General features: G+C 40.6%; 2 protein-coding genes across 3 annotated transcripts in view; both read right to left on the reverse strand.

Annotated features, from left to right (window-relative positions):
• Positions 1 to 15,927: 15,927 nt before the first annotated feature.
• On the reverse strand, positions 15,928 to 35,422 carry LOC116832012 (MARVEL domain-containing protein 3-like). Of its 2 annotated transcripts, none has more exons than XM_032792406.2 (4): positions 35,263 to 35,422; positions 32,871 to 33,023; positions 29,952 to 30,121; positions 15,928 to 16,837 (listed from the first exon to the last, which is right to left on the reverse strand). In XM_032792406.2, exons 2-4 carry the CDS (start codon positions 32,984 to 32,986, stop codon positions 16,140 to 16,142), a joined length of 984 nt encoding a protein of 327 aa, XP_032648297.1. In that variant the 5' UTR covers positions 32,987 to 33,023; positions 35,263 to 35,422; the 3' UTR covers positions 15,928 to 16,139. The 2 variants fall into 2 exon arrangements, with proteins under 2 accessions (XP_032648297.1, XP_032648296.1); XM_032792405.2 differs by having other exon boundaries at positions 32,871 to 33,026.
• Positions 35,423 to 69,053: 33,631 nt separating this feature from the next.
• Positions 69,054 to 72,089, reverse strand: part of BCL2 (BCL2 apoptosis regulator) — a 121,737-nt gene continuing 118,701 nt past the window's right edge. Inside the window, exon 2 of the mRNA XM_032792409.2 lies at positions 69,054 to 69,486. Coding sequence (XP_032648300.1) covers positions 69,352 to 69,486 — 135 coding nt within the window. The 3' untranslated portion in view covers positions 69,054 to 69,351. The remainder of the gene's footprint in view (positions 69,487 to 72,089) is intronic.

The following is a 72,089-nucleotide window of genomic DNA, read 5'->3' on the forward strand; positions in this document are numbered from 1 at the left end:
TTCTTCTATTTCTGTTTAGTCTAAAATGCTTCTGTGAAATAACATTACATAGATAACATAATGGTGAGTGAGATTTCCTCTTTTATTAATGTCAGTTGATACTTATGTGCTGGGTGCAGATACGAGGGACAAAATGGAGGATTCTTTCTTATGAGTCTGTCTGACCCTAGCCTCAATAATCCATATACTCCTCTGTGTCCCATCTTCTTTGGGTTTCATACAGAATGTTCTCCTTCCTCACCTTCAGAGAGGATGAAAATAAAGGAGAAGTTCAGTCCAAATGTTAGCTATTTCTTGCAGGGAATACCTTTTTAGCATTTTCTTTTTATGCCTATACATGGTAGCATAAAGACAGGCAAAATTGACAGACCACCAAATCTTGCTGTCCTCTACCTACCACCTACTTTAAGGTGAGTGATGGTCAGTTCACTGGAAGGGCTTCTGTAGTCTTATAATGCCAGGATTTGGCTGAGAAACTGTGTATTTTGGATTTCTTGTTCTTGTGAGACAGGGATTTGTTTGTGCACTTCCAGCTGCTGTCCTGGCAAGCCTGAGATGCCAAAGATTGAATGGAACCATAGAGACTGAAGTCTTCTCTCATCCTTCCAGTTGGCCCTCCAGAGCATGCTGAAAAACATCAGCAGGGTTGTGGATGATGTTAAACCCATCATCTTTCAAAAACACTTTTAAATAAACGAGAGGATGGGCATTCTTCTGGTGGAGGCTCTGGACTAGGACTTGGGAGACCTGGTTTCAGTTCCTAGCTCTGCCACAGACTTCCTGGGTGTCTTTGGGGAAATCACTTAACTTCTAGGCCTAAATTCTCCAAGCTGGCTAGGCATCATGATGCCATAGTGATGATCCCCCCCCAGAAAAGCCATAAATATAGGTGGTGTGCTTTGAACAATAGCCAATTAATAAAAATCAGCAAGAAAGAAGGGAAATTTTCAGTGAATAATGAGCCCAGCTCTAATGGGATCAGAAATTGAGAAAAAGAGGTGCTTGAGAAGCAGACAGTATTAAACTTAATGTGGCCTTTGAAACATGCAGAACGAGAAACCTGAGACAGGCAGAGATGCATGTCTGGAAAGGGGAAAGGCTGGTGCTGGAAAGGTGGATGGTGTCCCCATTGTTTTACAGAAAATACCTTTAATATAAAACAAACTAGTGCGTGTATGAAAAAATAACTTCATTTGTTTACAGTATATATGCAAACCTTTTTTTTGGCATTAAAGAGAAATATTTCATCTTGCCTGCTGTCAAATAGCTCTTAAATAATGCATTTTATTGTGGATGATGGATCATAGGAATTCTGCTAGTTTGTTTCAAGGGTGATTCTTTAAATCACATCATCTTTTTCATTTCTAAGTAATGAAATGAGTTTTCTTATCTCTTTAGATGATTTATTGCTTTCAGCGTGAGCCCAACTGTATCTGTATCGATGCAGTCTCTTGCCCCTCGAACTAATTACCTTGTCGAAGTGGCACAGAAATAGCAGTGCTGAAAGGACAACAGTTTTAGTGATCTTCATCTGATCTTACTCGTTTGTTTACAGATTATACACATCTGGTTTGTAAGCACAATAACTGCATCTCCACACAAACTGAATAGATGTCTAACTACTCAACTTGTATATGAGGGTATAGTAATTGCGTATGCAGTTCTGTGCACATACAATTGAAGGTCACTTTGTGAAAAGTTTCCCAGTAGCGACTACTTGTCCTTAGAATATCATCTAAATGAATAACATATCCAGTGGAGAGACAGAGATGGCCAAGCAAGGCATGTCTACAGAAACACTATGTGCAAGTTAGCTGTAAATTCTACACCACTCCAGAGTGCTGCACGCTAGCTGTCCATGTGGACCTTGCTGCTGTGCACTGAATGTTCCCTAGTGTGCAGTGACCTACTTTTGTTCCAAAGCATAGTAGGTCACTGTGTATTAAGGAACTTCTGGTGCGCAGCAGGCTAGTGATTTAGACGCCAGATTTTTCCACACTAATTTTTCATCTAGACAAGCCCTTTGATTCAGCCACATCCAGAAAGATTTGAAGTCTATTTTAGCTTGGGATTCATTTAATCTCCGATAATTTTTCTTACTAAAAGTAATTTAGTGTTTATTTTTTACCAGTCATGGAAAATAAGATTCTTGTGTGTGGCTGACTTCTCAGATCTTTTAATGCATTCAGAGTGCTGTTTTTGTCATACACATGTACATCCTAAATAGAAGTTTTTAAAGGCACGGTGACGAACACCACCAGATCACTCCATCCCCCTGCCACTGTAGGCTGTAATGTCTTAAATAAAAGACCAAGTTGGATCTGTTTTTGTAGCATTTGGTAATAAGACAGTTGATGAGTGGGGATTTTTTAACTTAGGCCAGAGTTTCCTCTCCCAAAAGATGACTTAGTAGTGCCCTCTCTCCCATATATAATTTCCATGATGGTACTGCAAATAGGTACAGGTTTACAAAAGAAATCTGTAAGTAAGAGGGCTGTTGTTTTGGTGTACTTCAGCAGTACTTTTGGATGGGCTAATGCAAGTGAGGGCTTAATGGTATAAAACTGGACATCTCAACTAATGGGTTGCAACCAGAAAGTAGATACCAGGGGGTTTCCCCTCACCACCTGAGGGTCAGGGGAAAGTACCAAAACCCTGAAATAATGAGGATTTAGGGGATATCAGGGCAAGGAAGGGAAAGCCTCCCCCTCCGTCATATCCCCCTGCTCTGCCATGTCTCCAGTCCTGAGACAGCTCTTCTGCTGTTCCTTTCCTGCCTGTGCCTGAGAGGAAATATATTGGCCCCACTGCCTCTGGAAGGGACTTCCACCACCCAAATCTACAGATCCTTGTGGCCACTGTGGATTATGGGATATACTGAGTTGTGGAAGGAATTTCTGACCAACTTTCTGAATTTCGCACCGAAAAAAATAAATTCAAACGCAGTTAGATTTTTAACAAGTCTTCACAGACCCCTCTGCCAACATTCCTCTTCCCTCAGTCACTGTGTTGTTTCAGTTGTGGACCTTTGCTTTAGTGGGTTGAAGCTGCAGGGCTGGCTGTAGAGAAATTTACATGATCTGCTTGTGGATCTAGATCATAGAGACGCTTGAATTTTAATTCCAAACCTGCAGTGGATTTCCTGTATGGCCGTGCTCAATTCACCTAAACTTTTATTTTAAAGAATTTTATTTAAGTAAATGTTTAGGAAGTCTACCTCTTCTGTGGTGTTGACCCTTTGTGTGTCATCTTATATTCTGATATGGAGACAAAGATGCTTTCTTTTGTACTTAGCGGAGAGGTGTAGTGAGCACTAGCTAGTGAAGTGTTTGAAAATGTATGCAGTACTTCACAAATCATTATTGTCCCTGATGTGCACAGGTACACAGTAATGGGCCAGGTTAAAGTAACCAAAATTCAGTCCAAAGCAATTCTTTTGTATCCCCCAAAGTCAGAATAGAATTCCGTTTTCCAAAGTGAAAGGCTGTTGGATGGGCCTACTCTGCCACTCGTTCTTTCCTTCTCCTATCCTCTGTGCTGTTCCTCTTGAGAACTGAAATGGCTTATTTTGGAGCAGGATTACTGCACTATACTTTGACTAATTATTTCTGTCTATTGATTGCTCAACTCACTTCCCTTGTAGTGAGGCTCTTGGGATGTGCTATGTGGGTGGGTGTGTGCATGCGTGCTTGATTACTTGAGTTTTGGAGAAGGTCATGTTGTGACACAAATCCATTTACAATGCTAATAGTATAATGCTATATTTAATAAATGTTAGAAAAAAGTGTACTGCTATTACATGGAAAAAATTCTTCACACATCTCAATCAAAATGGAGAGGAAAACCTAAATTTTCTTATCAGAGGGTTAGCCATGTTAGTCTGTATCCACAAAAACAACAAGGAATCCGGTGGCACCTTAAAGACAAACAGATTTATTTGGGCATAAGTTTTCGTGCATCTGAAGAAGTGGGGTTTTTTGAAAGCTTATGCCCAAATAAATCTGTTAGTCTTTAAGGTGCCACCGGACTCCTTGTTTTTCTAAATTTTCTTAACTTACGGGAGTAGTGCTTAGGAGTCTCAGTGAAGAACTGGGGCCCATTTAGGTGCTGTAGAAACAATTCAGAAGTTCCTTGCTGCAAGTCTTCTGCTCAGATGACTAATCCATGCCTTCTTTCTCCTAGCTTATTTATACTTTCATTTGTTTGAGTTCAGCCATTGGAACTCCCTCTGTTAGGTGAAGAGTTGAAATTCCCATGCAGTTAGTTCACATACCTCTTCTACCAACTCTGCTTTTAGTTTGTAAAGCAAGTTCAGCAAGTGATAGCCTTTCATCTTGATTATGACTGAGTGAAGAGCTAAATGGAAGAGACACTATATTTCATCGTTCTCCAGTGGGTATCTATTACCTTCATGTGTAAAAGAAACAGACACAACAAGAAGTAGCTGGAAACTTAACGGTAGAGTATGCCGTGTTGAAAGACTTGCATATACTGTAATAGCTGAAATGCAACTGAAGCCTGTTATCTGACAAGGAAGCATTGGTGCATTTCTCAGCAAGTAAATCTCTTCCGAGTAAATGCACTTGTGATGTTTTCTGCTGTAGGAGAAATTTAAAGCACCAGCCACCATTAACTAGATTAACTGATGATTGAGTGGTTGTACTAAGAGCTATGTCTAGCCTGTGCTATAACAATGACCTGTTACTGGCTGTTCGCCCCCACCCCACCCTCATTAGTGTGTTGCTTTCAGACTACTGTGTCTGCAGATCCTACTATTCTCGACTTAGGTTGCAAGTTCTCTTCTGGATTTCTCTCTCTGTGTTGCTTATTGAAACTCTAGTAAAAACTGAACATTTAAAAAACAGTTCTACTCAGAAAAGTGGCTCTGGTTTTAAAAAAAAAGAAAAAAGTGTTTGTTAAAATGAACAACATGCTGGGTCATCATCCGAGACAACTATAACATGAAATATATGGCAGAATGCAGATAAAACACAGAGCAGCTGACATACAATTCTCCCCCAAGTTCAGTCACAAATTTAATTAATGCATTCTTTTTTTTAACAAGTGTCATCAGCATGAAAGCATGTCCTCTGGAATGGTGGCTGAAGCATGAAGGGGGCATAAGAATGTTTAGCATAACTGGGACATAAATATCGTGCGACACCAGCTACAACAATGCCATGAGAACACTTGTTCTCCCTTTCAGGTGACATAAACAAGAAGCAGGCAGCATTATCTCCCGTAAATGTAAACAAAATTGTTTCTCTTAGTGATTGGCTGACCAAAAAGTAGGACTGAATGGACTTGTAGACTCCGAAGTTTTACATTGTTTTGTTTTTGAGTGCAGTTATCTAACAACAAAAACCCCTACATTTTAAAGTTACACTTTCACAACAGAGATTGCACTACAGTTCTTGTATAAATTGAGTTGAAAAATATTTCTTTTGTTTATGATTTTGCAGTGCAAATATTTGTAATCAATATACACTTTGATTTCAAGTACAACACAGTATACAATATATATGAAAATGTAGAAAACATCAAAATATTAAATTTCAATTGGTGTTCTATTGTTTAACAGCGCGATTAAAATTGCGATTAATTTTTTTAATTGCAATTAATTTTTTGATTTAATCACGTGAATTAACTGTGATTAATCGACAGCCCCACTGCCAGTAATTATGGTTCTGCAAGCCTTGTTTTCAGAGGGATTGCACCAGTGTAACTGGAACTTAAGTAACAATTGTGGTGGTAAGATGAAACAGCCAATCTTTCCCTCCCCTACTTGCGTTGGCTCCTGCAGGGCTAACAGGATTGTAAGGAGATAAATATTGTTATGAGCTGGGTGAAACTTTGTTACAGGTTGAGTTGAAACCCAACTGAGGTTGACAGGTGTGAATTCATCCTCAGTTAACATAACTATAACCATAAGCCCCTACCAAGACAATAGGTATATGTCAGGGTAGTCAATAGGCAGATCCCAGGCCACATGTGGACCACTAGATGTTTTTGAACTGACCCCCAAAATCTTGTTACTTCCCATTATTGTTTTATTAAAACATTCTCTGGAGTCTGGATCTTGACTATATCTTGAGCAAGAAATTTGGATCTTGACAGCAAATAATTGGTGAGGGTGGGTGGGTGTGTGTGGAGAGAGCTCAAACTGAGGGCAGACGAGAAGAGAGAGAGGGAGAGGCAGGAACCTAAGCACAATGTGACCTTGGAAAAAGCTTGACAGGGCTTTTGAGTCTGGTGTTGACTAAAGCAGCCTGAGTGCTGTAAGAAACAGCTCCTTTAGTTCTTGGTTCATTCTGTGTTCTGAGACATAGTATTTGTTGGGTTCCTTGGAAATAAACAAAAACAAAACAAAAAGGAGACTGGACTAGATGACCTCTCAAGGTCCCTTCCAGTTCTATGATTCTATTGCACTGTAGAAGTATGAGACAGTGACTCATGAATAAAATGCTTTTTCATTAGAACCACAACCAAGGAAGAAGACACCAGCTCTGGCAAACAAACTTACATTAAGTGCACTTGCTGTAAGCATTTATACATTGTACAATATATGGAATATATGGACTGTGTTCATTTTTATTAAAAATTGGGTGGTGACAGAGCAGACCTGGACACTGGGATGTCTCTTCCTCTAGGAAAATAAATACATCTCTACCCCAATATAATGCGACCTGATATAATACGAATTCGGATATAACACAGTAAAGCAGTGCGCCAGGGGGCAGGGCTGCACACTCCAGCGGATCAAAGCAAGTTTGATGTAACGCAGTTTCACCTATAACACGGTAAGTTTTGCCTCCCGAGGACAGCATTATATCGGGGTAGAGATGTATATTTAAAAAAAAACAAAACCAAAAACCTGATACTCGCATGCCAAATGAAAGTAAAAGCTTTTTATAGGACTCTCATTTTATGAACCTTAGGGACAAATTAGCTGTAGCAGGGATGATTCTGCAGGCTCCATAAAGGGGAGAGACGTCATCGTAGGCAAAGAGATTGTCCCTGCATGGAGTTTGACAGAATTTTAAAAAGGAGCTTCTGTGTCCCCTATACCCCAGGACATCATTGTTCCTCGGGCAATGAAGTCTTTCCACAGCAATCTCATAAATCATTTCCAGCCCCACCTCAGTCTCTTGAACTATTGAGAACCTTCTTCAGGATGAGGGAGACTTGACTGTAAAACAAATGTATTCCGGGCTCATTGTCCTGTTCAGAAGCTGAGCCCCCTAGGAAGCTCCTTGTGCAAAACTAGTTTACCTGGCTATGGCGCACGTGGACTGAAAACGGAGAGAAATGCCTCTTGTGGAAATAGTTGCCATGTCTTGGCTTTTCAGTGACTTATGTGAAATTAGTTTGTTTTACAGACTAACTGTTCTATTGCACCTGTGAAATTCCCTAAGCACATGTGAATGTTTTGAGTTACTGGTCTCTGTCCAGTTCATGATGGACTCTATTCTGAAACTCCCTCCTCCATCTGGTGATACTGTCAGAAGTCACCAAGTGGAGCACCCATAGGGGGACACATCTCGAAGAACCACAGTTACTTCACAAAGTGAGTAACCTTTTCCGTATGATCTCTAAGTTAGCGTATTTTTAAAAAATTAAAGGAAATGGGCGTAGCTGTCTCAAGACATTCTAATTTGAACCTAATCCCCATTAGCTTGTTCAAGGACATGACATAACTACCGGCCATCTCAGAGTCAAGGTGTGTTTCCACATTTTCTGAAGGAAGGAAAGAAATGCTCTGCATCAATTGAATGTGTCTGTTTTTTCCCTCCATGGTGGCCAAGAAGCATTGCTAACATCCAGTTTTATTTTCAAAAGATATTTTTCTGTGCATTAATATGAGGTTTCATGGGCCAGATCCTTAGCTAGCGTCAAGTGGCTTCTGTGGTGCTGCTGATATGGTACTATATTTGTTAAAACTTATCATTTGAATCTAAACATAATGTGTGTGTATATATAATACATATATACACTGTATTTATATTCTCATATCAGCAGTTCTCAACCCGCGGCTCATGGGTCACATATGGCCCAATTAGCACACAGCTGTGGGCCAGCTCAGCTGCGCGCTAAAGGCGGACGGGCTCCTGGGCTGCTGCTGCGCAGCAGGAGTGGCAGGCTCTGGGCTCCCAACTGTCATGCTGTGGGGCAGGCGGGGGCGGGGTCCTGGCCGCCCCCTGGCTCCCTACACAGTTCCAGGCAGCCAGTTGCCACCTAATCCTGCATGGCAGGGTCGGGTCCTGGCAGCCTCTCTGGCCCTGCACAGTGGGGGTTAGGAGCCCCCGTGCAGCAGGATCCGGGATCGGTGTCTCTTCCCCCTGCCCAGCTCTTCATGCCTGACCCCACTCTGTGGAGGGGGTTCTGGGTGGAGAGTGCTGAGCATAGAGGTTTGTGGGGGGCACTGTGGTTCTCAACCACATGCGGCCCACAATGATAAATAAGTTGAGAACCACTGGTTATATATAATACATATAGGAATTCATGTTTAATTAAGGATACTTCATATATTGAATTTGCTTAAGAGTCGAGGTTCCAACTTGCATTAAGAGCAGATGGACAAGTCTGAACTTTTACTGTTTTTGCTCATATTCATCCAACCTCAACTTGAAAGCCTGTATGGAATACAGGAAGAGCAAGTTTTTGGGAATCTACTGTTGTCTAAACAATTTTACTCATCACTAAAAGGAAGGTCTTGTATATGAATAACAACGTATCTGAATCTTAATTGAGTTACACAAAGCACATTTAAAACATCTGTGTCCCTTACCTATGTATCTCTCATGAGCATCTCAGAATCTTTTTGAAAAACTAATTAATTATCTACAGAGGTTGTGTACACATTCTCCTCATTTAAGCTGCTCAACATGCCATGAGAGCTTCTGAAAGTCCAGTAGCAGCTGCATTTCTAAGTATAAATGGAATCAGTATAAATCAATCTAGACCATTTGTATTATTGAAGGGCATCCTCTGACTTGCTTGTCTTGCATTGTCACATGCCAAAACCAATCACATCAAATGTGTTGACAATCTACAGACCTTGCAAGGAGGCTGTTTTATTTATGCTGGGTGATGGAGAGCATCTGTGACAGTTTTCATGCTGTGCTGGCAAAAAGCTTCTTAATACATTGAATGCCACCCTTTCTTAGAGTGATGCTATGGAAGAGATGCGTAACAATGAATGTCGTGTCTGTCATGAGTAACATGGTTTCTATTTCTGTTTTAATAACTTATCTGAGATTTTAAAGAAAATTCATGAAAGTGCAGTAAATACAATCAAGCAATACCAAAAGACCAAATCATCAACATGTGTTTATGTATATATGTAAAACTAAATTATACAAAGAATAGAGAAGAAAAGCAAGACGAACAAAGAGTAACTTAAATACAAGGGAAAGATTACAAGTGTGAGCAAAATACATTTTGTTCATTAACATTTGTCCACATGTACAATCAAACTGTTCTTTGATGCATTGATCTATACAAACATTTTCATTTAAAGATGCATCAGTGATTCAGACTGTAATCCAGAGTCTTATGCTAGACTTTGTGTGATTTCTAGTGTTGTAGAATTATTTGCTTGCATTCAGTACTTCTTCCACATTAAACGCAGACTATTCCAAAACACATTGAAACGAATGTATAGTACTCCAATCCTGACAACTATTAAAATGCATACCTTGATGAAAGAGAATGGGAAAACTTTTCTGTATTTATGGATCTTATTACTCAGAGAGGCAATTTTCAGGAAGATTGTTACAAGGATATGTCTGCCTACTTGCAGCTTGAGGGAAGAGCTAGACCTGCAAGTCCCTGGTAGAAGGGAAGTACCCTGCTTCCTGAAGTTCTCTTGAACTAACCTCCACAGTCAGGATAATTCATATCTATTTTTCTAGAGTGAGGAAAAAGCACAATTTCTCTTACTGTAGACCATGGCAACAAACCAAATCCAATTGCCATCTCTACTCTGGATGCTCCATATATCTCCAGCTATGGGCCTTATTACACAAAAGAAGGTATATTTTCAGGTAAGCAGATGAATGTTCTCACTCATTGTTCTAAGGCACACAGATTCATTGCCATGAGATTGTCACAGATGGGAAGCTTGGTCGTTCTTTATATATCCTCCCTTGGGCACTAATATCTCACCTGGTACATATTTAAAGTATGAAGGCCCTGTGGCCACCTAGTAGGTCTCAATACAGAAAACATGACTCCTGTGCCTGAGACTGTCGGTGCGCCTAAGGACTTTGATGCTTAACAGAAGGAAGACTATTTATTGAATTTACTTAGGAAATTTAATGTTATGATTGTTGTGAGGACTAATGTCTAAATTACAAGTACAACACTGGGTGCCATCTGAGAGCTCCCAATTTAAACATTCATCTGACTGAAGACAGTAGCTATTGGGAGGTCTGCTTTAATGGAAAGGAAGTAGATGCATCTTGTGCAGGAGTTTGATTTAGGTAGATGCTGAAGGAGCAGAATGAGATTCTAAGGTTATGTTTTCTGACCTTTATTAGACTGGAATAAGCACTGATGTCCTAAGGAAGCATTTAATTCTGGGATTTGTACCAAACTCACTTTCCCTGAACACTAAAACATTATAGAGATTTACCTTTCTGCTTGGATACTTATACACCCACATTAACCCTCCTGGAGGAATTCAAGACTGTTTTACTTCTTTTACATGGTAGTTAAACCACGGGCTTTGCACCAGCCAGCAGAATTTGTTTTTGTTGAGTTACTTTGAGTCCATGAGAGTGATGAGTCCCTCCATTTGTAACCTGTCTGAATCCAGATGAAGAACTGCTTTTTTTCAATGGCAGACAGCCTCTGTGACATGCTAGTTAATTGCCTGAAATCCACAGCCTCTTCACCCACAAAGGCAAAAACAGTATCACTGCCATGCTCTCCTTCTTATCTTTTGTATGGTCCTGGGCAACAGTGGAAAGACATATATAGCATACACATTGCCCAGTTTTGTGAGGTCATTCACCACCTCACAATCTAGGTCCTGGTACAGGGAGAGGCCTATATAGCTTTCTGTTGTTTCTAGATGCAGATGTCAATCACTGGATCCCCAAGTTGACTGAGTGGGGTTATTTCTGGGTACACATTCCACTCTGCTTAATCTAACTTCTGCCATAATAAATCTTGGTATTTATCTTTACTCTTGATGTGGAGTGCACATAAAGATAGGAAACTTTGCTCTGGCCAGGACAGGAGAAATTGATTTGTTTTTTTTTTTTTCTTCCTGAGTTGGAATGATCATGTTCCCCCAAGTTTATGTAAAACTCCCTCAGACACATTGATCTCAGGTAGAATAAGTCTTTTATCCTTGGAAAGAACAGCACTCTGAAACTTTAGTAAATCATCGTGTTTCAACTGGTGGATGCTCTGCACTCTTTCAATCCAGGGGGAAAGTACCAGAAGAAATTGAGACCTGAATGAGGCCCCTGCATTACCCCAGCTAGCATTTTGATATAAGGCTGACTCTTCCTGATGCACTAAAGGGTGGATCCCTTTAAAAAAAAAAAAAAAAAAAAAAAAAATTTTGTCTACATTTGGCTGAGAGTGGAGAATATATGATGGGGCCTTGATCCCATCACATCCATTGGCAGAGACGTGATGCAAGGGAATAGCAAGAAATACTGAACAGGTCTCATAGGAGCTCTGTTTTTTTGAAGTACATCTGTCATGAGATCAGCATTCTCAATAGATTCCAATAAGAACTGGATTTTTTCTGAGACACCACTCATTTTCCTTTGTGGCTATAATCTTCTGTTAATATTCTGAGATGAGAGCTGGTACCTGATAGTATTCATCCTCAGCCCTCTTTTTTTCTTTGTCTGACTTTCTCTGTGAAGCATGCATGAGCACCAGCCATTGCACAAATACCTCAGAAGGGAGAGCGGAGCTGAGGAGACAGTCACCCTCCAAAAAATCAAATGCAGCCTGGGGTCACAGCAGGGAATTATAACCATTGAGCCAAACTGTTAGTCTAAACTTCTGAAAAAGTTTGGAGTTTCTCTCTGAGAAAAGCTCTGCAGCAAGGAGGCCTGCCTGAGCGGCTGGGCACTGGGGAGTGACTGACAGGTCTTGTTCTGCCCCAAAGCTGCCAGCAGGCTGCTGTACCCATTGTAATGTATCTGTGGACCTTAGCACAATGAATGTATTGAATGAAAAAATCTTTTGCTAAACAGGACAAGGACAGTGAAATCAATATGAAAAAGGAAAAATATACTTGCCAAACATATCTGAAGTTGGAACTAGCTGGGCAAGGAGACTGGGACTGAGAACTAGTTTGGCTGAGGGCAGGAGGTGAGAGGAGCTAGATCTGGTAAGGAGTTGACATGCATGGGAGACTGGGACTGGCTGGGCAAAGAGAGGGACAAGTAGCCAGGCAAGGGGGGATACCAAGATTGCATGATTCAGAGTGCTAGTCATGTTAGTCTGTTTCAGCAAAAACAACTAGGAGTCTTGTGGCACCTTAAAGACTAACAAATTTATTAGAGCATAAGCCTTCATGGACTATGACCCACTTCTTCAGATGTAGGGAGTGAAAATAACAGTAGGCAGTCATAAATATACAGGGAGGGAGATTGGGACTGAGCCAGTGGGGATAGGAAACATGGAAATGGGTGAGATGACTGGAAGATAGGGCTTGGGAGAGATGGATGAGGTGAGGAGCCAGAAGAAAGGAGATTAGAAGTGGCTGGGCAGGGAGACTGGAATGAGGGACTGGCATTGGCTAGTTGAGGAGAATGGGTCCGGGACAATGAGCTTGAGGTGGGGAAGAGAAAGCATTTGAATACACAAGAGGGTACAAGGAATAAAGTTCATACTGCAGGGAGGAAAGGGAATAGATCTGCTAAGACCGCAGACTCCTCCAGAGCCTGGAGTGAAACCCTCATTCCTGAGTCTCACCATTCCTCTGCTCTCAGCAAACAGCTGTGAAAACCACAGGCAAAGTGTCCCATTCCCTGTTAGTGTAGGCTGTCATCCTCTGCATGGACCAACTACTGCCATAATTTACTCCATTAATTCAAGTGATAGAGGTCTGTGTGGCAGACCTAAATGTTCCAACACTGCTGGTGACCCATGTAAGTGTCAGTATGATGCCACATGATGAAATTTGCTGCTGTTTTAAAAACAAAACCAAACCCTAGATTACATACAAAAATCTGTTAAAATAATAATGTTGCAAAGTCAAGCTGTCAAAGTTAGGAAATACCAGATTTAAGGTTGCTTGTGCAATCTTAACTCGACCCTCTTGTGATTATACATTATGATAGTTCTAATTCATTATTATATTTTCCCTCACAAGATCCATTCATTCAGTGCACAGGTGGACCTGCTCCAGGGATGAATCAGAGTTGTGTAATGGAGACTGTTGTGTGTAGGACCCCTGTTTCATTTATTTCAGAAATCAGAAGATGTGTAGCGTAAAGGGTTGCAGGAAGAAAAAGGATGGTCTCATGGTTAAGCCAGTTGAATGCTGCCCTGGAAAACTGAGTTCTGTGCCTCTGCCACAGAGTTCCTATGTGATGCTGGGTAAGTTGCTTAAACTAAACTTTTCACGGGTGGTCTCTATTTGTGTTCTCCTCATTTTCTGGGTGCCAGGCTTGAGACCCTGGGATCTGATTTGCAGAAGTGCTAAATGCTCACAGCTTCAAGTGAAGTCAATGTGAACTGTGCTTGGAACATATAAAGTGCTATATAAAGTACTCTGGGAAAAACAGGTCCTAGGTATCTCTAAATTAGTGAATACTTTTTGACCTTAAGCTCTTTGTACCTCAGTTTGCTATCTGTAAAATGGGGATAATACCACCTCATGTCAGGGGCATTGTGAAAATAAATTTTGTTTGTGAAGCACTTGAATACTGCAGTGATAAGCACCATACAAAAGCTGATGAGGAAATTATTTAATGCCTGCTCTGAGACAGAACTGAGTGTGCCGTAATTAACCCATGAAGCCATAGATTTGCATGAAGAGAAAACAAGCTATTGAATAGCTGCTTCTTCAGTGAACACTGTCCATTCTACGTACCGAATAAGGCAGTGATTCTATGGACAAAAAAGTATGTGATTTAAAGAGTGTAGTGTCATAGTACATATGCAGAGCAAGATCAAATTAAGGTTGTATAGGTGACCTCAGTTGTGGCATTTCCTAACTTGCCAGTGTTTGATAAGTGCAACCTTTGTTTTCTTAACATTTTTTGTGTGTAATTTTAAAAGGTATAGAATATCATCATGTAACTACAGTTTGTACCACAGTTTATATGCACAATGGGGCAGCAGACTTCAGAGAGCTTGTGCAGCCTTAAATTGAGAAAATCGTGATTCAAGTGCAAAACTGAGTTGCTATTATTTCTAGTAATTGATTTGCCAGTGGTAGACTGTTATGCCCACACAGAACACCAGTGGAAGGCATTCTGGTCTGGAGCAATAAGGACAGGGTTGGAAGTTAAGAGGTTCTGAGTTGTAATCCTCCTACTGCCACTGGAAGATTTATTGAGGGGCTTGGTTAAGTCACTTCACCTATGTTTCCCAGTCTGTAAAATGGGGATTACATTTATCCACCTCTTAGGGGTGTTCTGAGGTTTAACTTAACATCTGTTCAGTACTTTGAACACATACAGTTTTATATAAATGCTAAATATTATTGCAAAGTCCATTCAAACACATCTGCACAGTCCAGAACTTAATATTAACATCTTGTTTGTATGAACTATACATCAAATATCACTATATTGTAATTTATGGGGGTGCATATCAAAAAACTATTCCAGTATGAAAAGAGGGCTTCATCTGAATAATGACTCTCATGCAGGCAAAACTGAAAGCAAAGAGCACAGCCAGGATCATAATAGCCTTTTCCACGTGTTGACATAAATCATGATGTGATTCAACAAAGCTTTTGCTTTCTCTGTCATCTGTGCTGTACAGTGATCTCTTTGCTTTGCTTCAAACAGAGGATTTTTGAAGATGTTTTCTTAAACAATGATTTTCCTGACTCAGGGAGTGTCTGATTATTGCTGTGCATCAGAGCTTTTCATGCAAAGATGTTGGAGGGGCATATGTGTTTGTCACTCTGTTACAGCTTTTCTCTGGGGGAAAAAGCTGTTTTTAATACCCAAGAGAAGTAAGTATGTTCAAGTGTAAGTATGTATTTGTCTAGCATTCATCTCCTCATTCCTGTGTTTTGAAATTTGCAAACTGCTCCTTCATTCAGGGGAATACTGACTCAGATCTATCGGGCCCAGTTCTGATGTCTCTCAGTGGGTAAATTCAGATTAACTCCACTAGGTTCAGAATTACATGGACATAAAAAACCATTATGTTTGGAACTGTAGTTAATGTCTGTCTGCAAAATTCCTCAGGGAGCAGTGGGATCAGGGTGTGTTAATATGGGTGACTTGGGATCAACAGTGGGAGTTTAAAGCCTTTCCCTAGATTAGTAGCATGGTAGCAACCCAGGCAAGGAAGCTGAGTTGTAGTTTAGGCCCTGATTCAGTGTGATCCTTAGAAACGTTCTTATCTTTGTTAGTAGACCCACTGAAGTCAAAATTAAAGTTAGGCATGTGCTTAAGTACCTTTCTGAATAGGGGCCTAAATCCATTAGCTGCAAGTGTTCATAGATTATTAACTTCTTATATTGGCTGGCCAACGGGAGGGGAAGAAGAAATGAAATTCCCACACTCCTAGCTGGAGTTATATCTATCCAAAGGAAACTTAAAAAAAAAAAAAAAATTCCCACCATTGTTAACTAGTTCAGCTCCCCCAATGTTAACATGCTGGTGTTTACTAGAGTCAGTTGGACCTGCTCTGAGCAGAGCTGAACTGTTGAAACCAAATATATATTTACGTTTGAAAATAGACTTAAGTAATTGGTGTAACCATCTAAAATTAAAATTTACTGTGACAAAGTAAATTTTATTACATTCAGGACTTTAGTCCATCATAAAATTGACAATTAATGCTGTACATGTGTACACTATGCTCCGTATGATACAGATGCTCTGTATTTAAAGAAAACCCTAAAAATATCAGATCCAGTGCCTGCCCATCACTGGAGCTGATGCTCTCTGCCACTGCACTGAGTTCCATGACAGATTCTACACCAGTGTTGCTACAGCCTGTGCACTGTGAGTGCTTTCATGGCCTCTGTAGTCCTTTTGGTATTCTCTCTCACTGTAGCAGTTCTCAAGGCTGTATTGAGTCCTGGTCATCCGGCTCCGAAAGGCCTGTACATTTCGAATGGTGAGTGCACAGATCACAAAACTTGGGAAGTACAAACAAGCAGCAACAATGCCAAACAGACTGACAGCTGCATCACCCCCCTGAACCTCGCAGTTCATCCAGGTGTATCCACGGCGCGCATACAGTCTTTCCCTCTTCTTGCATGTGTCTGTGGCGTTCACCTGGATGATAAAGTGTAAGTAAAGGCCAACAGCTGCAATATACCCCATACAAGCCAGTGCATCAAAGGCACATTCTGCCACGAGCATCTTCACAGAGAGTTGATCAATGGGTTTTGCCCCAACGATGAGGAACAGGAGTGTAAGTGCTACTAATGTCAGGCTGAAGGCTACTCCCCCATACACACAAGGAGCTCTCATCTGGCTGTACTGCATGTCCAAGTCTCGCACCTCCTGGAACTCAGTTCCTTCAAATGGGCTGTAAAACGAACCAATGTTGAAAGAGCCCGTTCCCAAACCTCCCATAGAACCATAGCCAGAAATAGCCGCATGGGAGGCTCCAACACAGATCAGCACTAGAATGTTGACGGTAATTTCAACAAACTTCAGAATACCTGCAGGAAGAAAAGGGTGAGTGAATTAAATATTGGCTTAAAATGTATTTGTACAAATGGCGGGGGCTGGAGGGAGAACTAATGCATTTTAAACTACAGAGAGATCATATTGGGCTTTTCTCCTCAGGGGAGGCTACAGAAAAAGCCCTCCTTTGTATACGAAGCATTCACTTTAATTAGTGTACTTCAGAGCTTGAGCAAGATGGCTTTTTCAGTATGACAGTGCACTTGATAAGTGGATCATGCAAGAAAAAACCATAAAGATTTTTACAGTGTTGCTTGTGCTGTGATGAAGAAAAGGTAACAGCACCAACAGATTGTATTTGGTATTCCAGCTGCTTGACACACAACCACACGGAATGGGAGCTGTCCATCTGAACAAAACTGTGGACAAGATTTTTTTTAAAAATCTCCAAACTCCGAGTGACTTTCTTTTAAAAAACAAAACAAAACAAAACAAAAAAAAACAACCAGGCCATTTATTAGATCCCTAAATATACATTTGGCAAACTTACTTCAGGCTCCTGTTTAAAAAAAAAAAAAAATTGGCTCTTATTTGCTGGATCTAATCTAAATCAAACAAGGTTTTTAAAATCATATTTAAGGAGACACTTGTTCAACCTGTGTGCCTCGACTGACTTTTTAAAGGGAAGTAAATCCTATGATTCCCAGCTTGTCTTACCTAACCCCACTTTCTAAAGCTAAAACTGTATGAAAAAGTTCTTCTAGGCTGACCATCTTCCTCCTCTTGTAAAAAAAAAAAATAAAATAAAATAAAAATAAAATTGTATGGCATAGACTTTAAGCAAAGGAACAGCATTTGGATAACTGACTCATCTGTCTATCACAAAGTAACAAAAGTAAAGCTGAAGTTCTTCAATTTCAAACCATCCACCATTGCAATGGCAATTTTATGAAGAGATGCCATTTAACATTTATGTTCCAATCCATCACCAAGCTGACAGGCAAAGGAACTCTTTTATAGAAAGGATTCACAGACCTCTATTACTAGTAGGCCATATATCCGTATTCTAATGATCAGGCAGGTCAGTGTTTTAAAAATCAGAACTACATGTAACTTTTCTATAGCAAGGTTGTAGGGATTGATGGCTGTCCATCGGATATCACTTCCTGGAGCATAACTGCACATTGTGTCTGCAATCCAACTGAATGCTGGCATTTCAAAAGGGCATTTTAACCAGCTGGTTGCTCCCCAATGTAAGATAAGTCATAAATATAATTTGTAGTTCTTCATCTTAAAGTGGTTTATAAAATATATCCACACAGCAAACAAATACCTCCATCCTGTGTTTGGAAAATGGGAACAAATTGGAGGAGGGAAAAGTTTGCCCAAGAACACCGAGGCAAAACCTTGCTGTATAAAAGTGTCATAGGATTTTTAACGTCCATCCAGGGAAGACAGTTTTCATATCACAAGTTAACACCCGTATACACAAGATTGCATAGAACTCATTTTATCTACCTTGTATGTCAGGCACTGAACCAGTGCCTCCAGGAAATTCAGGTACTGTACTACCCCACCTCTCCAAACACATATAAAACAGACCAGACCAAATAAAATGGCCTGTTTTTATTAAATCTACATTTTTACTACTTACTAATTCAGTCTTTGTACTGTTTTGTCTTACTCCATTAAAAAAGACTAAATGTTTATTTTTTCTGGAAAAGTGCTGTAGTTTGGATCCTGCTCACTTCAAGCACTGAGCCTCCTAAAATCTAAATAGTCTTAGAGGAAGAGAAAGTACAGAATTTATCTTCAGATGATGTTGGACTAGGAAATCTAAGTGTTAATTTTATATGATGACATCACCTTAAACAAGGAATTCAACAAAGTTACTGAAGGTCTTGTAAACTGTTGGTTCTAGCCAGTGATGCATGTAACACCACTGTTGTATTTACTGTTTGATGCAGATGGTATTTTAGATCTCACTGCATATTTTAAAACCTCCAGGGTGGTAAATGTGAAGTGAAGAATTTTTCATGAGTCTAAGTAAATAATTCTAATGCAGAATTTGAAAAATATTAAATACTTCAGCATAGAGTGTCTGCTTCTGTGCTATGCAGAGCTAGTCCTTCAATATGCATGTAGTAGTAATGATCACTTCATTAACCACTAGAGGGCAGACTAAGTTTAGTAAACTTTTCACTGCAGTTAAATTTGAAGCTTCAGGAGCCCAAACCTGTAGGGTAGCGAACATGCTGCACCTCCTTACTTCTGAAAGTAATTACTGAGTCCCTAAGGCTCTTCTTACCTCTGCTCCCCATTCTTTGCAGCAATAAGTGAATACAGGCTAAATGTAAGAAGCTTGCCAAAATGGTCATGCATTTACTGGCCATTACAAAGTGGGACACAAATCGCAAGAAGCCTACAGTCTTTCACTTTATGCTGCCAAATTCATCTGTCTTACATTTCCCTGCAGTTATCTAGCCAGCTGCTCTCTGTTGCTGTCAGATCTGTCTGAGCTTGCAAAGAAAGGAATAAAGCAGCACAACAAAAATTAGACTATGGAACTTCCTTCCTCTTGCTAGGTTGTGTTGCTCTAGAAACCTTTGTTGCACTTTGGGAAGTGGGATTTCCTGGTGTGAAACCAACTGTGCTCTTCAGTGGAGAGGTCTGAAAAACCTGGAACTGTATAATAGCATGACAACTACTGAACCCAATCTGCAATTTTGCAGTGCCCATAGCTTACTATGTAATTGCAGTCGGCCTGATTCTGACATGCTGATTTCAGTGAGACTCCTTCTGGAGTAAGGTGCTACAGCATGATTAACAGTAGCAGAATCTGGCCCTTAGCAAGCAGGAGAGGAAATAGATTGAGGTCACTACATGTGTAACCATCTCTGACAGTAACAGGAGTTGCTTTATGGCATATTGTGAATTATATTTCCACAAAGGCAAGAAATTCAGGTTAGACGGGTTTGTGTGTCAAATGTTTTTAACACTAAACTGCCACAATGCTGACTTATTGAGGAATTTGGGCTCGGCTTCACTGAACCAAGTTCACTGTACTTGCGTAAACAACACAGTGTCTTCCAGTGACCCTCTACTTCCCAGTTACTTGCAACATATTCAGACTGATTGTAAAACGGGCAAACAGCCACAGCTCTCCTAAATCAAAGAAAAAAAATTCAGCTCCAGAGCAAAACAGGCAGCTGTGAATTACAGGGCAGCGGGGCTAGGTTTTGTCAAAGTAATGAACAGCTTAAGAGATTAGAACTTTGGATTAATACCCCTTCTCAAAGTCTGACTGCCTTTAAAATATACACAATACATTGATCAGAGTATTGTATTCAAGCCCTGCACAGTTGTCTCAGCAGCTCTTGTTCCTTCTCTGATCTCATTTACTGCTGCCTCCTAGAAAAACTCCTAAGCTACTGCTCCTGCCACTATCCTCCAGTTTCACCCAGGTAGAAGTTTGCTTATATGACGTACATTTTGTAAAAAATTTTCCTACAGCAGCCACACTGGTGCCTGTATGTTGGGAGCACTAGTGCGCTCAGCCTACTGTCAGTTTTAACACACAGTATCCATTATACTGAGCAGGAGTCAATTAACCTATGGTAAGAATACCAGCTGCTGATGCACCAGGGCTCGTACTATCGCTCATACTTGTAGAGCTACACTATTCTGAACAATGATAGGGGATTTTTTGTAAAATTTTCTTATGGTGTACGTTAGTTTAAATCTAGTGCCCAATTGTCTGCACCAGTACAAGCAATGGTATATATCCAAGCCCTGATACTGTTGCTGAGAAACGAGCACTAAACATGCAAATTTAGTGGGACTTACCCCTGTGTTCAGGCTCTAACTGATCACCATATATAGGGTCAGGAAGGAACTGTCCCCCAAGTCAGATTGGCAGAATCCCTGTGTGTGTGTGGGGGGGGGGGAATGGTGGGATTCGCCTTCCTCTGCAGCATGGGGCACAAGTCATTTGCTGGTCTGAATTAGAGCAAGTGGTGGATTCTCTGTAAGTTGATGTCTTTTTAAATCAAGATTTGAGGACTTCAGTATCTCATCCAGAGGTTATGGTCTATTACAGGAGTGAGTGGATGGGTGAGGCTCTGTATCCTGTGATGTGCAGGAGGTCAGACTAGAGGATCATGATCATCCCTTTTGGCCTTAAAGTCTAAGCGTGTGGTGCAGCTTGAGTATTTCCTCCTCATGCAGCAAGGCCTCAGGTAGGATGTGCTAGCTAACTCCTTCTAATAATCTAGTGTACACAAAGCAGAGTTTAACTCGTGCTAAGATGGTAGCGTTAAAGCCTATGAGGCTTTGACATTCCACCTTAGTGTGTGTGAAAGTCTATGCTGCCTAGTCTATTTCCAGGGTGTATTAGCTAGCACCTTCTACTACAGTGTTCTAACTTTTCAGCCCTAGTTTAGACAAAGCTTGGTGGGCTAAGCTGGAGCTGCTGCCCTGAAAAGTAAAGTGCTTGTTCTTACTAGCTGATTTCATAATTAATGGATACTTTTTTCTCCAGGGTTTTTAGCATCACTTTTAAAGACAGCACACAACGATTACCAATATCAACATCATGCCCGAGTCCTTCCCCAGACTCTCACCCCCACCACCAAATAGTGAGCCATGCAAAAACTCAGGTCTCATCTCTCCCACCCATGCAGAAATAAAAAAATGGACTTTTCAGTGTGCCCAGCAGATTGGAGGAATTGAAGCTTGTCTGACGTAGAGAAAAAGAGTAATACTGGCCATTAAGTGAGGGAGTAGAGCAAGTTTGGTTTGGGGGTGTGTGGGGGGGGTCTGCTTATAACTCTGCAATTGAACACCAGAAACCAAACATAGTTTAGTGTAGCACCAGCATCACTCATGCACAAAACTGCTCCTTTGCCGCAATAATTTAGTTGAAATAAATAAAAATTACAAAGTGATAGTATTTAGTAATGCTGAAGGAAGGCAGGCAATAGTATTTCTCATAACTTGAGGGTAAAATTTTGTACACCTGCATAAAATGAAGACTGTTCTGAAGGAAACGTACATGACCAGAACATGTTGGGTTTAATCATTTTAAAATAAAACACACCCTGGAGTAGATGGTTGCCCCCAAACTTGAATATGGGGGATCAGTTATCTATGGCTTTAGCTCGAGCTAAGTTCAGTTCATATCAGGACTAATTGTGTCATAAAATAGTTTCAGTAGTTCATTCCTATGGTGATTCTGTCAACAGTGAGAACAGTTTCTGATCGTGGTAGGTTAAACAAAGATGTACTGTTGCAGTCTGTGGTGTAGAATATGAAGACTGTTCTGAGAGCCTTCAAGGAAAACTACCCTCTTTTTCTTTTAAACTTCAGAATAATCTTGGACTATCTCAACTACTGGTATTGAATTTTGTAAAAAAAATAAGGTAATAACAGTCATCACGAAACCTAACAAATATACAGGATCTAAGCCAAAGCCCACTGAAGTCAATAGACTCTCCCTTGTGTTGCAAGGATCAGACTGTGAATCTTTGAATAGTACCCTTATTGAAAAGTCTTGTAGAATTTAATAATGTAACTGTTCTATATTATTTTAATGGTACTATTTATGCATGATTCAAAATTCCCGTAGAAGATGTATCACTATTATACAGTTTTTAGTGTAGTTTCTGCAGATGCATATTAAATTTCTGTTGAACCCTGATAGTTTTTCCTTATGAAAGTTGGTAGGACTTTTCCATAAATCCTCATGAAGTTTTGACCACACCCAGACCAGGTAAGTCTACAGCTTCCCCATACCTGAATCTGAACTCTAGTTACTACTCCACCTACGCTCATCCCTTACATCATGTCCGGAACAGTCGTCACTCGCGCACCCCCATCCTCCGACCTCCTCTTCATTCTTTTCCTTCTTTTCTGTGAATTTTTTTAACTTTGTGTTTTGCTCCTCTTTCCCTACTTGTCTGCCTACTCTGACCCTCACCTGAACAGTGTCTACTACTGTATTTGGGTTGGGCAGAATTCACTGGTGGCCCCATAAGTGCCAAGCTATACATGTGGTGGCTGAACTGAATGTGAAAACTTGTGCCAATGAGCTACTGCATGAATCTGCAGCCCTGTGCACATGAGCTGTTCCTGTGGCAGGCTCCATTAGGGGCTGTTATAGAAGCAGGTCAGATATGAATTGGTCAGCTCAAGGGTTAAAGCCTGCACAGCCCATTTTAAATTCCCTGAGCCAGTGAGTCTCCCTCATTTAAAACAGATTTTTAAATAATAGGTTGGCTTTTGGTTTTAAAGACTAGTATTCTGACAATATAAAGTGACTTGAAGAAGCAGGAGTCAAACAGTTTTGCAAAGGATTCCGTATGTAGAACTACTCTTGCCAATAAACATTTTGCATTCCACAGAGTAAAGTTACAGCTGAACTTGAGGCTTTATAGTCACTTCTGTGGATTGAGAAAGGAAAGAGGGAGATGGAAAATTAAGAAAATCTGACAGAAAGAAAGAAAAAAGATTTTTAAAAAACACCAAGGGGGGGAAGAAAAAGACACGTCACTGAAAGGAAAAACAGGTGAGGAGTATGAAGAGGAACAGAAGGAAAAGGCAGACAGAAGAGGGAAGGTCATTATAAAAACAGAGAGAGGGAAGGTAATGAAGGAGAACGAAAGCAGCAGACACAGAAAGGTAACATTCTAAAAACAACCTAATAAAGCTGGATGCCTCCATGTTGCAATAAAGTTCCATGTTCACATGTGTGTTTTTTCTGTTGAACACCTTACGTGTACATATCCGTGAGTGTGATCCTGCTGCTAGTGAAGTCAACAGCAAAAGTCCCACTGTCTCTAACGGTGCAGGATCAGACCAACAGAAAACATACTATGTAAAAAACCACCCACCCTGCAGTTTGTATGTTCCCTTTCCAGGGGTGCTCTTCTTTCTCTGGATACTGCTAAAACATCCCGAATGGGGTAATACTTAAAAATCACTCAGGTTCCAGGAGTTAAGACAGGCAATGTAATGACAAAAATTAATCACTGAGCCTGGGAATTTCAAGGGAGCCTAAGGGAGTTAGGTACCTAAGTCTCATTGAATTCAAATAGAATCCAGGTGCCTAAGTCTTGTGGGATCCTTTAAAAATATTTTAATGAGAATCGAATTAAAGTTATTCAATTTATCAAAATATTTTAAGGCCCTAAACTGGTCAAATGATGGAGAAAAATTAGTCAATTTGGAAAATATTACAAAATTTGATTTAGCAGCTCTAGTCAGAAGAGAAGCAATAACACTATCCTTTTAAATATTTGTAAAATGTCCCTTGTTAGTGAAGATAACAACCCTGCTTAAAAGCCTCAAGTGACTCCTCCTGATATCCTGGTAATTCTCAAGTTCATATGCAGGAGTTGTTCTATTCCCCACATCCACCCTACCCCGGAGACCATTTTCTCCCATAGGAGCAGCTTTTCCATACTGCCAAGAACTTACTCCAAGTCCTACCGTTTGAAACTCCTGCCTTATTCCATCTGTGGCATATTTGGGACTTGCAGGACTGTCCAGGCAATATTGACAAACCTGATCCCTAAGTGATGGAGGGCAGCTAGCACGATATTAACTTCATGCTCCAGTACCACATAGTGTTAAGCTGTAGCTGCGTCATATGGGTTGAGAGCAATATGGCAAATAACTTCAGGCCACTTGGGGGATCAGGACATCTTAACCTTTTGCATGATTCTTGCCTGAGCTTATTTCAGGTCTTGCCTTCTACTTACTCTTTTCATACTTCCTACAAAAGTAGGAACTGCTATTTGCTGCTTCTATGACTGCAAAATTCATCCCTGAAGCAATGAGGTTGAAGCAGATGAGAAGAAGGTGACACACCAAATCTTGGGCCCTGTACCAAGGGGTCCCAATATAATATCACAGAGGGGCCTACATTTATTTTAACTGGCACTTGGCATTTTCAACAGTACTTCCTGCTGTGAGTATCAAATACTGAGATTTTCACCCATTGCACCCAGAGCTTTCTAGAAGGGGGCAAGTAAATGCCTCCCTGGTGCTGGAACAAATGTACTGAGTTGGTAGGAGGAAACCACCTTTCCCCAGCTCTTTTTACTATTACTCCTCCTTTATTAAACTGTCCTTAGTAACTAGAAGGTACTCTGATAGTTACTGCTTTTTGAATGAGCATCACTTGCAGAAGCTGGGGCAGGCTAGGGGAACTTGTACACTGGCACATTGTTAAATCAGGCAAACCTAGGCTGTAGAACCAACACCACAGCAGGATCAGTGGAACCTGTTCCACGATATTTTTTTTTTTATATAATTAGTTTATCCTTGTCTCAGGAAAACTGTTATAGCTAAATTTAATAAATACATATGTAAGGTGACTGGGAACAGTACTAGTCTGTTGGGGTAATTACCTTTGAGCATGATTACACTTGTTAAAGGAAATTATTTTTATTTTAATTGTTAGAGGAGTTTGGCTCAAGTGTGGGGAATCTCAGCCCGACATGGTCATAAAAAACAAGATACTCCTAAATGGGAATAATAAGTTGTGAACTTAACTGATCTATTCTAGTTTGGTCCATCAAGCATAATGTGCAGGGTCATTCTTTCTTCCTTTTAGAAGCTGTATAAATGTGATATCGTGGATTAGCATCAAATGGATCTACCTAGTAGAGCATACCTGCTTTGCTACTGTCTCCTGCTCTGGCCTTGGGTAAATCACTTCAGCTCTTAGCCTCAGTTTCCCCATCTCTGAAAATGGAGGTAATACTCAATACACCCTTGGAAGATCAATAATTTGAGCTGGGAGCCTCTGTGAAATGTGGTTCATGACAGCGTGGCAAAACATATGACGTAAATTTCACAATGGACATGAAAGATGTTGATCCTATGTCCACTGGACTGATCTCTAATGACTGGGGTTGATTTCTATATTAATATTCCCAAAATATTCATTCCACTATTCAGAACTACTTTCCAGAATCGGTAGTGGTGGTTAGAACTTCCAGTCGCATTTCTGAGAACAAAGGCTTATGGATGCTTACGCTGTAATTAGTGCTAGTTTATTAACGCGTGAACATATCCTGGAGAAGATCATGTTAGTGCACTTTAATTTTATTTCCTGCTGAAATGATATTTAATTTTATTTGCCTTTAGTAAAAAGGGTAAAACTGAAATTAAAATTTCCTTGTTGCTGAGAGATGATACCACTCTCTGAGAAGACAGGGGTCTGAATAATCAGAGCATTTCGGTTACATGTATGTTCACTAGCAGCCTATTATACAATACATTTGAGAAATACAACACTGTTCATTGCATTTGCTTTGAGCTGTGTTCCTGCTGCTGAAAAATAGGATTTCTGTTACACTTGTTCCCTGCAAACTGTCTCTCAAATTTTTCTTTAACCTTTCTATTCATTTGGAATTTAGAAAGTTAGAGACTAGGTAGTACCAGAATTAAAATAGATTACTACTAATGAAATTTTTACTGAATAACTTCTTCAAGTGTTGGAATGGGCCAGAATAACATAGACAAAAGATGAAAGGACTTCCTGGACTTTTACTGTATAAACAAAAGTACTGTAAATAAATGTTGCATGTCACTATTGCTTTCTCTTTCACACCAATAAAAATATATTGAAACAAAATTAAAAAGTGTATGGGGTGCTCGTTCATTTTGTTTTGGGGGGTTGGGGGTAAGGATACCCCAAACATCTCTACCCTATTTATGATTAGAGCCTTACTGTGACTTGACTCAGTTTTTGCCCAAACCTAGGTGAAGAAAGTAGTGTGAGGCTCAATCCAGCACTTTCCACATCTATCACCTTCATTCTCCTAACTCCCCACATCCTCTGTCCTGTCATTCAATAAGAGTAAAACTGCACGTGAGCAAAAGCATAAATTACAAGTTTTTATTTTCGTTGTCACAAGAAAAGGACATGCAAAAAATTAATCATTAATTGTAAAGCAACTAAATGTCATGTTTTAGGAGTCTCCACAAATATTAAAAATATTTCCAACCTACGTTTTGTTAGCATATTACAAATGCTGTGTGTTAAGTAAGTTGTAAGTAACTATTGCAAAAAGTAGTTCCTTAATTTACAGAAAGTCTTCATTTAAGTGTCACCATCATTGTAAATTTTTCTTTCGTATCACCATCTCAAATGTGGGATTTTTAAAGACACCATTACCCTTGAAATCTAGTCAGTTAAAATACATCTCAAGGTGAATAATTTTTGGTGTTAACACCAGCCCCCCAAAATCCCCTACCAATTGTTGTGGGATAATCTCACTTCCCTATTTTTTCAGTGGTTTTCTCTCCTCTGAAAGACCTTGCAAATGGGGGAAATTGACTATCTAGAGGAGGACAGTAAAATTATATGCGCGCGCACACACACACACTGCTATTAAGTGCAAAAGATTTATAACAAAAGTAGTGAAGAGTACAGACTCTTCCAGTTATAGTGCTATTACGCGTTACTTGTAACTACAGCAGATAATTCGGATATTTCTTTTAAATAAAGTTGATAGTATCTCAAGTCTGAATAAATTAATATATAAAGGTTTTGTCTTTTTTGAAAGTTTTTTTTTTTTTTTTTTTTACATTTTTAGGTTGATTATATTTCACTTTAAACAATTAATAAATGCTCGGCTAATGTATATTGTCACCAAACTCCTATATTCTAAAATAGTTTGTCAGTGACTAGTTCTATTGTATAGTTTTTTGCTGCACCAAATCCATTGATCTGTCAAGCGTTCAATGCTTTCCCCCCAAAATTACACTGGGTGTAATTAGTCACTAGTTCCTAGAGCAGTACCATCCTCACCCTGGTGGTGCTAATTTGAATACCAATGATATCTAAAACAAAGGCAGGTAAACTTGATTGGAAGAACGGGGTACACAGGTAATAGATCTTGCCTTACTCAATATGAATATGGTTAACTGTGTATAGTTAGCTACTCGAGTTTGTTCATATAATTGTATTAATTCACATTTTGACTATTGTACTTGACAGAATAATAAAAGCAATATGAAACAGATCTTGGTACAGATGCATTGCTCTGATAGGTTTTATATTTTAATAAAGTAGAAGAGGCATGGTTTTGTCTTGATAAATAATGCAATATCTGTATGGACCATTTTCGCATCACAAGGACCAGTATTTCTCTGCAATAATTTTTATAATTTCTGAATTTTAAGACATTGTTTTGGAATTAGATCTATTTGTTTTGCACAATATTTTTCATTTGATAGCTGGAAAGAGGCTAATAGATAAAGGTGAACCCACAAGAAGGAGAGACTGCAAGAGATGGAAAAATGCAGTTCCTTTTTCTGGTGCTTGCAGTTCAGTTTTTGGAAGGCTATAGCACAAACCAATTGGCCTCTTCTAGACCCCCATTTTAATCCCCTGCCTCTGAGTATGGTTGCCAACTTTGGTTGGAAGAACTCCTGGAGGCTCTCACATGAAATTATCTTTAAGGATTAATCTTTAATTCCTGGAGACTCCAGGGCCATCCTAGAGAGCTGGCAACCCTAGCTCTGAGGAAAAAAACATCTGTCTTGTCTGAGCATGGCAAAGATCTTAAGAGATCTGGTCATTTGGGAATCTTTTTGCTGTGACCAGTTTGGCAAGCCAAGTGTGCAAGGATTAGCCTTATCGTGGCGGCTAAACAAAACAGAAGACAAAAAGGAATAAGATGAGAGTAGAAAGTAAAACAATAGGATAGCAGGAGCTCTCAATTCACACATCAGGTGTTGCTCCGGAAACAGCCATGGAGATGATGTTATTTGGCTCCCTGTTCTGGTCTAAGCCATGCTTATTTCAGAATCAGAGAAAAGAGGGTTCAATAGTGTGGTGCTAATTTCCTGGGTCTCAACATGTGATGGTGGAGATAATTCATGTGGTAAGGATACTTCAGTTTTTAGATATTCCACAGAAAATGTCCAAAGAGAGCAGCAACACCCCCAGAGAGAAACTGACTATTGTAAAACAGAAAGATACTAGGTCTGATTGTCTGACAACAACAGGAGAGATGAGGCTTATTCCAGACAGTCCAAGCGGTGTATATTTTTCATCATTAAATCCATATATGGCTAGGTTCGTCAGGAAACTTAGGTACCTAGCAAATCACTGGATTCACAAAACCTGAGTTCAGCTCCCAATACAACAAATGGGAAGATGCAAGTGCCTCTGAATGGGCCTTACAAAAGCCAGCACGCTGGGAGGCTCTTTGCCTAAAATAGCCAAGGTAAGGTGTGTGCGCGCTAAGGCCAGCCCCTTAGAAGACACGCATCTAAATCCTGGTTGCAGGGAGGGGCCTAGCTCTGCTTGGGATTCTTAGCTGCAAAACCTGTCTTGGTGTTAGGCACCTAATACCATTTTTTCAAGAAGCTCAAGGGGGAGAAGAGAAGAAAGTGGCCCTCCCTCAGAACTTTTGGCCTATAGTTAGAGTACCCAAGTGGAATATGGGAGACCCCCCTGGTTCAAATCCCCCCACCCCACCTGAGGGGAGAAGGTGAGTGCCCTGACCACTGTGCTATAAGATACTCCAGAGTGGGGATCCCTCAAGCTCTCCTGTTGAAGCTGTTCCACTGTGGATAAACACTTAAGACATTGGAGCAGGGGGCCTGGACCCTGGGTCTCCCAGGGGAGTGCTCTAATCACCAGGCTGTACAGTCACTCATACTTGCTCTGGCTTTCTATCTTGGGCCCAATGATTCACAGTGATTCCTTAATGCAAAATTCCATGTTTTAAGGTGGCATATAAAGACTTAAGGGCTAAAAAATGCAAACAGATGCCTTGAGGAATTTACAAAAGCATCTAAGCAGCCTAGAGGCCTAAGTCCCATGGAAAGTCAGTGGGAGTTTGGTGCCTAACTCAGGCTCCTAGTCAGATTCACAAAAGCACCAATTTGCATCTTCAGGGATTCCTTTGTAAATCTGGCCCGTAGACATTTAATAAGAACAATAACTGAATCATAGCTATGCCATTCACGAATTAGTCTCCCTGGACGTTGGTAGTCAGTCCCACTTCCTCTTTTGTCCCTTAACTTGAGTTTGTTGTGTTTATCAATCAGGATGTGTGATTGAAACAAGGATATAAATCTGTGAAGCGACACATGGATGGTAAGCCCAAATAAAAAGCCACATACCTCTCCTTGAGCATAGGTTATTACATTTCTCTGAAAAGGTCTTTTTCTTGGGATCATAATTTGGTGGAGAATTGACATATCCATGAGTTGGTAGGTTATTTTTTTGGTACAGGTCTGAATTAGCAGTAGAAGATCTGGAGTGTTGGTAGGCAGGAATCTCTTGTGTTGCCCTGCAAATGGGGTAAGAGTAAAAGATTATCTATAGGAGACAGCACAGTCTAATATTTTTGGACAGTGCACCAAAGAAGTGTTAGTTTTAGTTTCTGGAATTTTTGCTAACTGACTTGCTTCACTGGTATGTATGATCCCTTCTGTTTGCAGACATTGGTACAATGAGATCTGTTTACAAGAATGTTCATGAAAAGTGAATCTATCACCTGCTTGCATTAATAAATATTCACAATGTTTTGTGACTATCACAGCAATTTTGAAAAACTTTATTTACATAAGTCCATTCAATTATTGCTAATGCTTTTGTGTAATTTTCAAAAAGAAAAGAGTGGGTGGGTGGAACTCTTGTTTATAAATACCATGTACCCTCTGATCACTCATCTGCCATGAAAAGCAAATACTCAACTATCAGCTTATGGACAAACTAGAGGCTAAAGTTTTTTGTAACAGTTGCACATAACAAATCTGTAAATAATCACCACCAATTTGTGGATAAGCAACGTATCATGCATATTTGCAAATTTACTGCATTTCACAATGATTCTTTTACAAGAATACAAAAGCCTGGAATTAAAACCAGAATATAAAATACTTCATGACAGTAACACTGCATCTACTCACCACAGCCATTCTTGTAAAATTCTAAAAAGGAGATCTGGTACAATCTAGTTTCTCCCCCTTTCTCTGAACTCCCTTCCAGTTTAAGAATATCTTTCTGGTGATACAGTACTACAGCAATGAATGCAATATTCCAGCTGCAGTAGCACCAGTGTCAATGTGTATAACTATTGCGTTTCTGTTTAGAGACCAAAATTGCACTTTTGTTGCCTTATCATACTGTAAACTCATCTATGAATAACACTTTTCTAACATTTATGGTGGATTAGGAAACTATATCTCATCCTGGCAGATAATGGCCTGACTTTAGTTAAGCATATTTTCATTTCCTCAGCTGGACTACAGCAATGCAATAGGCTGGGGCACGAAACCATCAGTTCTTAGTTTAGTCCACCTAGTACAGAACATTGCAGTACATCTCTTCAGTAACAAACTATTAATACAGCCATCTGCCACTATTCCCATAGGATAGCAAATTCCAGGTCTTAGCTCTTTATTTTCAAGGATCAAAATGGCTTGGACCTAGGAGAGCTAAAAGATTTCCTGAAGCTCTGGTATGATCAACAACTCCACCCCTCAGTCACAACAGAACTTTCTGGCATAAGGGGAGGGAAAGCGTATCTGTGCAGAGAGAAATTTCTTGGGGGCAGGTCTGAAACTGTAGAACAAAGCCCCACAGGAACTAAGGATCATCACAAGCCTCACATCTTCTACTCCAAGTGCAAAGCATGCTTCTCTGACCTGCGTTCTCTAATATACAAACATAGCAGCCTGAACATAAAAGCCCTATCAAACCAAAACACAAAGCTACCCTACAACTAAAGAACAGTCCTCCCTCAGAGGAGGCTGAGAGGGTGGACTGCATGTGACAGATGCTACACATTTCAGTGCAGGACTAAAAGGCTCTCCATCACTCTAGTTACGAGGATGGAGTAAGAAACTGTATAGAACAGAACATGTCTAATATGGTGTCGTCTTCTTATTACATTTCCTTCAGCATTATTACTTTAAAATTTCTCCTTCCAATTGAACATCTGTCTGAGATTACTTATCTACAGATCTATTAGCCTGCATTTTTCCTCAACTGAATTTGAGTCTCATTTTCTGATCTCTAGGTTCTTTTGCATTTGTCTATCCTCCAACTCCATGAATTCAACATAATCCACAAATAGTTAACCTAGATCTGTAAACAAAAGCATCCTCACTCTGTAGAGAATTAAGTGATTTTTCTTGCTAGTTCTTTAACTTTAATCAACATTTTTCTGACTTTTGTCCTGGGTCATGGGGAGCTGCCTGACAAACTAAACTGTGATTTATAAAATCTTTCAGCTAACTGCCCTAGCCTGGAGCCTACCCCTGCACCCCCAGCAGGAGCCCACACCACAACCCTCTGCCACAGCCCAGTGAAAATTAGTCAGTGAGCAATGGCTGGGGAGAGTGAGCGATGGAGGGAGTAGGGGATGGAGTGAGCAGAGGACAGGGAAGGGTATTCAGTTTTCTGCAATCAGAAAGTTTGTAACCCTCCCATTTGCTGCTTCACATGTTGCACAACATCCACCCCAGACACTGAGACCTTGCTGACACACTAACACTGGTTTACTAAAGAGTGACCACATGTGTTTACATCAAGTTATTTTGGTTTAGCTTAAACCTGTTCCTAGCTGGAAAAAGTGTTCATTGAGCCTTAGCATCTGTTCAGCTAAATGGCGTCTTCAGTTAAACCAGTGCAACTCTGCATGTAGACGAGCCTGCACCAACTGTCACCTCTGGGAAGATCAGGACATAACCCCTCCTTGGTCATGTGACCCAGCCACATCTCCTCTGTGCCCACAAGTCAGCTCCTGCCCTCTTCCTTCTCCACCTCCCTGACTCAGCCTCACCTCCCTCCTATCCTCCCAGCCCATGTGACTTAGTCTTCCTCACTGTAGTTCTTTATAACAAAGAATGTTTAATTAGACTCTTTAAAACTTCCAACAGCAAAATAACTCCGCCACAGTTCTGAATGTGGCATATTGACATTTCTGAATTTCAAACCTGAATATGTCCCTCCTGGTATTGTAATAACCACAACATGAATGTAAAAACACAAACAAGCACTGCACCCCATAGTGAGGAACAAAGGAGACATACCTTCTATTGGATGGGTATGACTTTTTAGCCCTTCTCTCCTCATGGGGTCGGTCAGTTCCATGGCTCTCATAATATCGGTGTTGCTTATCGCGGTGAGGTCTCTCAGCATGAGACATCTTGTTTCTCACATGTATTTCTTCTTGCTGAAATAATCTACTGAGCCAGAGAGATAAAACCAATTCAGTTTATAGTTCTAATTACTCATTGACCAGCATTTGCACAACATGATCACCCTGTGCTACTTAAGATTTCAGTAAAGGTGATCGAGAAGTACAATGGGAATCTGTTGGGGGGGGAGTGGACTGCGGAGGAGAGGGAAGCAGTATTTAGTCCATGAGTAAGATGTAGCTTCTCAAGAAGGAAGTAAGGTCTCCTTTTACTTTTCCATTGCTGCGTTCAACAGTACAGGTATTTAAACACATTTTTCTTCTCTCCTAGCCTGATTATAAGCATGGCTGACTCCAGGCACCAGTGAAGGAAGCGGGTGCCTGGAGTGGCCAATAGAAAGCAGTGGCAGTGCGTCTCTTGTCGGGGTGGCATGTCTGCAGCTGCCAGCTCAATCGGTGGCAGCTCAATCGGCCCACTCTGGATCAGCGGCAGTTCGGCGGCGGGTCCTTCACTCGCTGTCTTGCTCCTGTATGGCACTTGGGCAGCAGTTTCATTGGTTTTTCTTGGGGCAGCAAAAAAGCTGGAGCCGGCACTGATTACAAGGACAATGCATAGCATCCTCCTGTATTCTTATATAAAGAGCATCTTAAGATCACGTAATGGTTGCTTAATGCCTTATAGAAAAAGACTAGGAAATGCCCACATACCTATTTAGGTCTGCACTGTGTGAATATGTGGTTTCCCATGACTTAACTAGGAGCCATGTATAGCTGAGAGCAACATTTAGCACTTTTAGTATGTTTAAGGAGAGGACAGAAATTAATGTGATGCCCTTTAAACGGAGGGTTATAGTTTTAGCTATAGCTTACGTTATGTGCCCAGACCCCCCCCCCCAACTATTAACATGGAGATAAGATTTAGAGTACATTATCCTTGGGTATTTAGGGTAAAATACATTAGAGGTGTTGTAATTATCCTCCAAAAATCAATGTTATAAATTCAGGAAATTCAAATGTAAGGTTAATGTTAAAAGAATCACAAGGCGTTAAGGCATGGAACCATGCAGTTACTTCACCCAAACAACCTTAACTCTGCTATGTAGGGATATCATGTAACAACCAGACAATTGTAATTAATGCATAAATGTTTACAGACCCCCATTAGATGCAAGCGATTTGTAAAAACTTTCCCTCTGGCCTCCCCTCCCCCCCCCCCACATTTTTCCCTGGTGGTGGCAGTGAAGGGAGGAGTTAGGGTTGTATGGCTGACAAACAGGGAACCACCATCTTCCCTGAAGGCAGGGAAGGGCTTCACTTCCATTTTTCTCAAAGGAATGCTGTGACCGGTTTGAAAGTGGGCCATTGTCTTTCCTGAGAGCACTTTCAGTGAGAACAAAAGGAGATTGCAGCTCGTTTGAAAGATGGGCCCTTTGTGGAATTCTTTGCTGAAGGAGAAACAGTTATAAAGTGGCAAAAAATGACCACACTTTCTTCTAATGTAGCCAATGCATGAGATTTCAACATTTAATTATGAGAAATTTTTGTTATTCCATTAAGATTATGCAGGCTGCAGGCCGTACACAGACACCGAGAGACAGGATGGTAAATTTAAAGTTCTCACTTTAAAATTAGTTTTGTGAAACTAATTACCTTGTGTATGTGCATAGTCTCACAATATTCATTCTATACTCAGCCTCAGTGCTGTACTTTAGGGGAGCATATACTGGGCCTGAATTCTTAGCTGTGGAACTACAGTACCCTACTCCCCTAACGCTGCCGGTTCCCAGCTCTGCCCAATTCTGACCGCGATATCTCGGCCAGTTGACTTAGATTTCTTGGCTCTTTCATCTCCTCACCTGGAAAAGGACTATACTAACTTTCACATCTACTGGTCTGGATTCCTAGTCCAAAATTTCAACCCCATGAGTCCCTCTGAAGTGGAAAATGCCCCTTCTTCCCCTGCACACCACCCCTTCAGCCTGCTCCTCTGGTAAACAAATAACACACAGACACCAGGTGCAGGGCTTGGAAGGGGTCACACCTACCTCTTCCCCCAGCAGCAGCGGCCACTCTCAGAGAGAGTCCAACCCAGCCCCAGCTCCTCTGCCATGGCTGCCCCCCACCCCCAAAATCCCCACCACATAAGACCCCGACCATGCTCTAAAAGCCGCGCCTCTAGACCCTGTCTGCACAGTCTCCTTAGCCCGGAAAATCCAGACCCAACCCCATGCACTGTTCCTGCCCCTCCCTTGCCCCTCTTTCAAAGCGTATTTAAAGCGCCTCACCTGTCTGGCGGCGGCGGCAGTACCACTCGAAGCGAGTGGTTTTAGCTGAAGTTTCCTGCCTGGCTGCTCCCCTGGGCCTCCCTGTTTGCCGCTCCAAGCCAGTGGAGCTGCATTTCCTTGTGTGTGCCAGGCCGGGGGAGGGGAGGAGGACGAGTCTCACAGGTGGAGGACAGGTCACCGCCCCTCCCCGCGGCTCCCCGGGGAGTTTCGCTTCACACCGCGCTGGCTTCGCGCCCTGCGCCAGGTCACAGCACCAGGGGAGCTCGCTGCTGAGGCCACAGCGTGGGTGGTGAGGGCGGACCAGGCAGCCTGAGGCGGGGGTATTGTTAATCTCCCAGGGGAAGCAGGAGTAAAACAGCATCCTTCCCGTGCAATGTGCTGCACCCCACTGATTAGGGCACAAGCGGCTGTAACCTGGTGCTTAATTAGAGTGTCCCGCCGTAATTGAGAGTTAGACCTTCTCTCGCTAATATTTAGATAGCGTTTGGGAGCGGTTGCTATGTAGTGATATTTATGCCAAGTATGTGGGGATGTTCGTTCACTTTCTCAACAGTAACAGTCTCTTTTGCGGCAGTGGGGCTCAACCATGTACCCCTAGGGGTAGGCCGAGGTCTTTCAGAGGGTATAGCCACTCGTTTAGATATTTGCTTAGTTTTACAACAGGCTATACAATAAGCACCAGTGAATCAATGAAAAGTAAAATTTCACAGTGAGTCATTTATACTGCTCTATATATGATACACTGATATGTAAGTACAATATTTATATTCTAATCAATTTACTTTATAACTATATGGTAAAAATAAGAAAGTGATTTTTCAGCAACAGTGTGCTGTAACCACTTTGTATTTTTATGTCTGATTATGCAAGCAAGTAGTTTTTAAGTGAGGTGAAACTTGGGGGTATGCAAGACAAATCACACTCCTGAAAGGGGTATAGTAGTCTGAAAGGTTAAAAAGAGCCACTGCTTTGGGATTTCTAAGCAGAGCAGAGGAACAGATAAGTGAGACAAAGTCATAACCAATTACAGCTCACATAATTAGCCCCCTTAAAAGTGAAGGCTGAGTAGAATAAAGTAAGAAGCAGGAATCAGGAGGGAGAGAGATTGAGGTACTGATGCAGACCCTGGGACAAAGGGGTGATGCAGCTTGGTAGGCAGTACTGCCAGCATAAATCCTCTCTGACTTCTGCATGAGACGCAAAGTGGGTGAAGTAATATCTTGAGCAGTTGGACTGCAGCCTGTAGCATATGGATTGGTCCAGGTGTCAGGAAATGGAAGAAAAAGAAACAAGGGCATAAATGACCACATAAAACTTATTGCTCCAAACTCTCACGATTTGACCATGGGCCCTGCAACATGTGGTGTTTTCCTGATAACCCACAGCTCCTAGAACTGTGTAACTATGTGAGAATCTTTCATTTATTAAAAAGTGAGTACTAGCCCTACTGATTGCCAAGAAAAGCTGGTACGTGGACCTCTAAGGCCTCAAACGCCAGAAGGCAGATAAAAAGCTCCTAAAGTAGTTGTTGTATTTTAAGATAATCTCATGTATTTTGAATGTTTAGGGTTGTCAGTTCTGTAGCCTGAAATCTCTGAAGAACAGAAAACCAAAGACAGAGTAAATGAGGAGAGATGTGGGCTCAGGAACCAGAAAGGTAGGAGTGAGGGATTTAAAGGTTGATAAAGGGGAAAAAAGTGTAGTCTAAATTAAGAGGGAACTACATTAACCTTTCATTTGATATAAAATAGGTGTTAATTGTCCATTTGTATTAATAGCCTTCTGATTTCTTTGCATTATTTATAAAAGTACTTGGTGTGGTTGATTCAGTATAGGACTGGCCGTTCTTGCTTCTAAGCCCAGGCATGCCAATCCTTTGTGGTCTTGAGACTCTGGTCCCTTAAAAAGTATTCCTGCAATCACAGAGACCTGCAGGACAAGTCTTTGGTAACCTTCTTATTAGCAAATAACGTCAGGGAATGAGAATTTACCATTTTAGTTTAGGAGAGAATAATGCATTGCTTCCCACAAAACATTTCATATCCAGGGCTGTTACACAAAATTTGATTTTTTTTCAGCAGCCACCTAAGAAAAATTGAATAAAGAATGTCCCTGAGATCTCTGAATCAACACACATAATAGTCTAGGATGGATAAATATAATACAGCAAGTAAGGTAAAAATATGCATGTCATGACTTATCAAGACTGAAGATAGTGTCCTCCAAGAACTAGTCGATTCTATTCTTACACCTCTGCATCGTTCGTCCTGTCCTTGCAATTCTTATGACAGTAGTGCAGAGCTGTGCGGTCTCCATGCATCTGCACAGGTACTAGAACCAGAGGTGTGGGGGGTGCTGCCGCAACCCCTGGCTTGAAGTTGTTTTCATTACATACAGGGTTTACAGTTTGTTTCAATGGCTCTCAGCACCCCCCCTACACAAATTGTTCCAGCCCCTGTGTGCGTCTGTCAGAGATGACAGACAGCTAGGAGGGCTGCGTGGGTTTGTGGGATTTTTTTTTAAAAAGGTGTGAAAATTGTGGGATGTAGATGATGATATAGGATGAAGACAGTTGCTGGGAAGCTGCCCCATGCTCCTGGTCACCCTGCATGACTCCTTTCTGCCCCACGGTGCATTTTCAAAACTTCCCAAAAGAGAGTACGCTGGATGGTTGTGGGTTGCACAATGGGATACCTCCCCATGGTGCATCGCCCTGTACAGCAACACGAGCACACTTAGTGAGAATGCACACACACAAGCAATATAATAACTGTGGCGGCTTTATGCTGACATAACTTGCATCGATCAAAGTTTGTAGTACAGACATGGCCTCAGTCTTCCACTCTTCACAGAGCTCCATTTCTGACTCTTTGTATATCTGAACAAGCATAAAGCACACTCCCTCTCTGTCCCACAAGCATGTTTTAGGGAAAATGGCAATTTAAAAAATAGACTCCCACCCCCACATACCTCTAGGTGGGCTGACTCTGTATTTGTTCTAGACGCTAAGTAAGATGAGTGGAAACTTCTATGATCTTTTAGCTTTAAAAATATTGCTTTAGCAGAGAATAATCTTTTATGGTACTACAAACTGTTCCAGCTATTTAAAAATATTTGACTTTCCCTCTGTGGAAGGGTGAGCACCACTAGCCTGTAGGCATCTTAGGGCTTGTCTAGACTTGGAGTAAAAGTTTCAAAAGTGCCTAAATCCAATTTTCAGAAGTAATTTAGGCACTCAGGAGCCTAACTCACTTAAACAATTTGACCCAGTATAACTCTCTTGTAGGCACTACAAAAGTGAAAAACTGGATATGTATGTACCAGCCAGGGGTCGGCAGCCTTTCAGAAGTGGTGTGCTGAGTCTTCATTTATTCACTCTAATTTAAGGTTTCGCATGCCGGTAATACATTTTAACGTTTTTAGAAGGTCTCTTTCTATAAGTCTATAATATATAACTAAACTATTGTTGTATGTAAAGTAAATAACGTTTTTAAAATTTTTAAGACGGACGCTTCATTTAAAACTAAATTAAAATGCAGAGCTCCTGGAGCGGTGGCCAGGACTCAGGCAGTGTGAATGCCACTGAAAATCAGCTCGCGTGCCGCCTTCGGCACACATGCCACAGGTTGCCTACCCCTGTACCAGACCAACATACTTTAGTAACTTACTGGGAAGGGTCTTGTCACTATTTTACACTACATTTTACATATGCAATAAATGCAGTTTATTCATGCTGAAAGTTTTCACCAGCAGAGCTAAAACTATCCAGTATAATCAGGGCAATAGGTGCTGCAATTGGATCTTCATGAAGAGAGTTCTCCATCCATTCAGAGCCTCATTGAGGTCTATGGGGTTCCATACAGCTGGAGAGGTCTGCTCATGTGGATCCAGTTGCAGAACTGATGTTGAAGATGCCTCTTAGTTGTGTCTAGCTGGAATGTTGCCCTCCTAAGGTCAGCGTGACTAACATTTACATTGATGTCAAGTATCAGAGGGGTAGCCATGTTAGTCTGGATCTGTAAAAGCAGCAGAGTGTCCTGTGGCACCTTGTAGACCAACAGAAGTATTGGAGCATGAGCTTTCATGGGTGAATGCATCCAACAAAGTGGGTATTCACCCACGAAAGCTCATTTACATTGATGTTTTTTTCTCTTCTTAGAGATTCCAGTTATAAGTTTATCATTAGTTATAAATAAGGCCGTGAGTTTGTCACAGAGGTCATGGAAGTCACAGATTCTGTGACTTCTGCAGCGGCTGATGCAGCTGGCCCGAGGGCCACCTGAGCAGCTGGGTTAGCCCCTTGGCGAGCCGCACCAGCCGCTGCTGGGGCAGTCGGACCACCGCCCCTCCTCGTCCCCCCCAGCAGCAGGAGTTTGAGTGGGAGGCTAAGGTCTGGGGATTGGGGCGCAGGGAGGGGTAAGGGCTCTGAGTGATGCTTACCTCGGGGGTGTGGGGGAGGCTCCCTGGAAGTGGCGATATCCCTCGGCCCCTAGGGGGAGGTACAGCCAGGGAGCTCTGTTCACTGCTTCTGCCTGCAGGCACTTCCCCGGCAGCTCCCATTGGCCATGGTTCCCGGCCAATGGGAGCTGCGAAGCTGGTGCTCGGGGAGGAGGCAGCACACACAGCTGCCTGGCTGCATCTCTGCCTAGGAGCTGAGGGATGTCGCAGTTTCCAGGGAGGCGCGGAGCTGGTAGGGAGCCTGCCAATCCCAGTGTCCCAGCATCAGTGGAGGTCCTGGGCTGTGTGCTGCAGCACTCCCCCCATAGCACCGTGGTGCCCCACAGCACCCCCAAGCTGTCCCCCTCCCCAAGATTTAGTCAGGGGTATATAGTGCAAGTCATGGACAGGTCACAGGCTGGGAATTTTTGTGTACTGCCTGTGACCTGTCCATGACTTTTACTAAAAATACCCATGACTAAAACATAGCCTTAGTTATGAATAAGTGACTAATATCTGCAGAACTAATTTGGTTTGGGGGTGGTGGTTTCTTGTTTTTTTTGTTTTTTGACAGTTTTTTAAAGATCCAGTCTTGTAGAATGGGATGCAAATTGAGTTTTGGAACTAAGTAATTGGTTATGTCTCAGTCAATTTTCTGTTCTAATAGAAAATAAATATAATCACACTGGATACTGCCTAGGGAAAGGAAGTAACAACCATGAGTTTTTATTAATACTGCATCTTTGCTTTGTGATGTTACACATACACACTTTATTTCTTAAAAAAAAAAAAAGGGAGAATCATCCTTAGACATCTTATTTTTGTTGTATTTTTCTGTCCACCCACTTTCCAAAGCTAAGTTCTTCCCACCTTCTACTGAGCAACAAAAAACATAATCTCTTTCCCCAATGGATCTTTGAGGGCGAGGAATCTGCTCAGATCATGAATCCAGATCCTAGACTATGGAAGGTCCTGGTTCAGGGAGTGATCCAAAACCCGCTGAAGGCAATAAGAGTCTTTCCATAGACTTCAGTGGGCTTTGGATTTCAGTTCTCAGCATGTCCCTTCAGAAATCTTATTCCTATCATTAATATATAATTAAACCTTAACTATGCAACCCCAGTTGCAACCTTCATAACCTCTTTACCACTACAATTTTCCCCTCTCATGTTCACCTTCTTCAGAACTGTTGTTGTTTGATTAGTTAGCAGGTGTTAAAACATTTTCATCCAGTCTTGTTTCTATTTTCCTGAATCTGAAAATGAGTTATTTTTGGCTGAAAGCATATGTTTTTCCCTTTCAAAAGTGACAGAAGGAAACATGCACACATTTTTCAACTTTTGAAAGCTGAGAAACTCTGTCCCATTTCTTACCAATACCCTGCTATTGTACCGATGTTAGGGGAAGGTATTTTCACAGTAAAAGTCTCAAACTTGACAGCGCCAATTCCATATTTAAGGTCTTTTAAAAAATACTTAGCACTGTATATATAACCCTACTATTTCAAAATAAGCTGAATATAAAATTTAATGTGATATTTTGACACTTATTCAAATATATCTGAAACCAGCTTGGATCTTCAGAATCTTTGATTTTGATTTTTTTTCCCCAAAATCTATGGCCCCAATTCAGCAATGAGCTCCTTACAGATATACATCCTCAATTTTGCATGCACGGAGCTCATAGCGGTACTGGAGCATCAGGTCTGAAGGCAGGTGTTCTCAAGCCTTTTATTCATAAGATAGACCACAGCATAACATAGAAATTGTCTAATGGAATCTTCTTCTACAGTTCTTCTACAGTTGTGTGAACCTTTCCCTCCCATTGGTGAGCCCATTACATCCTAGACTGCTTACATGGGAAAGTTATAATAGGCAAATATGGATTTTTAGTTGCCTTTAGCGCGCTAGATGCTTTGTCCTTTTTCAAGAATTAATCTCACAAGCTACTTCGGCTCTTAATTTCATTCCCTCTTCCCTGTATTCTCCATCTCTGAGCTGGAAACAGGTAAAACCCACCAGAAGGTATTTATTTTTTCTTTTGCATTCACAGCTAACAGAGCCAGGGCCAGTATCTGTGGCAGTCAATGAGCAGACTTACTTAGCAGTACCTCATTACCTCAGCGGGCACTGGATTGGGACCATAGTGCATGGGAAATTGTGTGCACGTAAACAATGGCTAAAGGTAACCAAACATTTTATTTCTGGCAGATGTTTTGTACTGTGATAGTGAGCTTTTCACATCAGGTATTGTCTGTAGTTGCATTGCTAGTGTAATAAAAACAACAAACAAAAATTCATTCATATGAATAAGTTTTTCTTCATTTATTTTGACCTACTGAAAAAGAAAAGAAATAGCGCCATCCTGTGGTCTATATTGTTAATGGCGTGTGAGTATTTTCTAGAGCAGAGGCAATCTTCCTTTGTGGAATGGTAGGAAATTTGAGTTATTTTGGGGAAAACTTTTAATTAAAAAAAAAAAAAAAATCTTCTACACACACAGTACAAATCTCAAGGCTTCCGTCAGTTTATTTCACTTTCACTTTTGATATCTTTAATGCTTTCAAGAGCCAGACAGCATATACTGTGCTTGTGCTGCCAGTACTCCAGCACCCTAAAAAGCAAGTCACTCTACCAAGTTTCACAAACTTTAATCGTGCTAACTGTGCCAGGAAGGGCTGTGCCTGGTCTTTGGTATATTATCATTGTACAGCCTTGGTACCCAACAGCAAACTCACGAATACAATTACCTGAAGTATCATGCCTTTTACTTATCTTCTCTCCTATGATTTTTTTTCTAACAGAAAAGAAAAGAAAAAATATTAGATACTTGATTTAGTGATCCAGAGTAAGGCTGATACAGGAACGTTCTCACTGGTTGTATGTAAGATTCAGGGGGAAAAAAATGTGTTAAGGTTAAGGTTGCTTGGTGATAGGTTGTCCCCTTGCAGAACATTGAGTTGAGCAAAACTCAAACTTCTAAAACCAGGATATGCACAGCTAAGGTTGAGAGACTGTCCTCTGAGTAAGTGTACGGCAGTTACAAAAGTCTGTGAAGTGGTTGTTAAATTGTACACGTGTGGTATTCTTTCTGGGGAGCTGGCTAAGGGTGTGAATGTATGTCAGGATCTAGAATCTCCTGAATCTAAAATTGTTAATGGCTATTGAGTCATTGCTTGAAAAGGGTAGAGGGAAGGTGGCATGGGCAGCCTTTTTTTTCCTTCTTTTCTTTCCTGTTTTTCCTTTATTAGTCTTGGACAGAATCCTGTGGATGGCAGTTAATGTTATAAAAGGAGTTGGCTCATTAAGCTGTAATCAACTGGGATAACAATAAACCATGCAAACTGGATAAAACTCGAACAAGCCTGGTGCCCAAATATAGTTATTCATAGTCATTGTTGGGTTAAAAAGGCATTTAGGTCACCAAAAATTAAAAAAAAAAAAAAATCACTCATTCATCCAGAACACCTTTGGACAATTTTTTAAAATTCCTGTTGCCAAGGAACTACTTTCATTAATAATCAGGAATTTATCCCTAGGCAGTACTGTATCAAAGTAACTATTCGTTGTGGGTAAGAGGTGAGATTACTTGATTTGGACAGCTGTTTCTGGGTCCTGATTTGAAATCATGTCAAGAGATGTGTAATAATATAAAGATTCCATATTTTCAATATTTACAAGTCAAATACTTTATTGTGAAATCTGGATAGAAGGCAGGTCTATCTAGACCTTTAACCACATTTGAGGACAAAAGGTTTAATTTCTAAAATGTATACAGTTTGACTGAAAAAGATGTTAAGAAAACAACTCATATGAAAAGATGGCAGGCAGATTTGGACAAAGAAATTGAGCTGGACGAGTCTCTCAATATGGGAAATTATTGTATAGATGCAGTAATTTAAGTTAAGATCCATCATATTTTTTGCTACTGGGGGATGCTGTATTGGATGGGACAGGTGGAATGGGGAACATACTTGCACATATGGTAGTTGTGTCCAGGAATTAGATAGTTTTGGGATGAAATTATTAAAGAGATTCATCTTATGTCAGCTTGCTTAGGGATCCCCTGACTGGTTACTTAATGTTCCAGTAAAAATCTACATTTTAAACAGAACGATAAATTAATTTCTTTTTATTGTTAGTTAGCAAGACTTTTTGTTTTGCATATTATTGGAAAAATGTGACTTCCTCTATGTAATTGTGGTATAGTAAAATATGGACTGTCTTCATAACACACAAGCTTTCACATCAAGTCTACATACAAGAGAAAAGCCAAAAAGAGGATAGATATTTTTAGAAATTTGGTTGCCCTTTTAAACATACTCAGAAAAGGAGGGCTTCCCAGCCAGCAAGCCAGAATCTTTAGCCTGGTTCTTTGAACATTAACCTGTTCCTGAATAAGTAGTGTACGATGTAGTAAATTAGTGTTTTATTGTAGCTTTGTCTTACTAAGTTTTTTAAAATGTACATTTTCTTAAATACGATTATCAGTTTGGGTCCCTAAAAGATTTAGTGGGTGTCCTGCAATAGCTTCAGTAAAACTTCACAAATTGAGGCCATTTTGACCCACATTATGTCAATAATTTGATCTCTACCTGTCTGCAAAAAAAAAAAAAAAAAAAAAAAACCACCTAGAAACTTTTTGAAAAATGGCTAGTTTTGTCAGGGCGTATATCTTTGCAACTCTTAGCTCAAATGACCCCGGATTTAGTTCAATACCCCTACACAGTACCCTCTGGAGGGAAACCAAATTTCAAAGGAATCTAATTATGCATGTCAATTTTACAGGACTTAGAAAGATCAACCTGTAAACAGAAATCAGAATGCCACCTTAACTGTAGTGGTGCTGCTGCTGTGCCATTAGTACAGGTTTTAGTATAGGAACAAGGTTCCTGAGTAGTCTTATTATGGGGTAGCAGTAACTGAACCTTAAAGTTGAGTCTTGCTTTCCATTATAAGCCTATTTTAGCCCTTCAAACGAACAGTGCAATCGATACAAGCGCTCCTGGTGAGGACACACATGGCCAACACAAGGAGCAAAGTGTTGACACGCACAAGTGATGTAATTACTGTGGCAGCTATATGCTGACCTAAGTTAGGTTAACTTAATTTTGTGGTGTAGACATTCCCTCAGTATGTGGTTTGTGGCCAGTATAAAAATACTTTACTAAATTTGATGATGTTTGAAGCAGTCAGTTTTGAGATATGGGAGATATAGCTTGCACGTTCTTGTAATGCTTCATGTCACATCCTAGCTACACAATGAGTTGTCTAAATAAAGCTTTTGAAAGATCTTGGTGCGTACAAGAGCAAATCTGATGTTGAAAATCACGTGAGACCTTGGTGTACATGATAATAAAGTAATGAATGAAGCAGAGGTTTACAGGACCCCTGCCTAATTTACAACTAGCACTGATTGATTGAATGGCAAGTATATAAATAAATATGGCTGACCTACATTATTCACTGTGCAGCATTCATCTGTGTCCTGAATGAGGAAGGAATCTTGCAGAGAATCTGTGATTATGTAATTAAAGATTGCAAGCCAGATTCTCCCCCTCCCCCCCGCCCACAGCTGTCTTGGGTTGCTTTGGCACAAAGATAACAAACAGCTGCTTAAACAGAGGTGATACAAGTAAGAGAGTGGCTGTAGAAGGAAGGAAACTTTCTGAGGAATTAGTGAGCTTAGAGCTCTTGTGCACTGAGGGCAACTATCTGTCTTTTAGTGTCCAAAAGAATGCACAGTCTTGGAATCCTAAGGGACTTATGACAGCTCTGGATGCTCAAATAGCCACAATGGCCAGAAATGCCACCTTTCACCACTGACTAGCAGTGAACCTGTGCCCTTTCCTCTCCGATACATTCTCAGCCATGGAGATTCATCTCTCCACACTGAACTACTGCAACACACTCTACCTGGGGCTAACAGTGAAAGTCACTTGAAAGTTCAGTGAATGGCCAACCAATATCATGCTTGATTTCTGCAAATACACTCCGTCTCTCTGTCCACTTTCAAAGTTGTTTCAACGTCCTAGTCTTTACCTTTAAATCTCTAAATGGGCTATGGTCTAACTATCTTAAAAACAGCCAGTTGTCTCCTCTACAGCAACAACTGTGATCAATAGCAGCAAAGAGTCCTGTGGCACCATATACACCAGGGGTAGGCAACCTATGGCATGCTTGCCAAAGGTGGCACGCGAGCTGATTTTCAGTGGCACTCATACTGCTGGGTCCTGGCCACCGGTCTGGGGGCTTCTGCATTTTAATTTAATTTTAAATGAAGCTTCTTAAACATTTTAAAAACCTTATTTACTTTACATACAACAATAGTGTAGTTATATATTATAGAAAGATACCTTCTAAAAACATCAAAATATATCACTGGTGCACAAAACCTTAAAGCAGAGTGAATAAATGAAGACTCAGCACATCACTTCTGAAAGGTTGCCGACCCCTGTTATAGACTAACAAACATATTGGAGCATGAGCTTTCGTGGGTGAATACCCACTTCGTCGGACATCCGACGAAGTGGGTATTCACCCATGAAAGCTCATGCTCCAATATGTTTGTTAGTCTAAAAAGGTGCCACAGAACTCTTTGCCACTTTTACAGATCCAGACTAACACGGCGACTCCTCTGATACGTATGATCAATAGGTATTCTTTAGGCCTCAACTGGAGTATTGTGCCCAGTTCTGGGAGCCAGATTTCAGGAAAGCTGTGGACAAATTGGAGAAAGTCCAGAGAAGAGCAACAAAAATGATTAAGGGTCTAAAAAAATAACCTACAAGGGAAGATTGAAAAAATTGGGTTTGTTTAATCTGGAAAAGAGAAGATTGAGAGGGGACATAATTTTCAAGTACACAAAAGGTTGTTACAAGGAAGAGGGAGAAAAATTGTTCTTGTTAGTCTCTAAGGGTAGGACGAGAAGCAATGGGCTTAAATTGCACCATAGGTGGTTTAGGTTGGACATGAGGAAAAACTTCCTAACTGTCAGGATAGTTAAGCACTGGAATAAATTGCCTAGGGAGGTTGTGGAATCTCCATCACTGGAGGTTTTTAAGAGCAAGATAGACAAACACCTGTCAGGGATGGTCTAGATAATATTTAGTCCTGCTGTGAATGCAGGGGCCTAGACTAGATGACCTCTAGAGGTCCCTTCCAGTCCTGTGATTCTATGAAGGGTTTGCAAGACAGCCTGTGAGGACCAGGGGAAGAATGGTGAGTGGCTATGGAATTCTCCCTCAGTGGAGATCAAAATGAGCCTGCCTCAATCATCTTTACAAGAGGGTTGATGACAGGCCTTCCAGTAGCCTAATCCCCCACAACCCTCTTTTTAAGAGGATAAAGCAAGAGATGGCGGCTTTCAAAGCCTATCTTTCCTCTCTGATCCCCTCTACATCTGTCCTAGAGATGAAAGCTTCTGCATACACATTATCATTCACCTGAGTTATCCAATCCCCATCGCCACTTCTCCAACAATTGCCTCTAAAATAAGCAAAGATAAGACTGGAAAAAATACGGACTTGTCAAGGTGACTGTGTTCATATTAAACCTATTTTGTACTGTGTTCTAATGGGACTAACCTTCACAAGTACAAAATAAAGCAACTTTGACTATTCTTATTTCATTTTCACCGGTGTCTAGAAGGATATTACATTTAAGGTTCATCTGTATTTCATGTGATTCTACCTTAACAGGTAAAAAGCAGGTTCTAGTTGTCAGAGTGGTTTCCTACTCTCCATACACCAAATTTCTTGTGGGCATCGTTTTCTGTTGCACATTACAGTCACAGCAGTCCCCTTCCTGGGAGAGTCTGACAGGGATAGAGAATAGGGGCTTAACATCTTAATAAAGACACAAAAGTGTAAGGAACACTTATGAAAGCAAATGTTCTGCAGAACATGAAGCTCAATCTCTTGTCCATTCAATCACTGGGCTGCCCCCTGAAATAAACATGCTTGAAAAACAAACGTTTAAACTTATTGGAGCTGCAGTAATGTTAAAACAAGATCCTTTTTGTCAGTTAAACTGACAGCTCAGATAAGAAGAGCTGGTTTCAGTATCATCTGTTGCACAACAAACCACTCTTGAAGAAAGAAACAGTACCCTGTCAGATGAATTTCCTTTAACTGTCAGAAGGGCTATTTTTAGTTTGATCTGCCATCTTTTTAATTTTTTTTCCCCTTAATCATCTCTTTCAATTTTCTCCCAGTTTGCAGCCCTCCTCTTTTCTTGTGGTCTGCTTCCTTCCAGTACAGATACCTGCTGGTATCTGGTTGCTTCTAGCAGTAATTCATCACCAGTCTCTCAATGTATATATTTGCTGGGACTGAACTACTGTAGTGCTTGCACAGAAGTGCAATTCTCACCTGCCCTGCCACACCCAAGTCAGTCCCTGATTTGCCAAGGGAGGGAGGCCTGGATCCACAAAGAGGCTTATGTGTTGCGATGGCTGAAAAATCACAGGAACCACACTGGGATTCACAAAGCCTGAATTAGGCCCCTAGGCACTTTATACACTGACCAGGGAGAGAGGGGCACCTTAGAATACAATCTACAATAGCCAGAATACCAGGTGAAGCATAAACTAGCCAATGGAAGTTGCTGATGAGAGGGTCCTAAGCCCTGCCACTCTCGCTCAGATAGGTGCCTAAATCCAGGGTACAAGGAGGTGCTTAACTCTGCTTCTGATCCACAACTGGGTTCCCCCTCTACTGGAAGCAGGTGGCATAGACACCTAAGTCATTTCTTATGAGGGAGAAGTTAAGCACGTACATCACTCTACACAAAACCCAGGGCAGGCGAGGGGGTGATGGTGCCCACTCTAACTTTGAGCCCTGTGCTTAAAGCACTCAGCTGGAATTTGGAAAAGCTGGGTTCAGTTCCTGCTCTGCCTGAGGAGGGGAGAGGATTTGAAGAGAAGTCTCCTATACCTCTCAGGAAAATGCTGTAACCACTATGGGATATTCTGATATGGGGCTCCCTCAGTCTCTCCCATTGCCACCTCTGTCTGACTTCCTTTCAGTCTGTGTCTCCTGGTCAGTCGTCATGCTACTCTCCCCGTTTGTTCTGTTCCTTCTTCTTGTACAGCACAAAATATCTCTTCTGGGGACTAAGTGACATAGTGTAGAGAAGTAGCAGGGAGCTTGAGCACTGGCCAAAAGCTTCTTCTAAGTTAACTTAGGTTCCACTAGGGGCCTGACCTTTCAAAATGTTTCTCCTAGGTCATTAGGAGATTATTGGGCAAAAGCATCAGAGAGAAACTCAAACTGTACTTCCAAAATGGACCTGAGACCAAAGATGCAGAATGCTTCCTTAGGGAGATTTTCTTCTTAGACTGCAGAAAGACGGTCAAAGACACCACCAGCTGAATCGGTATAAGAAATAGCCTTCATGATCATTGAGCCCATTCCCGAAGCCACGAGAATAGCTGTGAATTATTTAAACAAAGCAGTGAGGAAGAATGAAAGGAAAAATTAGAGAAGAGAAGCTGTGCTATAAACAATATTGTCTCACACACACAACACACCACAGCATTGCCAAATTACTATGCAACACGGAGAAGTGGGTCAGAGCAACCTCTTTCCCTCCACCCTGTCAAACTGATTTGAGCTTCTATTGAAAACATTACAATGGGAAAGCTTGGCGCTTACATTCACTAAGCTAAACTGATCTGTTTTCCACAATTTGAACAAAGTTGCTAGATATTGCATGCAAGTATAATGCAGCAGTTCAGCTGATCGTGGAGAGCTGATGGTCTAGTGATTTGCTTTTATTTTAACAAGACCCATATTGCTTTAGGTTTTAAAATATTATACATGTCAGATCTACATGGACTATCCAAATCCCTATTTTCTTGCTGTATCCATACATAGGTACAGTTGCCCACCATCCTTAGTTTACAGGTGGATGGATGTTTTAAATTCATTGAGATGCTAATTGCTGTTTTACATCACTGTTGATGAGAGTCTGGTTTAGTTGGCTTATTTACTTTTGGGAAAATAAAATTAAAATATTAATAAAATGAAATGAACAGGGGACAGCAATCTGGGGAATTGGAGAGGGTGAAAAGGAGATCCCCTGCTGAACAAAGTGCGACTGCTAATCTTGGGATGAGTGAGCTTGTTTGGATGCTGTTTTTTTTCTCCTTCAGGTTAAAGTTACAATGTCTGTTGGGATGGTGTGTTTGGGAAGTGTTTGAGCCTTTGTTCTCTGGGTCATCCTTGATCAGCCTTATGATCACCCTCCCGCTGTGTGATTAATGAGGGGATAGGGCTGACTTAGGAGAGACGGGCTTAAAAGCCAGAGGCCAAGCAACCTAGGGGACAGCAAAAGGGAGTTTGTGGGACAGAAACATAATATAATTATGATTAGGAAAGGCTGCATTGCCAGTGCCAACGCTGCTCATGTCTCCTCCTCCTGCACCTGAATCCAGACAGAGAATCTGACCAGAGATGCTTCCACATCTGGTGTGGATTTGCAGAGACTGTGGCCTGCATTTCCCTGTCACAGAAAGCCAGGCTGGGGGGGTGGTATCCAGTGTGAGAGGTATCTGCTGTTGGAGTCTCTCAGGAAGCAGGTGGGAGAGTCTCTCAGGAAGGAGGTGGTGAGGCTGAGGAGCATCTGTGCACACGAGGAATTCGTCAAGAGTATTCATATGGAGACTTCCAAGGCTGAGAAAGCTATCCAGCTAGAGAGGACTGCTGTCATGCTCCCGAGAGAGGTAGATATGGCTCTGCCACAGAGAGGACACTGGCCACTGGTTACTTCCGGCAGCAGGCAGTGCTCCACCCCTGCTCCCAACCCACCAATCATAGTAATGAAGAACTATTATGCTGCCCTGGCAATGTGGGATGAGGATTTGCCCCCAAACGTGGTGGAGGAGAAGCTCTGTACCCCCAAGGCTGGGAGGACTGCAGCCACCACTCTCAAGCACCCATCTGCAGGCTTGACATGACATCTTGGGAGGTGTGCTGCTTACCAGGGACTCATATACAAGATGTTACAGAGGGATTGTCAAGGAACATCTGGCCCTCTAATACTATCTCATGCTGCTCATCCATATGGGCATTAGTGATACGGCGAGGTATGAGCCTGAGTGGATTAGAAGTGACTACTGGGCTCTGAGAGTGAAGGTGAAGGAGTTGGGGGTGCAAGTGGTCATCTCTTCACTCCTTCTGTTCAAGGGAAGGGGACTAGGTGAGACAGAATCATCCTGGAGGTGATTGAATGCATGTCTGTGCAGATGTTGTCACTAGGAGGGTCTTGGCCTTCTTGACCACAGGATGCTCTTCCTAGAAAGACTGCTGAGCAGAGATGGATGTCCACTTACTGAGGAAGGAAAGAGCATATTTGGATACATTCTGGCCAACCTAGTGGGTCAGGCTTTAAACTAGATTTGATGGTGGCAGGAGACAAAAGCACCGAGATAAACCAAAAACAAGGAGACCTGGATAAAGGTTTGGAATCTGGGAGGAGTATGGGCAATTATAGCAAGGACAGGAGAGACAAGAGGGACCACAGAGGTGAAATCAAATCAACATCTTAGATGTCTGTATACTAATGCAAGAAGTAGGGGAATAAACAGGAAGTACTAGAAATGCTAATGAATAATCACAACTATGACATAGTTGGCATCACAGAGGCTTGGTGGTATAGATTAGTATAGAATGATTATAGGTATGATTAATATAGAAGGGAACATCTTGCTCAGGAAGAACAGGCAAGGAAAAAAGGGAGGAGGTGGTGCCTTGTATATAAAAGATATATACACTTGCCTAGAGGTTGAGATGGAAATAGGAGACAAACTTATTGAAAGTATCTGAGTAGGGATAAAGGGGGTAAAAAACAAGGGCAATATCATGGATAGAGATCTACAATCGAGCACCTAAGCTAGAAGAGGTGGGTGTCCCTCTACCTCAGTGGGTCACAACTGGGAATACAAAATTCAGGACAAACTGCTGAGAAATAGGGTAGACACACCCCAAAACTGGTGGTGGTTCTTTCATAAGATATACCAAACCAGCAGCAAAAGTAAACTGCTGTCTCACCCCAAGAAGTCAGAAATGCAGCCTCCTTAGGTATTCCTGTCCTTGCAATATCCAGACACTAGACTTAATGATGAGTAGTTATATAAAACCAATTTCATCCACCAAAGGGATATTCTGATCTCAAAGGACAGCCACATACCCAGGCCAATATATAACTCAGATCTTACCCAATAATCATGCTGTTAGTATCTAATATCTAAAGAGAAAAGAAAGGTGAGAGTTAAAATTGGTTAAAGGAATCAAATACATACAATAATTACAAAGTTCTTGGATCAGGCTTGAAGCAGTCATAGAATAAACTGCTGGCTTAAGTCTCTGGTTGCTTCCAAATGATTGGAAGGTCCTCGGTCCCTTGTTTAGAATATTCCCATAAGCATAAGTCCATAGTTCAGAGATCAGAGCAGGAAAGAGGCAAAATGGAGATGTTTCCAGGACCTTTATAGCTTCTGCCACGTGGAGGGTACTTCATTGTCGTAAGCAAAGCCCTCAGCACAGTTTGTGGAAAAGTACAGGCACAAAATGGAGTTCAGTATCACATAATCTAGACACATGCCCTTGCATATTTTGAGTCATAGCTGAGCCATTACCCATATTCTAGCTAGAACATCCACAGAAAAATCCACCAAATAAAATAAGCTTCTTCCATGGCCATTGTGTTTGTTGATGGGTCATGATCTAGAATAGTTCGTTCACAATGTGCTGGCTGGATTGGATGCAAAATACCTTGTGTGTGTTACCACAGGAGCAAACACATTTGAAATACAGGTACATAGACAATATTCCTAACCTCAGATACAAAAATGATACATGCATACAAATAGGATAATCATATTCAGCAAACCATAACTTTTCCATTGACACCTTACATGACATACTTTGTCAGAAGATTTGTAGCAATTATACAACAGTGGTAGCAACTATGGTCATATTTTGATCATATAATGCAACAGTGGGTGAGGCTTTTTTTAAATAACAAAATCATCCAAAGCACAGGACTTGGTCGTGATGGGGGACTTCAACTACCCAGATATCTGTTGGGAAATTTATACAGAAGGGCACAGCTTATCAAATAAGTTCTTGAAATGCATTTTTATTTCAGAAGGGTGGAGAAAGCACCCAGGGGAGAAGCTGGTCTAGATTTAATTTTGACAAACAGGGAGGAACAGTTGAGAATTTGAAAATGGAAAGCAGCTTGGGTGAAAGTGATCATGAAATAGTAGAGTTTGTGATTCCAAGGGAGGGTAGGTGGCAAAACAGGAAAAGAAAGATAATGGATTTCAAGAAGGCAGACTTTAGCAAACTCAGGGAGTTGGTAGGTAAGATGCCATGGGAAGCAATTCCAATGGGAAAAACAGTTTGAGAGATTTGGCAATTTTTCAAAGAGACATTATTACGAGCACAGGCGCAATCTATCCCACTGCGTAGGAAAGATGGGAAGTTGGGCAAGAGACCGCTGTGGCTTACCAGGAGACCTTCAATTATCTGAAACTCAAAAAAGAGTCCTACAAGAAGTGGAAACTAGATCACATTACAAAGGATGAATATAAAAATAACAGAAGCATGTAGGGACAAAATTAGAAAGGCCAAGGCACAAAATGAGATTAAATTAGCTAGGGACATAAAAGCTAACAAGAAAACATTCTACAAATACATTAGAAGCAAGAGGAAGACCAAAGAGGAAGAGAAGGACAGTAACAGAAAATGTGGAAATGACAGACGTGCTAAATGCCTTTTTGTTTCAATTTTCATCAAAAAGATTACTAGTGATTGGACATCTGGTGTAGAGAATGCCAGTAAAAATGAGGTAGGTTCCGAGGCTAAAATAGGGAAAGAACAAGTTAAAAATTATTTAGAAAAGTTAGATGTCTTCAAGTTGGCAGGGCCTGATGAAATTCATCCTAAAATACTCAAGCAGCTGAGCTATTCACGATTATCTTTGAAAACTCATGGAAGACAGGAGACATTCCAGAGGACTGGAAGAGGGCAAGTATAGTGCCAATCTGTAAAAAGGGAAATAATGACGGGTAGAAATTTTGGTGGTGCTCAGAACACCCAGAACCTCGCTACCGCAAACTCACCCCTCCACCTGCCTAAGGCTCTGGGAGGGCGTTTGGTTTGGGGAAGGGTTCTGGGGTGCAGGCTCTGCAATGGGGTTTGGGAGAGGCTTTGGGCTGGGGCAGGGAAGTGAGGTGCAGGATGCAGGCTCTGGGAGGGAGTTTGTGTGCTGGGTGCAGGCTCTGGGCTGGGGCAGGAGGTGGGGTGCAGGAGGGGGTGAGGAGTGCAGGCTCTGGGAGGGAGTTTCAAGGCAAAAGTGGGTGTGGGGAGGGGTGAAGGTGCAAGAGGGAGTTTGGGGGTGCAGGAGGGGTGAGGGGTGCCAGCTCTGGGAGGGAGTTTGGGTGCAGGCTCTGGGCTGGGGCAGAGGTGAGAATGGAGGAGGGGGTGAGGGGTGCAGGCTCTGGGAGGAGTTTGGGGGTGAGAGGGGGTGCAGGAGGAAATTTCAGGGCAGGAGGGTGTGTGTGTGCAGGTTCTGGAAGTGGATGAGGGTTTGGTGCTTACCTGGGGCACCCCCTCCAGCAGCGGCTCTTAGGCGGGTCAGGCCATGGGGTCTCCTTTCGCTGCTGTCCCCAGGCACTGCCCCCGCAGCTTCCCATTGGCTGCAGGGGTGTTTGGGGGCAGGGGCAGTGTGCAGTGGCAAAGCTCCCCAACACGGGCTGCAAGGACGGGCTGGCAGCCATGTGGAGTGAGCGCACAGGAAGTCAGTCAGCTCTGCTACGCTGCTGGATGGTGGTGGGAGCCTCCAGGCTGTTTTAAATCACCCAGGTGCATTGGGGGTGGGGCAGGGGATGCACAGGGGGAGTGCGCAGGGGGGCAGGTGGGAAATTTTGTTGGAGCTGGGCCTCCCCCCCGGCACCACAGGCCCATAGAACTCGCCATGCATGAATAAGGACAACCCAGGGAATTACAGACAAGTCAGCTTAACTTTAGTACTTGTGGAAAGATAATGGAGGAAATAATCAATCAATCAATTTGCAAACACCTAGAAGATAAGAAGGTGATAAGTAACAGTCAGCATGGATTTATCAAGAACAAATCATGTGAAACCAACCTGATAGCTTTCTTTGACAGGGTAACAAGCCTTGTAGATAGGAAGGAAGCGGAAGATGTGGTATATCTTGACTTTTCATAAGGCTTTGGTGCTGTCTGGCATGACCTTCTCGTAAACAGACTAGGGAAATACACCCTAGATGGCGCTACTATAAGGTGGCTGCATAACTTGTTGGAAAACCATTCCCAGAGAGTAGTTATCAGTGATACTCAGCCAAACTGGAAGGCCATAACGAGTGGGGTCCTGCAGGGATCAGTTCTGGGTCTGGTTCTGTTCAATATTTTCATAAATGATGTAGGTAATGGTATAGAGAGTAAACTTATAAAGTTTGTGGACAGTCTCAAGATGGAAGGGGTTGCAAGTGCTTTGGAGGATAGGATTAAAATTCAAAATGATTTGAACAAACTGGAGAAATGGTCTGAAGTAAATAGGATGGAATTCAATAACGATAAATGCAAAGTACTCCACTGAGGAAGAAACAATCAGTTGCACACATACAAAATGGGAAATGACAGCCTAGGAAGGAGTACTGTGCGAAGGGATTGAGGGCTTTTAGTGGTTCTCAAGTTAAATATGAATCAAGAGCATAAACTGTTGCAAAAAAACCCCAACCAAACATCATTCTGGACTGTATCAGCAGGAGAGTTGTAAGCAAGATACAAGAAGTAATTCTTCCGCTCTACTCTGCACGTGTAAGGTCTCAGCTGGAGTATTGTGTCCAGTTCTGGGTGCCACATTTCAGGAAAGATGTGGACAAATTGGAGAAAGTCCAGAGGAGAGCAACAAAAATCATTAAAGGTCTGGAAAACATGACCTGTAAGGGAAGACTGAAAAACTTGGATTTGTTTAGTCTGGAGAAGAGAAGACTGAGAGTTTTCAAGTACACAAAAGGTTGTTACAAGGAGGAGGGGAAAATTGTTCTTGTTAACCTCTGAGGATAGGACAAGAAGCAATGGACTTACATTTTAGCAAGGGCAGTTTAAATTGAACATTAGAAAAAATTTCCTAACGGTCAGGGTGGTTAAGCACTGGAATGGATTGCCAAGGAGGATTTTGGAATCTCTGTCACTGTAGGTTTCTAAGAACAGTTAGACCAGGGGTTGGCAAGCTTTTTGGCCTGAGGGCCACATATGGGAATAGAAATGAATGCTCACAAAATTGGGGTTAGGGTGCAGGATGGGGCGAGGGCTCTGGTTGGGGGTGCGGCCAGAAATGAAGAGTTCAGTCTGCAGGAGGGGGCTCCAGGCTGGGGAGTGGGGTGTCAGGTGGGGAGGGCTCTGGGTGAGGATGTGGGCTCTGGGGTGGGGCTGGGGATGAGGAGTTTGGGGTGCAGTTCCTGGCCAATGGGAGCTGCAGGGGTGGCGCTACATGTAGGGGGGCCATGCTGCTGCTTCCGGGAGCTGTGTGGAGCAGCCCCAAACCCTGCACCACAGCTGGGAGCAATGGAGCAGGGCAAGCATCAGACCCTGTTCCCCAATGAGAGATCAAGGGGTGGTTTAAAACAGCTGGTGGGCCATCGTTTGCCCACCCTTGGGTTAGACAAACACCTGTCAGAAATGGACTAGTCATTACATAATCCTGCCTTGATTGGAGGGGACTGGACTAGATGACCTACTGAGGTCCCTTCCAGTCACACTACTATGATTCTGTGACTCCATACCTGAAATTTTGGGGCCTTTCTTTCATTTTGAGTGACTATATAGGTAAACTCTTTTTCATCCTTGTCAACTGGTCTCCATTTGTGATCTCTGTCTGCTTTCATGCTCTCTCTTTGTTTTGTTTTATTTTCTTGCATTATCTTAGTAGCTATTTAACTGCCTGTACCACCTTTTTCAGAAAGGGAAGACAACCTACACTTTATGCATATGTAATGCCCATCCACCACAGGCTGCCAGTAAGGATACAACCTGAGACCTTCCCTCTTGAGCTACAGGAAATTACTGCAGTAGCTGACAGTGTTAATAAGCTCTTCTATTTCAAAATTGCCATTTCCAGGGTTTGAAGCTGTTTGATAATCATATTTTGCCTGCACTGGAGTAATTTATCATCTAATTTCACTATGAACCCAGGGCATGCACTTGTCTCAAAATAAGCACATGCTCTGTCATGTTTCATTCCCTACATAAGGTATCTTTTGTTTCTCATAAATTTTAGCTTGATGAGCAGCAGTGCCAAGAGCTATCTAATGGAACTACCAGCCATGAAGCAAGGAAAGCTGTGCAGGCCAAGTCTGTTAAGTTATATTTCAACTTGTGAATATGTGCAGCAGCAAGTTGTGGTGGGGATGTCAGGAAATTTCCCTGTTTCTCTAATAGTTAAGCCATCTCTCTGGATGGTGCTAAACAATTTAGTTTTTAAATACCAATTGTGTGACCCATTGCTACCAATTTGTCCCCAGCTCATAACTATGCTTTTGAAGTTTACACCAAATAATGTGCTCCCAAAAATATTCTTCCTGTGGGGAGGATGACTTTCATGTCTGGCCAACCCTTAGGGTGACCAGAAAGCAAATGTGAAAAATCAAGACGAGTTGGGGGGTAATAGGACCCTATATAAGAAAAAGACCCCAAAATTGGGACTGACATAAAATCGGGACATCTGGTCACCTCTTTCCTCTGCAAATGATTCCATTCAGTCGGGGATCGACATTTGGAGAGGAACTCTTTCTTTTCCCATTAGTCACATTTAATTAAGTCATCTGCGTCCATAATCTTTTCTTGGATCTCTCAGCCAAAAAGTCCATCAAAAACAGTTTAAAAAAATCAACAAAAACTTATCTTTGGAGAAACTTAAAAAGAGAAACCATTGGTAGTTCAACTGCGGGAGATTGCTCAATCTGTTGTCAAACCTTATTGCTTCAATCTCCCCACCCCACTCTGGCAACTATTTTTTCTGTAAAAATGAAATCCATGCATGCGGTATGAATTTTTGACAAGACAATATTTCTTAGTAATTTAGTAACAGCGCATGCACACACAAATACATTTATAATTAGCTCTTGTCTCAAAAGTTGGAAGAGCTTTTAGATTCATTGGAGACTGGCAGCCAAATTTGTTATCTAATTGGATGAAGCTCCTACTTTCTTCAATTTGGATGATGTCTGCTTTTGCCCAAGCTCATTAAATGCAGCTGTACTTAAAGTTTATAACGACAGCCTCAGTGAAGACTAGTTTGAAGTTAATAACTGCTCTGTTTTGTCTTATATGTCTCATCGTACGCCCCTTTGATGGTAGTTGAAACATGTCCAAATCTTCTCGCCTTTCACCTCCCCCTTTTTTATTTTTTTGATTCGGGATTGTCTTGCTAATTATCAAGTATACAAATTACACTGGGGTCTTGTGTCTCTTTTGAAACCAGAATGTTTACAGGGCACTTTCACAGAAGAAAAATTTTAAAGCAATTACTTCCATGACACACACACTGATGATTTATATTTTGTATTTCAGCATTGGGGGATAAGCTGCAAAGCTGTCAAGCCCAGAATCATGGAAATCGTCACAGATGGGTAGGATGACCAGATGTCCCAATATTAAGGTCTTTGTCTTATATATGCAATTATAACCCTTATCCCCAAAAAAAGTCTCCCGATTTTTCACACTTGCTATCTGGTCATCCTACTGATGGGCTTCTGATTATGAAGGTGAAATAGTGACTCCATAGTTAAGATTGCATTAAGCTTTTGCATTTAACTGGACTGTAAAAGCCTTTTTGTTGGTCAGAATGAATATTTTAATCCAACAGTGTAATGTAATATTTCTGAAGTTTCTGACCTTTTCAAAGTCTGCTTTGGAGTTTCAATTTCTTAGTAACATAAAAATATTCAAAAAATCTTGGTTTTCTAAAATTTGGGTTGGTGTCACTTCTAGCATGGATTCATTTCAGATTTACTAAGATACCACACACCAGCCCCATCTGCAATACAGATGTATCCATATTTTAAATGATTTGATACCTTTTATAGATTTTTTCCCCTCCCATAGCTGGGAACTATGCCAAGATTTGCCAGAGAATTTCCAGAGCTTTGCAAGAGACTTCCTCTAGCCAACAGCTGTATATTGGCTGTACAAATTGCTTCAGGGACAAGTCTCCCTCTCTTCCTTCCCTTTGCCATGTTCCATCTTTCTACCAAACAAGGGCAAGGAAGCTGCATGGAGATGGGGAGTCTTGGAGCTGAAGTTGTCTTTCAGGAAGAGCCATTACCTTCTGTCCTGAGGTCTCTTTCCCTTGCCAGCGAATCACCTATAATTGTATTAATCCTATGGTCTATGTCAGATGCTCCTCCATCTAACACCTATGCTGCTTAGTGTCTATATTCTGTGGGTCGTTGTGCTTTTTTGTTTGAGTTCTTAGCTCAGGAAGGGCTTGATGCTGCAAGGTTCTGGCTTCTGTGGAAATTGTGGGAGCTCAGCACCTCACAGGATTGAGCCCCTGGGTGACGAGACAGTAGGGGGGAGGGGAGGGCATGAGAGTTAATGTCTATATCTTATGTGAACATACCCTTCTCGGTCATACTGTAAATTCCCCTCTCCCCTCCAAATGAACACAAGAAGATACTGGAGTTGCATGTTGTATTAGATTATGAAAACTGAGACCCACTATAACTGATTTCTACTGTTGATTGTGATAATGAATCATTTTTATAGCAAAGCTCATGTTGTGGATTGATTATTGATTCTTTTTAATGACGATGTGTACACTTGGTAGGTTGTCTTATGTTGGAAAAGTCAAGCTGCAGGGCTGAGTCTGATCCAAAAATAGTTTTGAATGATCTATTGTCCTAGGCGGAAGAATTAAACCTTTACGTCTCTGTGACTTAGCACAGTTGTGCCTGTCTCCAGATTTTCAAAAGACTTCAGCAGCCACAGCTCCCATTTAGGCAACTAAGTGAAGTGGTGAAATTTTCAAGAGCGCCACACACAGCAGCCCCCATTGTTTTCATGGGTGGATGCTGATCGTTTCAGAAAAGCTGACCCTGACTAAGTATATAAAATGAGAAGACTGTCTGAGGTCATTACAAGTTAGACAAGTGTTATTAGGTCTCTTCTCAACAATGAAGGTAATTCTTACATCTAACCTCTACCATACCATATCTTCTAAATGCACAAATATATTTGATTATAGAAATGTTGGTTTATATATGAGTTCGCTTAATGCTAGAGCATTTTTTCTACAGGCATACTTAGCTATGGCACATGGTGAAAATGACAATCCTTGCTACTCTGTGTTGTCCATTTTTATTATGTTTTGACACGATTTGTGATATGAATGTGTGTTTGTCCCAGAGTCATTGATGACTCATGCTATTTAATTCGTTTGGTCAATGTGACAAACAGATATGGTGTTCGGGGAATGAAAAGCTTTTTCGTGTGTGGTTTTGAGCTCATGGACTGCTTTTCTTTGGATGTGATTAAGAAAAAATAGTAAGTTCTTTCAGTAGTTTTTGAGTGAGTGGTGGCAGTTGCAGGATTTCATGACAGAAACACATTTGCTTTTTAATATTTGTAAATTTTGTGTTTATTTGTATTTGGAAGGAGAAAAAACAAGATGCATTAATGAAGTGATGTTCGCACTTCTATGAATCAATAGTTGTCAAGTCTTTCATGCATCTCACTGCCATGAATGTGTGTCATTCTGTGCAGGCTTCTGCACCGGAGAATTCTGCAAAATGCCAGTTATAACCAAAGACAGCTATAATTTGGACAATAGGGAGCTGCAAGATTTAAAACTAGACATCAGATAGTTCATTATATGGCTTCCTCAGGAAACAAGTGAAATTTCTTTTAACTCTTCTTTCAAGACCGTTTTAAATAACAATTGACAAAGTTTCAGCTTCCGCTTTTTTTATAAATGCGCCACAATGAAAAGAATAAATAAAAAGGCATAAAAGATTTTCAAAATCTTTTCCTTCCACTAACATCTCCTGTGATGTTAGTTGTGATGAAATTTTAAACAGATTGATATAGAAAAGACAGTAGTTCTGCAAATATTTAGGAAAGTGTGAGGTTAAATATTATCCCAGAACTAAGCAAGGAAATAGAAATATCTAGTAAGGGGAGGGAAGGAATGTGTACACACTTTATGGTACACACACCACACTTCCATGGCATGTTCCCTTTCCCTAAAATCTACATCAGTTTGGATGTTGGTGGTGGTCCAGCTGCAGCATTAACTCTCCCACCTTAGCATTAAATCTCCCTGGAGATTATCTGCTGCATGGTAGGGAAGCCAGTGGCAGCCACAGGGGTAGGGTGGAGCTGGCAAGAAGTGAGAAGGGGCATCTGTTCTGTAATTGTGACCAGAGAGTCATAGGGGCTGGGATCAGCCTCGGTGTTCCTCTAGTTAGAAAACCCAGTCATGGTCAATCTTTGCTAAAAATAGGAGAGATTTGAGTAGATCTACAGTTTTCCTAGCTGTTATTAAAGCACACACAACTATTAGAGCTATTTTGTGACTGTAAATGTTTCCATTGTTGGATATGAAAATAAAGGAGCTGCCCCTGCTCCTACTGAGGTCAATGAGAGTTTTGCAATAGAATTCAGTGGGAAGAGGCCCCAAGTTTGTGATATGTCTCAAGAAAAAAAATGGGACTTTCCTGAACCACAGGTATTACCCCAAATATTCTCAGAGGTGGCCCCACAAGTTATTCTTTCCTTTCCATGTTTCAGGGATTTCCTTTTTGATCGGTCTTTCTTATTTCCTCCTGATAGAGACACCAGTCTTGTCACTCAGGCCCATAACTGGCGCCTGTGACTCAGTTTAACTGGCATCAGTACTTCCAATCTGTGAATGAAGATTGATTTAAATTAGAGAGAGAGGTTACACTGGGTTTTATTTTACGCTTTAAGTAGTGATATCTTAAGTGATCAGATAGGCTTTTGAGCTTGATACAAAAAACCTATACGGATAACATGGATGTAACTTAAGGGTCAAAAGGAGTTAAAAGTACATTTGTTTAAAATGAATCTGTGCCTAATGCTCACCCGTGTTTTAAAGTGTAAAATACAAGAACTGTTTTTCTTAGAGCTGTTTGTCAGAGAAGCATTTGTGTTAACAGCAGTTGAGTTACAAAATGGGAGAAATGGTTGCAGAATTTACACGTCACTTTAGAGAAATAACAGTGGCTTTTATGAGTGCAAAAAACCTGGAGCATTTAAGGGGGTTGGGGAGCACAGGGAACTGTTGTGAAAGTAATGAGGAGAGGATCCAAACACCTCACCTGCTTTATCCCTAGGTGTAGAGGGAATTCAAAATTAGACTCCAGAACGCAAACAAACTCTGAACCATGTGAGCGTCCAGCCAATATCCCTCGGCAATGTTAATTTACAGCCTTATGAGTGAGCGCCTTGGTTTTCTGCCAGTCCTAGCTAAAAGCACATTATACAAGGACTCGGTAACATAGTCAGCAATCCGTTCCAGGCCAGAACTTGGGTCACATATCTGTGAGGTGAAATTAGGCAGCACAGCCTGTTAGCTGGCCTGGGAGACACAGGACAAACTAACGGATTTGTTAACTAACTCACGCCAGACTTACTTCCCCTTCATTTTGTTCTCCTCATCATCTTACTGCACTTCTGCCCAGGTCACTCGTGCCATTACAGATGCTCATCTCTCAATCTTTCAGAAAGGAACCAGTGCTTGCACTCAGTGACAACAGGGAAAGGAGAGTCTGGAGTGGGAACGTACTGGGATTGTTTGCATATGTTTTGCCTCTCTAGTGGAGAAACTTACATGATCACCTCTCCACATGTCAAATGTCACTCTAAAATAGAGATGCCTCCCTAACTCGCCTCCGACCCCTTTTAGGGCCAATTGAACTAAGCCCTTAATATCTCAATACCCATCAATACTGATGATAATGGCAGAAAACCTGTAAGAATAAAAGAAACATAATATTTCTTATTCTTAGTGTTGGTTAATCGTGCTATTATAATTTCTCAATGTCTTTATACTAGAGTAAAAAGTTGCTCAGCAAAGAAGCAGTTAGTCACATCAGACAGCTAGATAAATGGTAGAGCCAAAATGCAGTCATGGCCTAGGATTTCCAAAATCTGAGGTGCACCTGCCTCCTATATTTCATATAATGGTGGCCCATCAAACATTGGATGTTACAGCTTGATGTTTGGGGCCCTTGTGAGAAAATCCAGACTCTCTAAAATATGACCTTGACCAAACGTCCTTCTCTTTTGATGAATTCTGTTCAATTCTGGTTCTCTGTATGGTGCCTTATCACCGTGGTACCTGAGCAGCAGTGACTCAGGTTTGGTCTCCAAAGAAGAATGAATTTGGGTGAAAAATATAAAGTGTCTGAATAGAAGTTAAATGCCATTGTTTGAGGTGCCAACACACTTTTTAGAAAATTCTTACATTGCATTCTTTTTCTAGGAGCAGGTCTTGTTGCGTTATATGCCCAAAAGTAGGATTCTGCTATTGACAACACTAAGAGACTCCTCTGGCTTAATAGGTGGATCTTCGCTTATATGGCCCCTTTTTGACATGGCTGTTTTCTAGGTCTCCTCTGGAAGATTCCCTAGCTGCTTGGTACTTGATTTATCTACTTTGGAAGGATGAAACCTGAATTGACTTGCTTGCTGGGACCCAAGCCCATAATTCCACAAGGCCTAGGTATGATAAAATTAAAGCTCAGACTACTTGGCCTTACTGTTTGAATAATCTTACCGAAGGTTCAGTCCTGCAAGCACTTAGACCGCAATTCTGCAATAATCTCTGTGTAGGCAGACATCTGATTTAACAAGGCACTTGGTGTGAGTGCAGGAGTCCACCTCAGTACTGTCAATCCCAGATGTTTAAAAAACAGAAGTTGGATCCCCAAAAAATCATGACATTGGCTTGAAAAATCACAAGATTTTTAAAAACATACATTTGAAGTTCTGTTTATTTGCCTTCTGGCTTTGAACCTTTCAAGCTTCTCTCTGCAACCATGAAGGCTAGAAACCCAATTCACATGACTCCAGTATCTAGGACTTTAGGAAAATCAAATGTTAAGAGATTTGCAATTAAAATCACGTGAATTGGAAATGCTTCCACAGAGCTCATTGCAGGATGATGGTTTTATATGCAGCCTAGTGTGTCAGCAGAACTATTAAGTAGCAAACTCTACACTCTAGTATTTACAGGATCACACTCATAAGATGTTTGCTAACAGAGGGAAAAGTAAAATCTTACTAACAATTCAAATTCATAACAAGTAACTCACAGTGTACTTTATTATTTCTTCACAATATTAACTAGACAGACATAGAAAGTTTAATGGCAACATATAACAGTTTAAACACAAAGAACAATGTAATCATATTAAACAGTAATAAACTGGCAGACTACTTTACCTTACATACATCATCCAAGATAATGGATAAAGGATATCTGCTTATATACAATGATGCTGGTGATATTTAAAAGTCAAATATTCAAAAGAAAAAATGCTCTTTAAATAAAAATATACATGATTTTTTATATGTGATGGAGTTCTTAATGCTTTATAACTTGGTTGTAAGGATTTCAATCCAGGATGAAGCTGCATTAACTTTTAGCACAGGAGCACATTTTAAAAACCAGTTTAGATTAAACTGATTCCCTTGCCTTCCTGTTGCTTAGTTTTGTTTTAACGATAAATAGGAATGCAAAATAAAACTGAATTTTCTGGTTTCAGAGGATATTTACACTCCAAAAGAGTGAATCCAAAGAAGTTTAACTTATCATACATGGTATTAGGAGTAATTAACAAATAATGTGAATGAATCTATATGCTATCTTGTTTTTTAAAAAAAATTAGAAATCCAGGTTCTTTGCACATACAACTTCATCACACTTTTCATCAACACTTAAAAAGATTTTTAGGGTATGAAATTAGTGCAGATACATGGCCAACCACATCACCATGCAGTATTTCCACTGAGGTGAATGGAAGGTTTGTGTATGCAAGGACAAGAAGTTTGGGTCTCATAACCTGCACCTTATAGCATCCCATATTGACCTTCACACGCAAAAGTCTGTTTCCAAAGGAAGTATTCCAGTCTATAGCTGTGTGCTTTTTTAAAGAAGACCCATGATTTCACAGCTCACAACAGGACACTAGGAAAATATTATATTAATTGTAATTAGGGGTTGATGCACAAACATGTAGATAGTTATGATTGAAATTTACTTCTTGGGCCATCGTGGCCAAGCTTCTATATCATACAAGACTGTGTGTACAAACCCCACTCACCTTTCAGCTCTCACTAGCCCACTTCTCTCTGTAGCTTCAATTACCACAACAGACATGTTATTCCATTGTCTGATCCAATGTCTGAACTACCAAGAACTATCCTCTGTCTCGTCTAATTTCTCCATGCTTAGTTTTAAGCTCTTTCCCCTTGGTTTAGAACTCTTATTTACCCTATACATACAGACCCTTGTTTTCAGTTTTTATTTTATTTAATTTCCCCCGGGAACTTATCAGTGTTCATAAACACAACTACAAAAACAGGTGGGAAACTCAGTGCAAAAAACTATTATTAATTTTTCTGGGTAAATATTGGGGTTTATTTTGGTGGATGGAAAGATGGGCAAGGGGAAAAAGTATTCAGTAGATTAACGCTTTGAATTCTGTTCATCAATGTGGGTTGCTGAACTAAAACAGAACTCAAAACACAATGCTACCTCTGACTTTAAGAAAACAGTATCTCTCTAATCCCCAAATAAAACTTTTCACTTGAATAAACAGTTTACTGTTGTAGACTTAGCCTATAAACATTTAATAATTGGGCCACACCATTTGCAGCGCATACACATAACTTCAGCCTTTTCTCCTGTTTTTGTTTTTTTAAAACTTTTGAACATTTCCTTGTATTCTGAAACATATTTTGAGACAGATTTTCTTTTTCTTCCCATTTTAGTGTGTCAAATATTTAAACTGTTATCTGCTAACAGCTTGAAATGTGTACCTGGTGGGTGAGATTCATCAGTATGTTTAGATACACACGCACTTCAGAGCTTACATGTGTGCCGTCTAGACTAATACATAGCCTTACATCAACAGGCAGCTTTGCATGTACACACATATATATCTTATACAATGTATTGTATTTTCCTAATAAAACAAGTTTTTTTTTATCTATTTGAATGATACAAAAGTAGGGTGAAAAAATGAAAAATACTTTTTGTAAAACCCAGAAAATTTTAGGTAAAAATCAGTTAAAACTGAAAACAAAGGGGCTTATTGCTACATTGTGGAACTATATCAAATCTCAGATGATCTTATGAAGTTTTCGTTTAAAAAAACAAGACCTTTTTCTTTATTATTTTATTGAAAAACAAAGCCCAAAAAAATTAAAGGACAAAAAAAAATGTGGTACAGTAACATCAAATATCTGATCTGGTTTGTAGATGATTGCTGCTAGAATGAACAAGGCTTTACTTAAGTACTTGTGTGTGTGTGTGTGTGGGGGGGGGATTTGTAACCTTTTGCTCTGTTTATCTTCATTGCCTATCATTCTTTTTCTTTTCACCTAGATGAACGGTGGCCAAATTTCTCAGACACTTTTATCCTCAGTCATGGAGATATATCAGTGATCTATCTCCTCTCTACACTTCTTAACACCTCTTCCTGTGTTGTCCCTTGGTTCTCCACAGCCAAGTAACTTTAGAAGTGCAACTATTTATATGTTTAGCTTCTTTTTACAGATTGCCACCAGGACTGATCCAGGGTGAGAAGTGATTTTTAATTGAAATGTAGTTTTGGAGCATGACAGTAAGGCCTTGCATATTGTAGGGAAAGTTTTGTTTCACATGGTAACAAAGAAAATGGAAGTGACAGGAATCACTGGGAAAGCAAGAGGGTCGAGGGGGAGGTTTTTTTTAAACAAGTTCAAGCTTTTATATACATTCAATGTTTCTAGTATGGTGATTAATAATAAATGCATCATCAACTTACAGCTAACGCAACCACAATATTGTACAATTCTGCAGTCAGAATGGGAAAGCTCCATTATCTGTTTAATAAAATAACCATTAACAGTTGCCTTGACTTTTTTAACTTATTAACTAATATGCTGGGAATCCCAGTGAGTAGATACAACAGAACACAAACTGGCAGCATCTACATAATCATCTCTGTAATGTGACTAATTCATATTACTTCTAAAGCAGCTTTGAAAAATCTTGCCACTGGAGGATAGTTCAGAATAAACTCTATCCAAATTATCTGGTAATATAGCAGCACAGGAATTTATAGTTACTCTTTTTATATTTTTTGATAATGTAAACCATCAATAAACAATTCAACGATGAAAAAGTTCAAGGTCAAATCATTATTTTTAATGGGGGGTTAATGGGCACAAACTGAAATGAAGACTAGATTGTGGAATGTGGATTGAAACAGTAGTACAGTGCCAATTCTAGTTCAGCTTTGTACCCAGCTTTCCGTAAATTAAACCTGCTAGGTTCAAAAACTAAGACCACATTCAATTCCTAATATGTGGTTCCCTATTATTTTTAAATATTTTTCATAAGTGCCTTGCACAAATGCATACAGTTTTGACATTTCAGGTGTTTTTACTCAGAGTTTAAAAACAGATCACATTTGCTTTAGAAACATTAGTTCCATTAAATGTTTCTGTAAAATTAAAATAATTTCAAATTTGAAATGCAACGCTTACTCCATCTTTGCCCACAGAAAGTGTAGGTGCCATGACTAAATAGCAATAAAAATGCTGAGATGCACAAATCTAAAAAAAGCAGCTTTGAAGAAATCACATCAATTACAGCCTTAACAATGAACATATTACATTCCTAAATTACTGCAGATATTGCATATAATGCCACAACGTTATATTATTGAAATCACAAGGTTGACTCTGCATAGTTTTTCATTGTATTGTTTTCACTCTGAACGTACTTGAATGTTGTTCCTGTCTTTTTATCCAGAGCTTTCTGACTTGTCCCTGGATGTACATTTAGCCACAAAGTTCATATTTTGACAGTTTCATAGTAAAAAAATAAAAACACTTGACTTAGAGGTTTTTAAGGTGGAATTCATAGAAGCCAAAAGGTTGTTAAAGCCCACCTTAAAGTATGTTGACATGTCTAAGATATATGGTTCAGGATTTATGCAGTTGTTATAAAGCTGTATATTAAGTATTCTGAATTAATCTTATTGAAGTTGCATTTATTGTTCAGGAAGCCGACTCAGTCCATCCTTTCCTCCTCCTCCTTATTCTCCCCTGAAATGACAATAGGCACCTAAGGAATCCGGATGTCAGTGAGTCTCTGTCCAACTAGAGGATTAGAACAATTTCTTCATCTTCTTTATTTCTGCAGAAAGTCTTAAGAAATAATTAGCATGAAATACTTTGGCGGGGGAGGGGTGAGATGGGGGAAAGAATACAGGTCATCTGACTTCTTTGTTATGAAAATGTACGTCATTTTGGTGTCCAGTTTGATAAACAAGTATAGTTCGAGCTAATCTGGAACTCAGATGAGGTCTGTTTCTTGCCAAATAAATTTAAACCTTTTTTTCTTTCAGGGATTTAGAGACCAAACTTAATTGGTTTCAAAACCCTAGAGGAGCTCAGTAAGTAAACAGGATCAGTTGCCGATACGAGCCCACTAAAATGGGACACAAGTCAGGACTCCAGACTCCAGCTGTGCTCTGCAGAGGCAGGCACTTACGGTCTCACGGTTTCTGTGTGTGTAGCTGTAAAAGACATTTTACTGCTGAGGAAATCATTGAAACAGTAATTTCTTGCATGTCCAAAGGATTTCATTTCATGCGCTCATAAAGAGTATCTGAATTGACATATCATCCTTTTAAGGTATCAGATGATACTGTTATGATTATGATGTATTGGCACAATTTGGTAGCTTAAAAATACTTTCATAAAATATATGCAATCGTATTTCAAACTGTTGTCCTGCCAGAAGACTCCTATAGATAGCTGTCCGAGAAGTTGCTATTCTGACACCACGTATGTACCATATTGAATTGTACACTAATGTCAGCACTTGCCAGCTGGAAATAATTCTAACTTCACTCCCTCTGATTTTTTTAGGATCCCATCTCCTTGGATCTGTGAGAAATTGTAGTAAAATCAACACAATTACACAGTCTGAAGCAGCCCAAGTAACTGCTCTCTGAAGAGAAAGCAGGTAGGTCTTTGTCAGTATATTTAATCCATCCAGCTGCATTAATTTATTTAAAAAAAAAAAAAGCTTAAGGTGTTTGGGGCTCATTACAATTCATAACAATATTATGTTATACTCGGATATAAATTGTTTGTGGAGCTTCTGAAAATAGCAAGTTAAATGTAAATATCTTTAATAAATAACTGTTTCCTGCAATGTAAAAAATAAATGATACCTCCCTTTGGCAGTAATAGCTGATTTATATTTAGCCAGGAACTTCTGCTCATAAAACTAATATCATTGTGCTACTGGAAAAACCATATTATTGTATTGTTTCATAAGACGTTTGTAATCCATGGTTAGATGGCTGACTTCACTTATGTCCCAGATAAGCGCCCAGGGTGATGCATGCTCCCACCAGAGCCAGACTTAGGATAGTCTTCAAAGAGATCCAGGAGAAATCAAACACAGGCCTCATGTTCCTGCCGTATAATTCCACAAAGGCATCCTGGGTTGGGAGGAAGGGAAATAGGAATATGAGATTCCATAGCAATATGATATGCAGAGAAGAACAAAAGACATGTGTTCATTAAAGCTCCATTAATAATAATAATGAACACAAATTATTCAGAGAAACTAAGAAAAGCACAAGAGTGAGCTCGTTCATACATGCAGGTAACTCCGGAACCATTTTAGCATACAAACTACTACTAAAATTTTAAGTTCTTTAGGTCAGGAATCATCTTTTTGTACAGAACCTAACACAATGTGCTCCTGGTGCTACTATAATGCAAATAATAATTAATAATAAAGCAAGTCTGAGCACCTTGAGCTCCTGTTGATGTCACTGGTATTTGTGGGTGCTCAGAACTTCTGAAAATGAGGCCACTTTTGTTTAGTTTCCTAAATGTGGACGTAGGACCCTAACTTTAGGCAGACAGGTTTCTTTTTAATGAAAAGATGGCTTTTGATGGCTTTTATTTAGTGACCAGGATGAGCTTTACATTTTCTTATATATGTGTAGTCTCTCAAGTACATAGAAAACTGTTTTACAGACAAAAAAACTAACCTTTTTAATGAAAGGTGTCAAAAACATCTAGATACTGGGGGAAAAGATGAAGACTTTCTGAAGTTGTGCGTGACTTATGAATACAATAACATTTGTGCTGTTGAAAGGATTAGTAATCATACTAATAATGCTTTGCACTTACATAGTGTCTTTCTTCCAAGGAGCTCAGAGCTCTTTACAAATATTAAGTAAGCCTTCTTCTAACCCTGAGGGTAGTTAAATGAAGAGAGAGGTTAAAGGACTTTCAAAATGTCTCAAATTAAATTGGTGATAGAGTTTGGAATATAGTTGTGGTTCCCAGTTTCCTGTTGTAATTCCTATGCTCTGCTACCCAAATATTATATATATAGTGCTAGCTCCTACCATTGTTTTTAAAGGTTTTGGTGTCAGGGTTTCAATTTGTTGTAGCAAATAAACATTCTTTTTTTTCAGTTGCACTTCCTGTAAAATGTCTCCGGGAATCTATAATGTTACATTTTATACAAGGCAAATAGCCTCCTAAAATACACGAGTAATGAATGAATTACAGCAACAGACGGGAAAAAGCCACAGTGTAAATAACATGAAATAACAATAAACCTTTCAACCATGCTGTGTGTTTTCCATAAGATATGGATATATTATAGTACTTTATGCTGTCCTTTCTCATCTGATATCACTAGCTATTGTAGGTCAGAATGGAAAGGTTAGTTTTTGCCACAAGAGGGCGTGTATGTTTTTTACGTTTTGCTATTCAAATCCTGTTCACTAGAAGTTTGGCTCTGAGGGAGATGTACTTAAATGGAGAAATCATGTCTACTTCCACAATTTCTCTTTTTATAATAAGTGATACTGGACCAAATCCAGCACCCCATACTGAGGCAAAACTCCTGTTGATTTCAGTGGGTGTATTGCCTGAGTTAGGGACCTAACCCCCATGGTCCCTAACTCAGGCAATATACCCACAGGATGACTGTGTGCAGAAAATACATCTCTCTTCATATAGTTTTTTGACATTTTGTTCCTTTAGGCCAATATTTTCAAACTTGTGTTTCTACAGTTAGACACTTAAATCCATATATGGGCACCTAAATAAAAGTCTGATTTTCAATTATGCTTCCATAGAAGCTCTGAGGACTGAGAAAATCAGGCCACTTTTATTTGAGTACCTAACTTCAGAAACACAAGGTTAATAATGCCGTTCTTAATGTTTTGTTGTATTATGTTGGGTTGTAAAACACATTTGCTGTGCTGTTTTTCAAAAAGCACCTTTTACTCCACCTCCTTATGGCTATGAGACAACACAGACTGGGCTGAATCCTGCAATCCCCATTGTAGACTCTCACTGATTTCAATGGGAATTTTGTCCATGTCGGCAGTTCAAGATCAAGCCTTATAAAAATTCGCCAAGGACAAAGTTCAACATACAATAATAAAACTATAGGAAAGAATAGAGGAAATTTGGGGAAAAAAAAAGTATTGAGAAAATGCAAGTCACACAAAAGTTTTTAATGTTAAACTTCAGTGGTGCTCTTTCTACAGTCTTGATCCTACTTCCATTACACCAATGGGTGCAGAAACATATCCTGTATCAACCCACCCCCATTCCCCAGGTTTAGAGGATGCTCAGCCCAATTTATTACAAAAACTATTGTTAGGAACCCAATAGAGAGAGCTCTTGGTGCCTGGCATAGAAGTAGATGAGAGGGATGCGCTAACACAATGCAAAAGCCCTGACTAATGGCTCAAGAAAAGGAATGTCAGCACAAAACGTTCAGCATGAAATAGTTTTTGTTATTGAGACGATTATAACAACAAGATGAACCCAACCTTCTGGTTTCTGTACTATATATTACAAGTAGCTACTTTATGGGTGACTTTTTATTGCGCTTTTGCCTTCTCAAACATCCTGATTAGGCTTATTTCCGAAGCCTGTTTGAACAGCCTGTCACTATTTGTTTAAGTTTCAAACCTGTTTTAAATAAACACATGCCCATTTTATGTATTAAAACAACAGAAGAGGGGGGCCTGCCCCCTGTTCCTAGTGAAAATTGCTTTTAATG

Source organism: Chelonoidis abingdonii, chromosome 2, assembly GCF_003597395.2.
Source record: "Chelonoidis abingdonii isolate Lonesome George chromosome 2, CheloAbing_2.0, whole genome shotgun sequence".
In the NCBI taxonomy this organism is placed as follows: domain Eukaryota; kingdom Metazoa; phylum Chordata; order Testudines; family Testudinidae; genus Chelonoidis; species Chelonoidis abingdonii.

What these genes read in the sequence shown, in the direction of transcription:
- LOC116832012 (XM_032792406.2), bottom strand. Translation starts at nt 32,986, where the DNA reads ATGTCTCATGCTGAGAGACCTCACCGCGATAAGCAACACCGATATTAT. An exon ending in TCATACCCATCCAATAGAAG is followed by an intron (nt 30,122 to 32,870) that starts GTATGTCTCCTT and finishes CCCCATTTGCAG; the next exon opens with GGCAACACAAGAGATTCCTG. An exon ending in TAACCTATGCTCAAGGAGAG is followed by an intron (nt 16,838 to 29,951) that starts GTATGTGGCTTT and finishes TTCTTCCTGCAG; the next exon opens with GTATTCTGAAGTTTGTTGAA.